Source organism: Entelurus aequoreus, linkage group LG05, assembly GCF_033978785.1.
Source record: "Entelurus aequoreus isolate RoL-2023_Sb linkage group LG05, RoL_Eaeq_v1.1, whole genome shotgun sequence".
Classification (NCBI taxonomy): Eukaryota; Metazoa; Chordata; class Actinopteri; order Syngnathiformes; family Syngnathidae; genus Entelurus; species Entelurus aequoreus.
The window spans coordinates 19,224,573-19,296,661 of NC_084735.1; the positions used below are offsets into that span (position 1 = coordinate 19,224,573).

Here is a 72,089-nt window from a genome sequence, read left to right on the forward strand (position 1 = left end):
TTTTGTCAGCTCTTTTTTGCTTTGTGGGGATGAGTGATAGTTGATACTTTGTTACCTGATTGGCTGTTAGCGTGTCACCCCCACTGATCAGTGATCACTTCCTGCATTGCTCGGTTACCAGAGAGCGAGTGCCTTTGTCCATGCAACCAACCTTGCTTCCATACCAACTCAGTGGCCTAGTGGTTAGAGTCTCCGCCCTGACATCGGTAGGTCGTGAGTTCAAACCCCGGGCGAGTCATACCAAAGACTATAAAAATGGGAGCCATTACCTCCCTGCTTGGCACTCAGCATCGAGGGTTGGAATTGGGGGTTAAATCACCAAAAATGATTCCCGGGCGCGGCCACCGCTGCTGCTCACTGATCCCCTCACCTCCCAGGGGGTGATCAAGGGTGATGGGAAAAAAATGATCAAACCCATTTTTTTTATTGATATCGATTACGTGTCTATCACAATATATATCGATATCATTTTATCGCTCAGCCCTATGATTACCTCCCTCTCCTACCTGAGAAATGACTCAAACCACGTCATAAAGGTCCACAGCTTGACCCTGGTACTGATTATTTCTCATTTAATTTCATTTATTGGATCATTATGCAGCGTCCTTAATAGAAACACACACACACACACACACCACTGAAAGGCCTCTCAGGCAAAATGTGAGTTAATGAAGAACATTTCCATTTAAAAGCTATCGGGGCGTCTCTGTTCTTCAAACGCTTTGTGTTGTGTTTCCAAAGCAGGAACAAACAGACCGGCGATGAAGATGCTTCCCAATTGTGTGGGCTGCCCGAGGGAGAGGTGCGTTTGATTCGTGCGCATGTGAAGAGCCATCGAGCTCGCAATCGGCGAGGTGCGGGAGGGCATGATGGAGTGATGGCGCTCAAGAAGAAGAAGAGGATGAGTTGGGAGTTTACGCCCACCACCCAAAGAGATTAGACAATTGTGTGTGTGCGTGTGTGTGCGCACGCGCGTGTCGAGCACCCACCAAGAGACCACCGCTAGCCCACACAGCGTTCTCTCTTGGTCTTCCTGCACCCTCCCCCCTCGCGCATCCCCCCCAGTGGGCGGCCCGTCCGTCGGTCCGAGTCCCGTCCGCTTTGTGAGTCAGTCCTTATTGATCAAAAAATAAAAAACAGCCATGTCTTGCAAACTTCTATCCACCCACGCCCGGTCCTGCATTTGCGCTCGTTGAGTTTTGGAACAGCGAGCGCTGACGCACACCATCCACTAGTGAGGGTGCACTTTCCCAAAATGGAGTGTCGGGCCTTTTTGTGCTGGAAACCAAATAGACTTCATGTGGAATAACTATCCATCCATCCATTTTCTACCGCTTATTCCCTTCGGGGTTGCGGGGGGCGCTGGAGCCTATCTCAGCTACAATAACTAGTTAGTGCAAAACAGGATGAAGGTGCATCAATTACATTCTTTGAAGTAGACAAAGATCTTTTCTGGCTTGTAAGAGAACATTTTAAACTAGAAAATTCCCGCAGATATTTTGGTGCTGTGAACCTGTGGCCAGGGGTTGGAGGCCAAAGTTAAAGCATAAGCTAGTAGCCCTTCAGAAAAGACTTGGCGCTATAATAACCAACATTAAAATACAGTAGCTCAGTAGGCCCAAGTATTCATTAAAAAAACAAGGCAGAGGTTTTATTAGAATTTTAAATTAATTTTGAGCATGTATACTAGGCCTGGGCAATTATATTGACTCGGGGGGGGGGCAAATTTAGAGAAAAAAATGTGTCTGGTGGCCAGTATACCTTCTTTTAGGAACACTAATACAAAACCCCACCCTAATGTCTGATTCAATGCTAAAACGTTATGACAGACCGCCTGAAAAAACGGAATTTTTAACATTTTTTTTACTGATTGAGACACCCAGAATGTACATGAAAATATAGAATGTGAGATTTACAATATTAACTATGAACGATAAAACACTGAATATTGACAACAAATGAACATCACCCCTCCTCTCCATCGACATATTTTACAATCAAGCGAAACGCAACAAAAATGCAACAAACACAATGAAATATGAACGCGAAGGGTAAAAAAATAAACACCTACGATCTGATACATCTGATATATCACTAAGCTTTAGAACAGGGGTCGCAGATACGCGGCCCGCAAGACGTTATTTTGCGGCCCCCACCTTAACATGAAAGTTTAATGTTAGTGCGGCCCGCAAGTTTTAAATGAATGGCGCTTGACAGCGTTGTGTGCGGAGCTGAAGGAATCTACCAATCACGGCGTGGCATATGGCTCTCGACAATATTGAGGGCATGCCGTGATGGCACTGCCTTTAGTGTCCTCTAGAACCTGTCATCGCGCCGTCTTTTTCTCCATACATACAGCGTGCCGGCCCAGTCACATGTTGTATGCGGCTTCTGCAGGCACACACAAGTGACTGCAAGACATACTTGAGCAACAGCCATACAGGTCACACTGATAGTGGTCGTACAAACAACTTTAACGCTGTTACAAATATGCGCCACACTGTGAACCCACACCAAACAAGAAGGACAAACACATTTCGGGAGAACATCCGCACCGTCACACAACATAACAAATACCCAGAATCCTTTGCAGCCCTAACTCTTCCGGGCTACAAAAACAACCCCGCCTCCCCCCAACCCCGCCCACCTCAACCCTCCCCCATCTCCCGAATTCGGAGGTCTCAAGGTTGGCAAGTATGCATTGACGTCACTTGCGTGATGCAAGCAGAGAAACATTTTGCTGCTTTTCCATGACACCTGCACACGCTCTTCCTCCCTGCCTCCCTCCCTCGCTCGCCCGCCTGCTCGCTCCCGCAACCGGCGCCGCTGTAAACAGTCCGGGCGGGGAAGACGAGCGGTCCGGTAGTTCCAAAGCACTCCGCCGAAGGACCGAGCGACAATACAAAACTGTGGTGCACTGGACCCTAGCGCTGAGACTCCGACAGAGAGTCGCTGCGCGAATCGGACGTGTCACACGTTAGTCGTGATGTTAGCCTGTTCGGGGCTAATTGTGCTACCGTAACTGTAAACTCCACGGCGAGCCTCCCCCCCTCCCGTTGGCTCCAAACAGAGACGATTTTTGTTATTTGGGTCCAAAATACCCCTGCGTTAGTGGAAAAGCGGCAAATGAGTGAAAGCGGCAGAAACGTTGTCATGGAGACGAGGGTTTTCTTACGTGCCTGGCTGCAGTCACACCGCGACACCTGTCCGTCAGTAATAAAGTCCCCGATAACCTGGACCAATTCAAACCGTTATTTGTTTTTTTTATTGTTTAATTTGCATTGCCTCACACGATGAACACTGCATATATTTTTTATATGACGCCGGATAACACTCCGGCAGCCGTCACTTTTTTGCGCTCGCGATCCCGGTACTTTCTGCCGACCGCCGCGTTGCTGTAGGGAGGAAAAGCAGAACGACACACATTGCGGAAATAACATTATTGTCCGTGCGTCGGCTAAATACAAATATATTCCACAACCCCAAACATGTCTTTTTCAAAGCCTGCATTGAAGAGAAAAGTTAGTGATGAGCAAAGACAATTCCAGGAAAAGTGGGAGATGCAATATTTCTTTGTTGAGCACAGGGGCACCCCGACGTGTCTTATTTGCACAGACAAAAGTTGCGGTGCACAAGGAATACAATTTGAAACATCATTATACAACTAGACATGCTGAGGAGTATGCAAAATACCAGGAAGATGAGATAGTGATCCGGGTTGCAAATTTTAAAACCAGTCTACTGAGGCAACAAGATTTCTTCAAGAAAGCAACCGAAAAGAGCGATGCAGCAGTCAAAGCTAGCTATATGGTGAGTGAGATGGTTGCTAGGGCGGGAAAGCCATTCAAAGAAGGTGAATTCATTAAAAAGTGCATGTTAGATTTTTTTTAAGAAATCTTTTCTTGCGGCCCAGCCTCACCCAGTTTCTGGATCCAGTGGCCCCCAGGTAAATTGAGTTTGAGACCCCTGCTTTAGAACTTTGTTGTAAAAATCTCCTTCCGCATCTGTCCCTGACACCCGCATTTCAGGCTGGCCGCTCTGGAAACACTGCTTGGTGCTTCGTTTAAGCTGGTGTGAATAAGATGACCATAGTAACTAATTAGATTACCATAGTAACCAGCATATAATGCAAAAGTGCAGATTCCAACCATTGAAATACTTTGTATAGTTCAAGACTTACGGTCATTTGAAAACATCACTGCACATCATAATGGCAGCTACACTTTCCATCTTAAAGATCTAAAAAAATTATTTGGGAATGTCCGGCAGGCCAGATTGAAAAGCTTAACGGGCCTTCATTTGCCCAGGTCTGATGTATACAGTTTCAATATAATACATCACATATTTTCTTTTTTCTTTTTCTGCCGCATACGTAGATCTGGTTTGAAAAGGACAACAGAGATGGGACGTCCTGTGATCTAGAGGTACTTCTCAGGATGAAAGAAAAGGAGAGAGAGTACTTGTATAAGGAATAACAAGTATGTTTCATATTTTGGCTTCTGTAACAGTTTGACCAGTAGCACTTTGTTTCAGAAATTAAAACACTGTACATAAATAATGAATCAAATAACATGAATTGCACATAAAAGTTACGAACACTACTACAATAAATATTAAAACACAGTGTTTAAAGATTAAATGAAAATGTGCTTTCAAAGTTAAGTAAAAAAAATCAAAACACACTGCAAAAAGTGTTCAAAAACAAGAATAAAAAAATACAAAATGAGGGGTATTTTATTTGAACTAAGCAAAATTATGAACAAGAAAATTCGGCTTGTCAAGACTTTTCAAAACAGGTAAAATTAGCTAACCTCAATGAACCCAAAAATACCTTAAAATAAGTATATTCTCACTAATAACAAGTGCACTTTTTAAAAAAAAAAGAGACCTTTTTGCTCAATATGTTGACCCTGCCCCAAGTGGAGGAGTTCAAGTACCTCGGAGTCTTGTTCACGAGTGAGGGAAGAGTGGATCGTGAGATCGACAGGCGGATCGGTGCGGCGTCTTCAGTAATGCGGACGCTGTATCGAACCGTTGTGGTGAAGAAGGAGCTGAGCCGGAAGGCAAAGCTCTCAATTTACCGGTCGATCTACGTTCCCATCCTCACCTATGGTCATGAGCTTTGGGTTATGACCGAAAGGACAATATCACGGGTACAAGCGGCCGAAATGAGTTTCCTCCGCCGGGTGGCGGGGCTCTCCCTTAGAGATAGGGTGAGAAGCTCTGCCATCCGGGGGGAGCTCAAAGTAAAGCCGCTGCTCCTCCACATCGAGAGGAGCCAGATGAGGTGGTTCGGGCATCTGGTCAGGATGCCACCCGAACGCCTCCCTAGGGAGGTGTTTAGGGCACGTCCGACCGGTAGGAGGCCACGGGGAAGACCCAGGACACGTTGGGAAGACTATGTCTCCCAGCTGGCCTGGGAACGCCTCGGGATCCCCCGGGAAGAGCTGGACAAAGTGGCTGGGGAGAGGGAAGTCTGGGTTTCCCTGCTTAGGCTGCTGCCCCCGTGACCCGACCTCGGATAAGCGGAAGAAGATGGATGGATGTTGAAAAATATTCTTAAATTAAGTAAATGCTAGTGCCATTATCTTGACATAATGATATGCGCTCGGCATCATGATTTTTTTTTCTTTCCTTTTTTCAAGAAATTATTACTTATTAAATTATTAAAAGTATTTTTATACTTGTGAGTGTTGATGACACAGCTTTGCATCAGTTGATATTCTAGTTTCAAGCATGTTTTACTCAATATAGGTCATAAAATCTCAGCAACAAGCTGTAATATCTTATTGAGATCATTTAGGACCAAAACCCTTAAAACAAGTAAAACACTCTAACATAAAATCTGCTTAGTTAGAAGAATTATCTTATCAGACAGAAAATAAGCAAATATCACCCTTATTTGAGATATTTAATCTTACTTATGTTTCAGTTTTTTCTGTGCAGGCTATGTAGGGCGATGTGGCTTAAAACTGTATCACAATATAAGTGTTTTATGTCGGTCGATATCAGTAACAAATTATATATTTTTTTGACATATGGAAAATAAGGAGCAGGAGAAAAATATATTTTATTTGAGATGTAACGTTCCTCTGATTGTAACCCCTCAGCAATCAAGGCAGAAAGGAAATGTCAACACAAACGTGGAAAACAATGTAAACGAAATAGTAAAATCACATTGAACACTTAACAAGTTCTTAGAATGAAGGTGCAAAACTAAAGAATAAGTAAGAAATGCTTCAAAAGTGCTCCAAATAGTGTGAAAATGTAAACCGAGAGAAGAGTCAATGATCTGAGATGGAACATCATGTTTTATGTATTTATTCACAGTACATTTCCCATGAACAGTTTGTAGTGATTGTTTTGTCCGAGGCTCCGCCAATGTGTTTGTGTGCAACGCGGCGACCATATTTTATTGCGGCGAGCCATAGCTCACATGCAAACCCAATCATAGAAATGATGTCATGCTAATTAGAATGGATGTCGCTGTGTGGAGGAGGAGGAGGAGGTCTATTTGTCTGTTTCATGTCTGAGGCTGTCTGCCCGGCCGGCCACACGCTCCATCATACTTGAAATATTCATAGCAGCCCCTCTGAATATGCATGAGCCCACTGTTAATATGTATGAGCCTCACTTGTTGAGGTGTCATTCCGTCTCTTTGACGCACTGGGCGACGATTAGGTGCTGCTAGTTGTGTTCACGTGCTCGCGTCAATAAATACGCTGAACAAAAGCATTTGCTGCAAAATGTAACCAGTGTGCTTATGAAGAAGTTTGGTTATGTGCGGGAAAATTGCACTGTAATTATTTAGCACACCTAGCATTGTTTACAGTAGTACTTAAAGCTGAGGTATGTCACCACTTTGTTCAAGCAAAGATTATAGCGCCAAACATTAAATAAATCCATTTAATAAAGTGAAGTAGAAACTAGAATTTGCAATCCCGGGGTGAGTGGAGTGTGTGGATGTTGGAACGGTTCGAATCGGATGAGAAATGCGGGATATGGAGAGGTTAGTTTATTGCTCATTCATTTTGAATGGGGGAAAATTCCTGGTAATTCCGGGTAATCTGGGAATTGTCCAAACCGGGAAACATGCTGATTTGAATTTCCAGGGTGAGCGGAGTGTGTGGGTGTTGGCACGGTTCATATCGGAGGAGAAATGTAGGATGTGCAGTAGATTGTATAATGCCCATTCATTGTCGATGGGGAGAAAAGTACCGGAAAACCGATAATTTTGGGAAAGGGAAAACATGTTTTGCGATCGATATATTGGAAGAGTAGTGTGGGTGGATGGTTAAAAGGTTGGAATGGGGTACAAAAATGGCGCAACATTTTGAGAATTTAGGGCAGTGGTTCTTAACCTTGTTGGAGGTACAGAACCCCACCAGTTTCATATGCGCATTCACCGAACCCTTCTTTAGTGAAAAATAAAATGTTGTTTTTTTTCCAATTCAAGACAAAGTTATATTTTTTTTTACTGGTGCACAAAATGAACCGTGCATGAACATCACCTTGTTCAAAGAACAAAACCAACACAGTGCATAAACTCACAACAAATTACACACCTGCAAATCAGATGGAAAATTAGAGGGAACATTGTCCGGGGGTATCCGTGATACGCCGATAGGGAGAAGTTTTTATTTACACGATGAGTCAGGTTTGTCTTGACCTCCGCGGCAGATGCTCCGCCGAACCCCTGAGGCCGACTCACCGACCCCCTAGGGTTCCATCGAACCCAGGTTAAGAACCACTGATTTAGGGCATTGTAGAACTATAAAGTACCAATGATTGTCACACACACTAGGTGTGGTGAAAGTTGTCCTCTGCATTTGACCCATCCCCTTGTTCACCCCCTGGGAGGTGAGGGGAGCAGTGGGCAGCAGCAGTGCCGCGCCCGGGAATCATTTTGGTGATTTAACCCCCAATTCCAACCCTTGATGCTGAGTGCCAAGCAGGGAGGTAATGGGTCCCATTTTTTTATAGTCTTTGGTATGACTCGGCCGGGGTTTGAACTCACAACCTACCGATCTCAGGGCGGACACTCTAACCACTAGGCCACTGAGTAGGTATGAGTACGTCCATTCATTTGAATGGGAATGACTTGGGAATTTCGCAAAAACCGGGAATTTTTGAAAATATTGATACTAGCACAATTGCCCTGGATGATATGAATGGGATGGTGTTGGAATTTTTAGAATCGGTTGAAAAATAGTGACGTCGTAACAGTTTGAGTTGAAAATTGTTATTTCGGAATTCATGGAATTTCGGGAAAAATTTTAATTTGTATGAGAATAAAAAAATAGGCACATTTGTTGTCCCAACTGAGAGGAATGTTTTGAAGGTGGAATGGTCAAAAACGCTTGAAAAATGTGGACTGTGTAAAACTTTCCAGGAAGGCTTTGGAAACCCGGGATTTCTGGGAATTCCTGGATTTTTTTTTTACAGCATTAAAGGCCTACTGAAGTGACATTTTCTTATTTAAACGGGGATAGCAGATCCATTCTGTGTCATACTTGATCATTTTGCGATATTGCCATATTTTTGCTGAAAGGATTTAGTAGAGAACATCGACGATAAAGTTCGCAACTTTTCGTCGCTGATAAAAAAAGCCTTGCCTGTACCGGAAGTAGCGTCACGTCACAGGTTGAAGGGCTCCTCACATCTGCACATTGTTTTCACCAGCAGCGAGAGCGATTCGGACCGAGAAAGCGACGATTACCCCATTAATTTGAGCCAGGATGAAAGATTCGTGGATGAGGAAAGTGAGAGTGAAGGATTAGAGTGCAGTGCAGGACGTATCTTTTTTCGCTCTGACCGTAACTTAGGTACAAGGGATCATTGGATTCCACACTTTCTCCTTTTTCTATTGTGGATCACGGATTTGTATTTTAAACCACCTCGGATACTATATCCTTTTGAAAATGAGAGTCGAGAACGCGAAATGGACATTCACAGTGACTTTTATCTCCACGACAATACAGCCTGGCGAAGCCTAGCAATGCTGTTGCTAACGACGCCATTGAAGCTAACTTAGCTACGGGACCTCGACAGAGCTATGCTAAAAACATTAGCTCTTCACCTACGCCAGCCCTCATCTGCTCATCAACACCCGTGCTCACCTGCGTTCCAGCGATCGACGGCGCGACGAAGGACTTCACCACGATGATCGGTGCGGTCGGCGGCCCGGAGACGGAGGAAGTCAACCCAGACAGGTGAGGAAAGCGGCGCGGCGGCGGACGGTGTTGTAGCTTTCGACGACACCCCGGTCACCATCAGGGTCGGCGAGAAACATATATTTCCCCAAAGTTACGTACGTGACATGCATAAAGCGGCGCGCACGGACGGGCAAGCCATGAAATGTTTGGAAGCCAAAGCTGTACTCACGGTAGCGCGTCTGCTATCCAACTCAAAGTCCTCCTGGTTGTGTTGCTGCAGCCAGCCGCTAATACACCGATCTCACCTACAGCTTTCTTCTTTGCAGTCTCCATTGTTCATTAAACAAATTGCAAAAGATTCACCAACACAGATTTCCAGAATACTGTGGAATTAAGCGATGAAAACAGACTACTTAAGCTGGTGTTATTCCAAAATGTCTGCTTCAACCAGTGACGTCACGCGCAAACGTCATCATACCGAGACGTTTTCAGCAAATATTTCCCGGGAAATTTAAAATTGCACTTTATAAGTTAACCCGGCCGTATTGGCATGTGTTGCAATGTTAAGATTTCATCATTGATATATAAACTATCAGACTGCGTGGTCGGTAGTAGTGGCTTTCAGTAGGCCTTTAAAGGCCTACTGAAATGAATTTTTTTTATTTAAACGGGGATAGCAGATCTATTCTATGTGTCATACTTGATCATTTCGCGATATTGCCATATTTTTGCTGAAAGGATTTAGTATAGAACAACATCGATAAAGATTGCAACTTTTGGTATCTGATAAAAAAAAGGCTTGCCCCTACCGGAAGTAGCGTGACGTAGTCAGTTGAACATATACGCAAAGTTCCCTATTGTATACAATGATGGCCGCATGAAGTGAGAGAGATTCGGACCGAGAAAGTGACAATTTCCCCATTAATTTGAGCGAGGATGAAAGATTTGTGGATGAGTAAAGTGCAAGTGAAGGACTAGTGGGGAGTTGAAGCTATTCAGATAGGGAAGATGCTGTGAGAGCCGGGGGTGACCTGATATTCAGCTGGGAATGACTACAACAGTAAATAAACACAAGACATATATATACTCTATTAGCCACAACACAACCAGGCTTATATTTAATATGCCACAAATTAATCCTGCATAAAAACACCTGCGTGTTTGTTACGCTAGCTCCTAGCTCCTCTGCTAGCTCCTAGCTCCATAGAACACGCCAATACAATTCAAACACCTGATCAACACACACAATCACTCAGCCCAAAAGACCGTTCACCTAACCCAAGGTTCATAAAGCTTATATATTTAAAAAAAGTTACGTACATACGCAAAAAAAAGTTGCGCACATACGGTCAAGCGATCAAATGTTTAGAAGCCAAAGCTGTATACTCACAGTAGCACGTCTGCGTCTTTGTCATCCAAATCAAAGTAATCCTGATAAGAGTCTGTGTTGTCCCAGTTCTCTACAGGCGTCTGTGTATCGAAGTCAAAAGTCCTCCTGGTTAGAGTCTCTGTTATCCGAGTTCTTCCATCTTGACTGCATCTTTCGGGTATGTAAACAAAGAAGCGCCGGCTGTGTACTGTTGTTGCTGACTACGTTCGAAAAATACGTCCATTTCGCACCGACAACTTTCTTCTTTGCTTGCTCAGCTTCCTTCTCCATAATGCAATGAACATGATTGCAACAGATTCACGAACACAGATGTCCAGAATACTGTGGAATTATGAAATGAAAACAGAGCTTTTTCGTATTGGCTTCAATGTGGAAGGCATACCCGTGTTCGCCGGTCTACGTCACGCGCATACGTCATCCTCAGAGGCGTTTCGAACCGGAAGTTTAGCGGCAAATTTAAAATGTCACTTTATAAGTTAACCCGGCCGTATTGGCATGTGTTATAATGTGAAGATTTCATCATTGATATATAAACTATCAGACTGCGTGGTCGGTAGTAGTGGCTTTCAGTAGGCCTTTAATTGCAAATAGTGGTCAACTGTGTGTTTCAAAATGATCAATTAAACCGCAGTTCATGAATGGTACCCCACCCTCCACCGGTCCGCGGGACAAATTTTAAAGCGTTGACCAGTCCGCAGTTACAAAAAGGTTGGGGACCACTGGTCTACACAACATGTGATGGTGGTTTTTTGGTCAAAATGTTGCATAGATGATGTTTTACAGATCATCTTCAAGCCGCTTTCTGACAGTCGCTTCAGGATGCGCCGTTTTGTGGCCGGTCTTATTTACGTGGCTCACCTTCGGCAGCGTCTTCTCCCCGCCATCTTTGTTGTAGCGGTGTACCGTGCAAGGACGGGAGTGGAAGAAGTGTCAAAAGATGGAGCTAACTGTTTTAATGACATTCAGACTTTACTTCAATCAATAACGGAGCAGCATCTCCTCATCCGTGGCTCACTAGTGCAATAACATGTGTCCCGTGAAAAAACGTCTGACCGGAACTCTCAAATAACTAAAGTTCCTTGAGCGAATAATGTAAACTCACTACACCGGTATGTTTTAGCGCTTTCATGGCGAGTTTACTGACAGATATAAGTAAGAACTTTACACTACTTTGTTTTAGAAATGGCAACAGCGGAGGATGAATGTCACATAACAAGAAGATAGAGAAAAAGAAGAAGCTTATCGACCATGTTGGCCACAGACTACAAAGGCGGACGCACGCAAATTTTCACAACTTTTGCAGATCCCAAATACACATCAGCAGATACCAGAAGGTAAGAAATGCTTTTGCATAATATTGCGAAACAAAACTCCAGATAATGTCTGACCTTATACACACACCATAGTAATACTCCTATGTTGAAGCACAGTACAATCCATCAAGAGGTGTGGCTTCATAGCTTATAAAAAGTCGTACTAAAACATTTTGATAGATTTTTGAGCGTCGTGTGTAATGTTCTATATTTTCAATGGAACATTGAAAATGGATGATTGGATATTACAGTATACACGTATCTCTTATGCGTTAAGAGATACGTGTATACTGCAATATCCATCCATCCATTTGCTACCGCTTATATGACTCAAGTAAACAACACCAAAATGTTATATGTACCATTGAAAATATAGAACATTACACACGGCGCTCAAAAATCTATCAAAATGTTTTAGTACGACTTTGATAAGCTATGAAGCCGCACTGCTTGATGGATGGATGGATATTGCAGTATACACGTATCTCTTATGTGTGACTGCCATCTACTAGTCACACTTATCATTTCACCATGTACCAAATAAAATAGCATTGAGGTCGGTAAGCACAACCAGAATTATTCCGTTCGTTAGGCGCACCGGGTTATAAGGCGGACTGTCCATTTTTGAGAAAATGAAAAGGTTGTAAGTGCGCCTTATAGTCCGAAAAATACGGTAATAGGATTTTGAAATCTTTTTTTACCTTCTGAAGCTCCTCCTGACAATCGCTGCTCTTCCCTGACTTTATTAGTTATTCTCATGTTAAAATAACATTGGTTCAAAAGTAATAACAATATATATATATATGTGTGTGTGTGTGTGTATATATATATGTATATGTATACATATATGTATGTATATATGTGTATGTATATATATGTGTATATATATATATATATATATGTGTGTATATATATATGTGTATGTATGTATATATACAGGTATATATATATATTAGGGCTGCAACAACTAATCGATTATAAAAATAGTTGCCGATTAATTTAGTCATCGATTCGTTGGATCTATGCGCATGCGCAGAGGCTTTTTAATTTTTTTTATTTTATTTTATTTTTTTAAATAAACCTTTAATTATAAACTGCAACATGTACAAACAGCTGAGAAACAATAATCAAAATAAGTATGGTGCCAGTATGCTGTTTTTTTTCAATAAAATACTGGAAAGGATAGAAATGTAGTTTGTCTCTTTTATCCGATTATCAATCGATTAATCGAAGTAATAATCGACAGATTAATCGATGATCAAATTAATCGTTAGTTGCAGCCCTAATATATATATATACATATATATATATATTTCACTCATTCGTGACCTCAGCTGAGCTTCCTTTGTCCTTCCACCTTCATTCGTTCACCTGCCTCCCTACTCCATGTGTATCAATCTACTGTAAGACATAATTGCACATATCTAATTTAATGTTACACATGTTGATGAATGGTCGAGTATAATTAGGTGTGGTCTATGTGTTGCAGTGTGACCGGTACTCACACTGACATTACTCTTTTAGAAAAAATTGTAGTTGTGGCATTTCGCTGCCTGGAAGGGGATGACAGAACATTTTAGCTCTCGTTGATGTTACTTTGGAACACTGGCGATTAAAATATTGGACAAGTGATCATGCCAGATTTAAAATGACTTAACTCAGAAGACATGGTTTCTAAATGTGGCAGGAGCGGATGAATTCAATACTTCAATTTTGAACATTTAAATGCCCCTTGGGATTAAATGGCCTCCAGAACCAGTACACATTTTGTATTAAAGGGGAAAGCCGCTTTTTGGGGGGGAATTTTGCCTATTGTTCATAATCATTATGAAAGACATGACGACGGATGGATTTTTTTAATGCATTCTAACGCATAAATAAAAGTGTGAGGTCTTCTATTCTGCCCATACAACCCAATAAATAACCATTCAAAAAGCGCCTACAATACTCCATTTACATTTCTTCACTTGAATATTAGGGATATTATTATTATAAACACTAACGCAGACGAACTATTTATAGCTGCGCCGTGATCACAAGCTTGCGTGCCAATGTTTACACCACGAGTGGTAAGCTGCTTCCTTGTTTCCCTGCTTGTGGAAGTTAATTCTAGTTCATAAATCATGCCTCTCACCTGGTTAGTAGAAGGATGAGGACGTATTCCAACAAGTTGGTACACTTTGACAGCCAATTTAAAGTTAAAAAGTTAAAGTACCACTGATTGTCCCACACACACTAGGTGTGGCGAAATTATTCTCTGCATTTGACCCATCACCCTTGATCACCCCCTGGGAGGTGAGGGGAGCAGTGAGCAGCAGCGGTGGCCGTGCCCGGGAATCATTTTTGGTGATTTAACCCCCAATTCAAACCGTTGATGCTGAGTGCCAAGCAGGGAGGTAATGGCTCCCATTTTTTATAGTCTTTGGTATGATTCGGCCGGGGTTTGAACTCACAACCTACCGATCTCAGGGCGGACGCTCTAACCACTAGGCCACTGAGTAGGTAATGGAGAATCACACGAAAAGACGCTTGGTTCCAGTCCTCTATTTCCTATGAGTCATTCTTCATCTAAACGGGAATATATGAACATCCTAACAGTCGGCATCCTAATGACAGCAGACCTTGTACAGAAAGTGATGTTTTATTATGTTTGTTGGCTCTCATGAAGTCTGCAGTGAGTAAATAATCAGTGATGTTGGGGGGAAAAAAAGCAAACGTGATGCGTTTCGGAAAACAATGTGCCGCTTATGCTTAAAATGAGCAAAATACCTAAGTATTTAATGTTATTATAAATGTGCCTGTTACTACATTACATATATACTTACATCATGTATATAAAACCCTAATGAAGGTGTTTGGATGGTATTTTTTAAGTGCTTTATTGGCAGAATAGAGTGACTCCAATAGGTTGCATTGTTAGCAGGCTTTTGATTGCATTTATTTAATATTTAGAAAGACGTATGTGTTTTTGTCTTACAGAAGGATTGTGAATGATGGGCAAAATTCCCCCCCAAAAAAGTGCAGTTCTCCTTTAAAGGCCTACTGAAATTAATTTTTTTTTATTTAAACGGGGATAGCAGATCCAGTGTATGTGTCCTACTTGATCATTTCGCGATATTGCCATATTTTTGTTGAAAGGATTTAGTATAGAACATCGACGATAAAGGTCGCAACTTTTGGTCGCTGATAAAAAAAGCCTTGCCTGTACCAGAAGTAGCATGACGTCACAGGTTGAAAGGCTCCTCACATTTCCCCATTGTTTACACCAGCAGCGAGAGCGATTCGGACCGAGAAAGCGACAATTACTCCATTAATTTGAGCGAGGATGAAAGATTCGTGGATGAGGAACGTAAGAGTGAAGGACTAGAGTGCAGTGCAGGACGTATCTTTTTTCGCTCTGACCGTAACTTAGGTACAAAGGCTCATTGGATTCCACACTTTCTCCTTTTTCTATTGTGGATCACGAATTTGTATTTTAAACCACCTCGGATACTATATCCTCTTGAAAATGAGAGTCGAGAATGCGAAATGGACATTCACAGTGACTTTTATCTCCACGACAATACATCGGCAAAGCACTTTAGCTACGGAGCTAACGTGATAGCATCGGGCTTAACTGCAGATAGAAACAAAATAAATAAACCCCTGACTGGAAGGATAGACAGAAAATCAACAATACTATTAAACCATGGACATGTAACTACACGGTTAATGCTTTCCAGCCTGGCGAAGCTTAATAATGCTGTTGCTAACGACGCCATTGAAGCTAACTTAGCTACGGGACCTCACAGAGCTATGCTAAAAACATTAGCTATCCACCTACGCCAGCCAGCCCTCATCTGCTCATCAACACCCGTGCTCACCTGCGTTCCAGCGATCGACGGAGCGACGAAGGACTTCACCCGATCATCTATGCGGTCGGCAGTTAGCGTCGGATAGCGCGTCTGCTATCCAAGTCAAAGTCCTCCTGGTTGTGTTGCTGCAGCCAGTCGCTAATACACCGATCCCACCTACAACTTTCTTCTTTGCAGTCTCCATTGTTCATTAAACAAATTGCAGAAGATTCACCAACACAGATGTCCAGAATACTGTGGAATTTTGCGATGAAAACAGAGCTTTTTGTATTGGATACAATGTGTCCGAATACTTCCGTTTCAACGATTGACGTCACGCGCATACGTCATCATACATAGACGTTTTCAACCGGAAGTTTCGTGGGAAATTTAAAATTGCACTTTATAAGTTAACCCGGCCGTATTGGCATGTGTTGCAATGTTAAGATTTCATCATTGATATATAAACTATCAGACTGCGTGGTCGGTAGTAGTGGCTTTCAGTAGGCCTTTAAGGCCGCATCAGGTTAAAGACACCAAACGAGACAGTAAGCTGAATACAAAAAAGCACACCTTATTTATATCATTACAGTTTTAAAATTGTGACATGATGACAGAAATCATAATCACACAAATGAAAAAATGCAAAGTAAATAACTTCAAAATAACACAAAATCAGATCAAGCAGCAAACAAAATACCTAATGCAAAACAACACACCGAACTAAAGGTTACACTGCACTAAAAGAGACTTACAGGCATGTGAAATTTCTGCGAAAACACGGAAATCTGCATTTTTTAACATTAATTTTCGCGTCAAAATATCACTTTCACGTTTTTAAAATGAAATATAAGTAAAAAATAGGATCCAAACAAAATCTCTTGAACCCTCTCCTCAGTCACAGCTGCTCGCTGTCTTCCCTAAACACGGCGCTGAGTTGCAGGGCAAGTTGCAGGGCAAGCTCATATGACTAGCAGCAAAGTGGACAGCCGGCAACGTTGTGGCTCGGATAGCAAATGGAGGCGACGACATGTAAGCTCCATGGTCAGCTAACTTGCTAGCTTGTTTTGCTGCTCCAACATAAATAGAAGGGAAAAAAGTTAAGAGATTGTTTGAGAGCATCGAAGCAACGTCTTTCTTGTTTAAAAGCACATACAATATTAACTGTTCTTTGTTTATGCACATCATTAATAATAATAACATGTTTGGATGCGTTTGTTAAATCAATGTATTCTTGGCTGCCAAAAAGTGATTCAAAGTAATATTTTGATATTGACACGTCTCATCTGTGCATAAATTACTCGACTAACCTTAGGAGGTGCAAAGATGAGACGTGTCAATATCAAAATATTACTTTGACTCACTTTTTGGCAACTATTAAGTTGTCGTTTGGGGTAAATTTCAGCTTTTTAAAGGATACTTCAACACGTAAACAGTACAGTATGTACTTTATTATCATATATGTAACTATCTTAGGGTAATCTAATAATTTATGCACGGGTGAAATGTGTCAATATCAAAATGTTGCTTGGAATCACTTTTTGGCAACCACCAAGTTGTCGTTTGGGGTAGATTTCAGTATTTTAAAGGGTACTTCAACATGTAAACAGTATATTATGTACTTTATTATCATATTAGTAACTCTCTTATAAGTAATCTAAATGTACGTAAAGATGAGATGTATCAATATCAAAATATTACTTTGAATCCCTTTATAGCAAACCACTAAAATGTCATTTGCGTAGATTTCAGCTTTTGAAATGGTACTTCAACATGTAAACCATACAGTATGTACTTTATTTGTGGGATCTTAGCCAAGGATGTCGTTGTGGCTTCTGCAGCCCTTTGAGACACTTGTGATTAAGGACTATATAAGTCAACTTTGATTGATTGATTGATTGATATATGTAACTCTCTTATGGGTAATCTAAAAATGTACGCACAGATGAGATGTGTCAATATCAAAATATTACTTTGAATCACTTTTTGGCAACCACTAAAATGTCGTTTGGGTAGATTTGAGCTTTTTAAAGGGTACTTTAACACATAAACAGAATATTATGTACTTTATAATCATATATGTAATTATTTTAAGAATAATCTAGTAATTTATGCACAGATGAGATGTCTTCTAATCAAAATATTACTTTCAATCACTTTTTTGGCAACCACTAAGATGTCGTTTGGGTAGATTTGAGCTTTTTAAAGGGTACTTTAACACATAAACAGTATATTATGTACTTTATAATCATATATGTAATTATTTTAAGAATAATCTAGTAATTTATGCACAGATGAGATGTCTTCTAATCAAAATATTACTTTCAATCACTTTTTTGGCAACCACTAAGTTGTCGTTCGGGGTAAATATCAGCTTTTTAAAAAGGTGCTTCAACACGTGAACAGTACGTTATTACAATATATGTAACTCTCTTGTAGTAATCTCATAATTAATGCACAGATGAGATGCGTCAATATTAAAATATTACTTTGAATCACTTTTTGGCAACCCCTAAGATGTTGTTTGGGTAGATATCAGCGTTTTAAAGGGTAATTCAACATGTAAACAGTACAATTTGTACTTTATTTTCATATATGTAACTCTCTTTTGGTTAATCTAATAATGTACGCACAGATGAGATGTGTCTATCAAAATATTACTTTTAATCACTTTTTGGCAACCACTAAGTGGTCGTTTGGGGTCAATTTCAGCTTTTTAAAGGGTACTTCAACACATGAACAGGACAGTATCTACTTCATTATCATATCGTCAACTATTATAAGGTAATATAATAATTTATGCATGGATGTGTCAATATCCAAAATATTACTTTGAATTACTTTTTGGCAACCACTAAGTTGTCGTTCAGGGTGAATTTCAGCTTTTTAAAGGGTACTTCAACACGTAAACTGTATAGTACGTACTTATCATATATGTAACTCTCTTGGGGTGATCTAATAATTTATGTACAGATTAAATGTGTCAATATCAAAATATTACTTTGAATCACTTTTTGGCAACCACTAAGATGTCATTTGGGTAGACATCAGCTTTTTAAAGGGTACTTCAACATTTAAACAGTAAAGTATGTACTTTATTTCAATATATGTAACTCTCTTATGGGTAATCTAATAATTTGCACGCAGAGGAGATGTTTATATCAAAATATTACTCGAATCACTTTTTGGCAACCACTAAATTGTCGTTTAGGGTACATTTTAGCTTTTTGAAGGGTACTTCTACATCTAAACAGTATAGTATGTACTTTATTTTGATGTATATAATTCTCTTAAGGGTAATCTAATGCATGCACAGATGATGTGTCATAATCAAAACATTACAGTAAATCACTTTTTGGCAACCAATATTACTTCATAACTAACCGCCACCTCTCTTTCCTTGTACGGCGTTAAAGAGCTGTGATTGGATACATTCCCAACTTGTCCCACCCATCAATAAGACAAAATTAAATATGATTGGATTTCATTTCTGTCAATATTTTTGTCTCGTTTTTATACGTTAACATGTCAGTTAATTGTGTTATCGTCCGAGTCAACGTGTCTTTGTTTTGATTAAATATTGTCTTATTTTTACCTGCTCCCATGTAAAAAAATAAAATAAAATAACTTCCAGCCCAGGACGGACACGGATGAGTCTGTGGGCGGGTACGGCCTGCCCAGACCCGCCCATGACCCCGGGAATGTGAGTGTATTAATCATAACAGAACATTAGGAAGGTGCAAAAAAATATTTATTTTTATTTTTATTGATGCTCACAATTCCTAGGGTTTTGGGAATGCAACATCGCTCGTCGTAATTGTCATTGGTGCCAAATGAAGCACTGTGTTGTTGTTGTTGTTGTTGTTGTGCTTACTGGCTAGCTTGGCGCTGCTGGCCTGTTAATGTCAGCAATAACGTTTAAAAATAGTGTAACACTCTTATGTGCTTCTGTCACTACTATTACAGTACTTCTATTACTTGTACAATATTATTACCGCTATAGTACTTCTATTACTTGTACAATATAACTACTACTACATTACTTACAATGTATTACTTGTACAATATTATTACTGCTATAGTACTTCTATTACTTGTACAATATTATTACCGCTATAGTACTTCTATTACTTGTACAATATAACTACTACTACATTACTTACAATGTATTACTTGTACAATATTATTACCGCTATAGTACTTCTATTACTTGTACAATATTATTACTGCTATAGTACTTCTATTACTTGTACAATATCACTACTACTACATTACTTACAATGTATTACTTGTACAATATAACTACTACTACATTACTTACAATGTATTACTTGTACAATATAACTACTACTACATTACTTACAATGTATTACTTGTACAATATAACTACTACTACATTATTTAGAATGTATTACTTTTGCAATTAAACTACTACTACATTATTTCCAATGTATTACCTGTACAATATAACTACTACTACATTACTTACAATGTATTACTTGTACAATATAACTACTACTACATTATTTACAATGTATTACTTGTACAATATAACTACTACTACATTATTTACAATGTATTACTTGTACAATATAACTACTACTACATTATTTACAATGTATTACTTGTACAATATAACTACTACTACATTATTTACAATGTATTACTTGTACAATATAACTACTACTACATTATTTACAATGTATTACTTGTACAATATAACTACTACTACATTATTTACAATGTATTACTTGTACAATATAACTACTACTACATTATTTACAATGTATTACTTGTACAATATAACTATTACTACATTATTTACAATGTATTACTTGTACAATATAACTACTACTACATTTTTTACAATGTATTACTTGTACAATATAACTACTACTACATTACTTACAATGTATTACTTGTACAATATAACTACTACTACATTACTTACAATGTATTACTTGTACAATATAACTACTACTACATTACTTACAATGTATTACTTGTAAAATATAACTACTACTACATTACTTACAATGTATTACTTGTACAATATAACTACTACTACATTATTTACTATGTATTATTTGTAGAATATAACTACTACTACATTATTTACAATGTATTACTTGTAGAATATAACTACTACTACATTACTTACAATATATTACTCGTACAATATCACTACTACTACATTATTTACAATGTATTACTTGTACAATATCACTACTACTGCATTACTTACAATGTATTACTTGTACAATATAACTACTACTACATTACTTACAATGTATTACTTGTACAATATCACTACTACTACATTACTTACAATATATTACTTGTACAATAACTACATTACTTACAATGTATTACTTGTACAATATAACTAGTACTGCTTTACTTACAATGTATTACTTGTACAATATAACTAGTACTGCTTTACTTACAATGTATTACTTGTACAATATAACTAGTACTGCTTTACTTACAATGTATTACTTGTACAATATAACTAGTACTGCTTTACTTACAATATATTACTTGTACAATACAACTACAAGTCGGTATCTCTGTTATGGTTGTATTAATTTGGAACATGCACGCAGACACAAAATGCTACATTGCATATCTCATATTTCTCATGACATCATGTCTAAAAGCGAGTGTCAAAGCACAAAATGACGAAGCATTGGACGTCTAACACACTTTTAATGAAGCCGTCGTGTCATTAATGAAGGTTCCTTCGGGTTGATTTCGACAGTGACGGGCGTGGACGTTGCCCGGAATTGGCCATGCTTCCTGACCCCACGAGCCCTGCCGCCCTTGATGGCGGTGCCAGTAAGCGGTCAACCCTGCACTTGGACGAGCGCTGTAAGTGACGTAAGAAGTGTGACACACAGGCGCTGAAATACACTGTCAGCTGTGCTCCCTCGTAATGAAGTGTGTTTATGTAACTCACCACAGGCCCATGCAGGAAGTGGAGCGCCGGTCTTTGCGTCTCTTCTGTGCACGCATGCCTGCCATACTGACCACAACAGGTGTGTGTCTGTGTCTTTTTTACGTCACATACAATACTTCTTCCCCACCAAACTCACCCCTGTAGTAGTATACACAACAATATAGTAGAAAAGTGTACTACAAATACATGTTTACTATTTTAGAGCAGGGGTGCCCAAACTTTTTCCACTGAGGTCCGCAGACTGGCAAAACAAAGGACGCGGCGGCCATTCTGCTAGTTGTCACCTTCAAAACCAGTACAATATGTAGATTTGTTTTCAAACAACTTGAAAATCAGAATAGTTTTTATTGCCATTGTTTGAGAACGGGTTCACAAACTAGGATTTTTTTTCTCGGTGCAATCGTGCAAATGCAATTGAGGTAGACATTTTGTGTGGATGCTGAAGAGCCAAAGCCAATCTGAAACGCTAACAGTTAGCATGCTGGCTAGAGAGCCCCAGGTAACAAAACATACGAGCAAAATGAGCTGAAAAATTAACAGTGCTATCCTAACATGCAAACAGTTGGCACTCGTGAAATACCAAAATATATGACCCTGAAGTGTACACCTGCAAAGCAGCTATTATGCTAATTTTAGCATGCTAAAATGCTACATGTGTCAAGTACCAAATTGTATTACTCTGAGTTGTGTTCCTGAAAAATAATTAAAAATAATAGCATGTTAACATTAAAGGCCTACTGAAATTATTTTTATTTATTTAAACGGGAATAGCAGATCCATTCTATGTGTCATACTTGATCATTTCGCGGTATTGCCATATTTTTGCTGAAAGGATGTAGTATAGAACGACGATAAAGTTCGCAACTTTTGGTCTCTGATAAAAAAAAAGCCTTGCCTGTACCGGAAGTAGCGTGACGTAGTCAGTTGTTCACCTCCTCATATTTTCCTATTGTTTTCAACGCAGCTAGAGCGATTCGGACAGAGAAAGCGACGATTACCCCATTAATTTGAGCGAGGATGAAAGATTCGTGGATGAGGAACTTTAGAGTGACGGACTAGAATGCAGTGAAAGACATATCTTTTTTCGCTCTGACCGTAACTTAGGTACAAGCTGGCTCATTGGATTCCACACTCTCTCCTTTTTCTATTGTGGATCACGGATTTGTATTTCAAACCACCTCGGATACTATATCCTCTTGAAAATGAGAGTCGAGAACGCGAAATGGACATTCACAGTGACTTTTATCTCCACGACAATACATCGGTGAAGCTCTTTAGCTACTGAGCTAACGTGATAGCATCTGGCTCAAATGCAGATAGAAACTAAATAAATAAATCCCTGACTGGAAGGATAGACAGAAGATCAACAATACTATTAAACCATGGACATGTAACTACACGGTTAATAATTCTCAGCCTGGCAATGCTTAACAATGCTGTTGCTAACGACCCTGAAGCTAACTTAGCAACTTAGCAACCGGACCTCACAGAGCTATGCTAAAAACATTAGCGCTCCACCTACGCCAGCCAGCCCTCATCTGCTCATCAACACCCGTGCTCACCTGCGTTCCAGCGATCGACGGCGCGACGAAGGACTTCACCCGATCACAGATGCGATTGGCAACTAGCATCGGTTGGTGGCTAGCATTGGCTAGCGCGTCTGCTATCCAAGTAAGTCCTCTTGTTGTGTTGCTACAGCCAGCCGCTAATACACCGATCGATACCACCTACAACTTTCTTCTTTGCAATCTCCATTGTTCATTAAACAAATTGCAAAAGATTCACCAACACAGATGTCCAGAATACTGTGGAATTATGAAATAAAAACAGAGCTTTTTGTATTGGCCTCAATGGGGGACGAATACCTCTGTTCTACTGGCTACATCACGCGCATAGGTTATATCCAAAGGAGTTTTTCAATCGGAAGTTTAGCGGGAAATTTAAAATTGCACTTTATAAGTTAACCCGGCCGTATTGGCAAGTGTTGCAATGTTAAGATTTCATCATTGATATATAAACTATCAGACTGCGTGGTCGGTAGTAGTGGCTTTCAGTAGGCCTTTAACATGCATCACGTTCCAAAATATCACTGAGGCGTGTACCTGCTAAGTTAGCTTTAAAAAAGTTAGCATGTTAAAGTGCAACAAATTAGAATGCTGACTGTTAAAAAATGAGCGACGGGCCACAAATGGCCCCTGGGCTGCACTTGGGTCACCCCTGTTTAGAGCATAAATACTATAGTATTGTTTATATTTTGGTAGTATTAATTTTTTTTTTTTTATCAGATTGTAGTTAGATCTTAGGGTTACTGTAGATACATTTTGATTGATGAATACACATTTTTAATCAATATTAATAATGTTTAATTTGCATGTGCAAAGAGATTTAAGAAAGAAGGGACTATTTACTTAACATGTTTATTAAAACACACATCAAGTTGACGTTAACAAAAACATGTCTGTTTTTATAAACAGACATTTAGCCACATTAATGTGGACTGTTATTTATTTATTTATTTATTTATTAATGTGCTATTTTAATGTTGAAGTGTTTCGGTGGATAAAAAAACTCCTTTTATGCAAAGTGTACGTAATATTTTGTCGGTCCACTTTTGTACTCGTGCTGTTTGGCGTCTGCAGCGTGTAATAATTACAGCGTCATCAGATTACTCACGATGATGGAGGAATCACAGTTTTCGCATTACCGCGGTGTGTATATATTATATACGTTTGTATATATTAGGGGTGTGGGAAAAAATCGATTCAAATTCAAATCGCGACTCTCATAATGTACGATTCAGTATCGATTCTCATTTTTCAAAAATCGATTTTTATTTGTATTTTTTCTTTTTTTATTATTTTTTTATTTTATTTTATTTTATTTTTATTAATCAATCCAACAAAATAATACAATGCAATACCATAACAATGCAATCCAATTCCAAAACCAAACCCGACCCGGCAACACTCAGAAGTGCAATAAACAGAGCAATTGAGAGGAGACACAAACACGACACAGAACAAACCAAAAGTAGTGAAACAAAAATGAATATTATCAACAACAGTATCAATATTAGTAACAATTTCAACATAGCAGTGATTAGAAATCCCTCATTGACATTATCATTAGACATTTATAAAAAAAGAACAATAGTGTCACAGTGGCTTACACTCGCATCGCATCTCATAAGCTTGACAACACACTGTGTCCAATATTTTCACAAAGATAAAATAAGTCATATTTTTGGTTCATTTAATAGTTAAAACAAATTTACATTATTGCAATCAGTTGATAAAACATTGTCCTTTACAATTATAAAAGCTTTTTACAAAAATCTACTACTCTGCTTGCATGTCAGCAGACTGGGGTAGATCCTGCTGAAATCTATGTATTCAATGAATAGAGAATTGCATTGAATCGGAAAAATATCGTTTTTGAATCGAGAATCGCGTTGAATCGAAAAAAATCGATGTATAATCGAATCGTGACCCCAAGAATCGACATTGAATCGAATTGTGGGACACCCAAAGATTCGCAGCCCTACTATATATGTATCTATGCATATATGTGTGTTTATACAATACCGTTCAAAAGTTTGGGGTCACCCAAACAATTTTGTGGAATAGCCTTCATTTCTAAGAACAAGAATAGACTGTCGAGTTTCAGATGAAAGTTCTCTTTTTCTGGCCATTTTGAGCGTTTAATTGACCCCACAAATGTGATGCTCCAGAAACTCAATCTGCTCAAAGGAAGGTCAGTTTTGTAGCTTCTGAAACGAGCTAAACTGTTTTCAGATGTGTGAGCATGATTGCACAAGGGTTTTCTAATCATCAATTAGCCTTCTGAGCCAATGAGCAAACACATTGTACCATTAGAACACTGGAGTGATAGTTGCTGGAAATGGGCCTCTATACACCTATGTAGATATTGCACCAAAAACCAGACATTTGCAGCTAGAATAGTCATTTACCACATTAGCAATGTATAGAGTGTATTTCTTTAAAGTTAAGACTAGTTTAAAGTTATCTTCATTGAAAAGTACAGTGCTTTTCCTTCAAAAATAAGGACATTTCAATGTGACCCCAAACTTTTGAACGGTAGTGTATATATGTACGTATATACAGTATTTATACGTATGATGGTTTATGGTTAGTTTATTTCGAACATGCACACAATTCTAACATGATACATCACAATTTCCAGTTTCTCCTTTCAACATGTTCGAAAAGGAGTAGGAAGAAACAGATCCTTTTTAATCTACCCCTTTTCCATTACATAGCAATTGCTTACACTTTTGTTCACTTCCTGTTCTCAATTTGTTCACAATATACTCCATAAATAATAGAATTCAAAAATGAATAATTGGTGAAGTAAGTAATTGGTGTACTAACCCTAACCATGGAAGCAGTGTCAACTGTAATATTTGTCCAGGTCCTCGATGTCTTTGACAACAAGTACTCTCACTTCTGGACCGCCATTCAGCTTGATGTAGATTTGACAGTTGGCGCTCCCAAGTTCCCTCGATTGCTCCTTGCGTTCTCAAGTCGCATGCTTTCTTGGCGATTTCAGAAGTGAGTTTTGTGTGGTGCTCATTCATGTACACGTGTGTACCCTTCAGCTTCTCTCCCTGTTTCAGCAGTGCCATTTTAGATTTTCTGTTAACAAGTTTCACGTGGATGGCCGGAGTGGTGGTGGTGGTGTTTCTTCCATTCAGTGGGATGCATGCTTCCATGGTGTCAACGTCCACTTCAATTTCCTTTGATTGCAGAAAGTTGACCACTTGCTGTTCTGTTGAGGCAACATCCATTACATCTGGTTCTGCTTCATTATTCACAGCTCTGGTGGAGGATCTTGGCTTAATTCGGTGCCCTGTCATTCATTTGTTCATCCTGATGCATTTCATCTATGGCATTCCTCAGCATGTTGTTGTCTCATTTCACTGCAATAACTTCTTTTTGGAGAATCGTCACCTCATGGTGCATTTCCTGAAAATCCTTTCTTGTTTTATTATTCTGACTTTGCAGACTTTCTATATTTTCCTGCAGACTTCTCAGACCTTTGTATTCTGATGTTGTTTTTCTCAGATCTTCTTTTTAGTTCTCCTGTTAGTCTTTCCAGTGTCATGACAGTTTGGACTTTATTTTCTTTACTGTTTCCTTTCCAGTTCTCTTATTTATTTTCAGTGGTACTTCCTGTTTGCCTCATTACTGTGGCCCCATCTCTGCATCTTGGGGTTCAACACCAACAGAACATAACAATCAGGTCCGCTTTGTGATTTAATCTTGCATTTTCTATGTCGTCTATGTTTTTTGTAGCATCAAGTCTTGCTTCCCCTCGTGCCCTTTATCCAGAGACTCAGTTGTTACAGATCACACCGAAGGTTTCAGGGTTTGAGTTTTTCTTTTCGATTTTGACATCGCAGCTGCTCGCTGACGTCAGTGCCTCTTTGGCGGCTCGTATCAGCTCGCTAACGACGGTTGCTTCTTTGACTTTTAACTTGTTTACTTCCAACAATTTCCTACCTTAAGCCTGTCAACTTATGTCGTTTTGTGTCGTCGGAAAAAAAACGCTTCAAACACTCGCCGTAGCTTCTGGTTGCTCGGCAACCGCTTTGACTTGCGGTGGGGGCCGTCGGCTTGAGGCTAACGGCTCCTCCAACTCGCCCTATTTCAGCAATTCTATGCCTCTCACCGGACCAAAAGCGGTCTGAAGATGCCAGGTCATTCTCCTGTGGCAGTGATCACAAATCAGTGGTCAAAAATCGTCAAATTTATCAAAAACCCCGCTAGCAAAAGGCAGAGCCTTTTTCTGTGCATATTCTCCTAATGACAGGAAGAGTATGTATGTATGTATGTATTGTGTATATATTTATATATGTATGTATATGTATATATTTATACAACCCCGAGAGGGACAAACGGTAGAAAATGTATCTATGTATGTATAATATGTGTGTATAAATGTATTTGTGTGTATGTACATATGTATCTGTATTTATATATGTAGGTATATGTATATATTTATGCATCCCCAAGAGGGACAAACGGTAGAAAATGTGTGTGTGTGTGTGTGTATGTATTTGTATTTATATATGTATGTATATGTATATATTTATACATCCCCGAGAAGGACAAACAGTAAAAAATGTATGTATGTGTGTGCATAAATGTATATGTGTGTATGTATATATATATCTGTATTTATATATGTACAGTATGTATGTGTATATATTTATACATCCCTTAGAGGGAAAAACGGTAGAAAATGTATGTACTGTATGTATGTGTGTGCATAAATGTATTTATATGTATGTGTATTTATATATGTATGTATTTATACATCCCCGAGAGGGACAAGCAGTAGAACATGTATGTATGCGTGTCTACATATGTATGTGTGTATAAATGTATACAGTATGTGTGTATGTATATATGTATCTGTATTTATATATGTATGTATGTGTATATATTTATACATCCCCGAGAAGGACAAACAGTAAAAAATGTATGTATGTATGTATGTGTGTGCATAAATGTATATGTGTGTATGTATATATGTATCTGTATTTATATATGTACAGTATGTATGTGTATATATTTATACATCCCAGAGAGGACAAAAACGGTAGAAAATGTATGTACTGTATGTGTGTGTGTGCATAAATGTATTTATATGTATGTGTATTTATATATGTATGTATTTATACATCCCCGAGAGGGACAAACAGTAGAAAATGTATATATGCGTGTCTACATATGTATGTGTATGTATATATGTATCTGTATTTATATATGTATGTATGTGTATATATTTATACATCCCCGAGAGGAACAAACGGTATAAAATGTATTCATATGTATATATGTATCTGTATTTATATATGTATATATTTATACATCCCCAAGAGGGACAAACGGTAGAAAATGTATGTATGTGTGTATAAATGTATTTATGTGTGTATGTATATATGTATCTGTATTTATATATGTATATATTTATACATCCCTCAGAGGGACAAACGGTAGAAAATGTATGTGTGTATGTATTTATGTATATATGTATCTGTATTTATATATTTATGTATGTGTATATATTTATACATCCCCGAGAGGAACAAACGGTAGAAAACGTAGGTATGTGTGTGCATAAATGTATTTATATGTATCTGTATTTATATATGTATGTATTTATACATCCCAGAGAGGGACAAAAGGTAGAATATGTATGTATGTATGTGTGTATACATGTATTTATGTGTGTATGTATATATGTATCTGTATTTATATATGTATGTATGTGTATATTTTTATACATCCCCGAGAGGAACAAACGGTAGAAAATGTATGTGTGTGCATAAATGTATGTATGTATCTGTATTTATATATGTATGTATTTATACATCCCCGAGAGGGACAAACGGTAGAATTTTTATGTATGTGTGTGCATAAATGTATTTATATGTATCTGTATTTATATATGTTTGTATGTGTATACATTTATACATCCCCGAGAGGAACAAACGGTAGAAAATGTATGTATGTATGTGTGTGCATAAATATATATATTTCTGTATTTATATATGTATATATTTATACATCCCCGAGAGGGACAAACGGTAGAAAATGTATGTATGTGTGTATAAATGTATTTATGTGTGTATGTATATATGTATCTGTATTTATATATGTATGTATGTGTATATATTTATACATAAGAAAATGTATGCATGTGTGTATAACTGTGTTTATGTGTGTATGTATATATGTATCTGTATGTACTATGTATATAGTACATTAAATGTAATACGCTGTTCATATGAAATTACCGTATATGCACAATAAATATATTTATTTATATATATATATATATATATATATATATATATATATCCTCATGAAATAAACCACAAGGTTTTCCAAGTACTGTAGTTGGACAAATATGACAGTTTAACATGAATCATTGTGATCTTCTGGTGCAAACTCCTAGTAAATTGCCACACTCTTTTAAGAGACTTGTAACAATGAAATATTAATATTGTAGCATTTACGATTGTCTCGGACAGAATTGTGCTCCCGTAGTACTCTACAAGATGAAGTATTATTTAGGAGACAATGAAACAAAGAGGACAATCTTCACTGGAGTTTTGTCACAAAAAGCCACGAGTCATTTTCTTACTTGAGACAAAAAGTTTTTCCCTCTCCTTGGGGCTCCATTTATCACTTATTGGATGGCTGGCAGGTCACATGACGTCTAATTGCCTCTTTGAATAATGGACAGCCTGAATGAATGAATGAATGAATGTGCACTTGAACGAGGCTACAATTAATAAGAACTGAGCCGATTCATTTGCATAAAGTTCTAGGAAGTGCTTATGTGGATAAATACCGGGTGAAGTGGAGCTTCTTGCTATGTGCTAATTAGCGACACTGCTAATAATACCAACAATGTGTCGCTGATGGATGCTGAGAAACAATTAACAAGTCAAAAAAATCGGCTTTACACCTCGAGAACTGTTACCATGGAGGAAAGGAGCACACTGGAGATCAATCAGATTTTATTATTGCTCACCTGATTTAAACATGGCTGACTTCCTGCTTGCTTCAACTTTGCCTTGGCATAAAATACAAAAATCAAATGAGCTACATTAGCTAAACGAAATACCATGCTAAAATACTACATGCATCAAGTCCCAAAATATATTACTTTAAGGTGTGTACCTGACCAAATGTGTTAAAAATTCTAGCATTCTAACATAAGCATGTACATTTATCAATGTTTCTAAAAAAAAAGTAAAAAAAAAAAAAAAGAATGTTTTCACGTAGTCATTGTGTGTAGAATTTTGAGTCCAAAATGAATGAATATGAAGCGCTGTAAATACTTACCCAATGCACTGCATACCACATCATAATTGCTCACCTGCTGTACAGATGGCTGACTTCCTGCTTGCTTCAACTTTGCCTTGGCATAAAACATAAAAATTAAATGAGCTACATTAGCTAAAAAATTTTTTTTTAAAAAGCTAGCATGCTAAAATGCTACATGCGTCAAGTACCAACATCTATTACAAAATGTGTTACACATAGCACATTAAGATTATTGAAAAACATGGCCGACATCAAACCAAACTACTTACTTACACTTATGACTATAAAACTTTTGATAATATTGTATTACATGTATGCTAGCATGTCTTATATATGTATTACTTGTATGTTAACATGTCTTATATATGTATTACTTGTATGTTAACATGTCTTATATATGTATTACTTGTATGCTAACATGTCTTATATACGTATTATATGTATGCTCACATGTCTTATATACGTATTATATATATGTTAACATGTCTTATATACTAGCTGGTCTTATACATGTATTATATGTGTGCTAACATGTCTTATATATGTATTACATGCATGCTAGCATGTCTTATATATGTATTACATGCATGCTAGCATGTCTTATATATGTATTACATGTATGCTAACATGTCTTATATACTAGCAAGTCTTATACATGTATTATATGTGTGCTAACATGTCTTATATATGTATTACATGTATTCTAACATGTCTTATATATGTATTACATGTATACTAACATGTCTTATATATGTATTATATGTATGTTAACATGTCTTATATACTAGCAGGTCTTATACATGTATGATATGTGTGCTAACATACGACAAAGGGCAACTAAACCCTTCCAGGCTGACAAGTTGCCCCCAACCTCTTTTCATCATGAAAAGAAAAAGAGGTTTGTAAAAGTACATCATGTCTGCATAGTGTGTACGTCCAGCTGACATGTACTGCATGGTTCCCGTCATGAGTGTGCACATTTCTGGCGTGTTGTTGTTGTTGTTGTTGTGTTACAGGAAGTGGGCGTGGCCAGGTGAGCGCGCTCCTCGTGCCGGGGGGTGGACCCCGCCCCCTTTCCCCCCGCCCCTCCCCTCCTGGAGCAAAAGGCGGAGGAGGAGCAGCGACCGCCTCACAATCATCCCGCAGCGCGCATCTTCACGTCGGCAGCAGACCTCCAGCACCTGCCGGTAAGACACACACACACACACTCCAGCAAGCATCTCTCCCAACACCGCCTCTTGGGACGAACTCACGGTTGTTGTTGTTGTTGTTGTTTTTTAACAGAGAATCGTTTATTTTCTTCCAACGAAGCTCGCAGTTGTTAGCTAACTTAGCACCGGAAGTCCGGAGAGCAAACGCGTATTAACGCCATTATTTCACCCCCTTTTTTTCCTATTTATTGTCATCCGTTTATTGTACCGTTCGGTCGGCGTGTGTTTAACAACCGGACCGTGCGTTGACAGCCGGTTGAAGCCCCGCAGCAGCAGGTCCCCCCCCCCCTCCTCCTCCTCCTACGCGCCCCGCCGCCTCCGTGTAAAAATAGCCGGCGTTGTCAAGCCGGGCCCGGGTCAACAGTAACGCGACACACCGGTCGTCCGGTCCAGGGAAAAGTGGAGCGTCTGGGTGGTTTAATTCATGCGCGTTGAGCGTGACACCTGCTTTTTGTAACTTTGCGCCCGACGTGAGACCACCACAGATGTGTCACGACCACGACCGGACGGAGCAAGGTGGCTTTTTTTTTTTTTTTTTTAAAAACCACCAGGCTGCAGAAGGATGCAATGCGGGCAGGTTCCCCCCCCCCCTGACGCAGCTGTCACTCGCCACAAGCTGCACAGGTGCGCTCACAACTATTTCCACTTTCTCTTTGCTCAAGTTCAAGTGCGAGATGTTGCACCCGACATGGAGATTCCATCACGGGCTGACCAGAACACACAAACCACCTCCACTGATGTCTTTGTTGCGCTGAAGGTGCGCAGGTTCTGGACTGGGGAGGAGGAGGGTGAGGGGGGAGGCGCCTGTGTCCGTGTTGCTGGCGGCGCAAGAAAGGCGTCCTGGTGAGGAAGCGGCTCCAAGGCGGCAGATGGATGATGATGATGATGATGATGATGATGATGATGCCGCCGAAGCTGGCGCTCCTCGCCTGCCGCCGCCATCCGTCACGCGCTAATGATGGTGTCACACCTCCTCCCCGGGCGACTTATGCAGCTCCAAGATGGGGCCGGAGTCGAACCCCCCACCACTACTTCCGCCCTGTCGCCTTCTTGCTTCACCACTATAACCCTGAAGAGCCTCATCCTCTGCGTGCATCTCACCTTCCTTTACATACCATGTGCAACATGGTAGTACTTAATACTGCATACGTCCTCATACTACTTTACATACCATGTGCAATGTTGTAGTACTTAATACTGCATCCATCCTCATACTACTTGACATACCATGTGCAATGTTGTAGTACTTAATACTGCATACGTCCTCATACTACTTTACATACCATGTGCAATGTTGTAGTACTTAATACTGCATCCATCCTCATACTACTTGACATACCATGTGCAACATTGTAGTACTTAATACTGCATCCATCCTCATACTACTTTACATACCATGTGCAATGTTGTAGTACTTAATACTGCATCCATCCTCACTACTTTACATACCATGTGCAATTGTGTATGTAGTACTTAATACTGCACCCATCTTTGTACTACTTAACATACCATGTGCAACATTGTAGTAGTTAATACTGCATCCATCTTCATACTACTTAACATACTATGTGCAACATTGTAGTAGTTAATACTGCATCCAGCCTCATACTACTTGACATACCATGTGCAACATTGTAGTACTTAATACTGCATCCAGCCTCATACTACTTTACATACCATGTGCAATATTGTAGTACTTAATACTGCATCCACCCTCATACTACTTTACTTACCATGTGCAACATTGTAGTACTTAATACTGCAGCCATACTCATACTAATTTGCATACAATGTACAATGTTGTAGTACCTTCATCATCCTCATACTACTTTACATACCATGCAGCACGATGTAATACTTAATACTGCATCCATCCTCATACTACTTTACATACCATGTGCAACATTGTATGTAGTACTTAATACTGCATTCATCTTCATACTACTTAACATACCATGTGCAACATTGTAGTACTTAATACTGCGGCCATCCTCATACTAATTTACATACAATGTGCAATGTTGTAGTACTTGATACTGCACCATACTCATACTACTTTACATACCATGCAGTATGTTGTAATGCTTAATACTGCATCCATCTTCATACTACTTAACATACCATGTGCAACATTGTAGTAGTTAATACTGCATCCATCCTCATACTACTTGACATACCATGTGCAACATTGTAGTACTTAATACTGCCTCCACCCTCATACTACTTGACATACCATGTGCAACATTGTAGTACTTAATACTGCATGCATCCTCATACTACTTTACTTACCATGTGCAACATTGTAGTACTTAATTCTGCGGACATCCTTATTCTAATTTACATACAATGTGCAATGTTGTAGTACCTGCATCATCCTCATACTACTTTACATACCATGCAGCACGATGTAATACGTAATACTGCATCCATCCTCATACTACTTTACATACCATGTGCAACATTGTAGTAATTAATACTGCATCCATCCTCATAGTACTTAACATACCATGTGCAACATTGTAGTACTTAATACTGCATCTATCCTCATATTACTTTACTTACCATGTGCAACACTAGTACTTAATACTGCGGCCATCCTCATACTACTTGACATACCATGTGCAACATTGTAGTACTTAATACTGCATCCATCATCATACTACTTTACATACCATGTGCAATGTTGTAGTACTTAATACTGCGGCCATCCTCATACTACTTGACATACCATGTGCAACATTGTAGTACTTAATACTGCATCCATCATCATACTACTTTACATACCATGTGCAATGTTGTAGTACTTAATGCTGCATCCATCCTCATACTACTTTACTTACCATGTGCAACATTGTAGTACTTAATACTGCGGCCATACTCATACTAATTTACACACAATGTGCAATGTTGTAGTACCTGCATCATCCTCATACTACTTTACATACCATGCAGCACGATGTAATACTTAATACTGCATCCATCCTCATACTACTTTACATACCATGTGCAACATTGTAGTACTTAATACTGCATCATCCTCATACTACTTTACATACCATGCGCCATGTTGTAATACTTAATACTGCATCCATCCTCATACTACTTTACATACCATGTGCAACATTGTATGTAGTACTTAATACTGCATCCATCTTCATACTACTTTACATACCATGTGCAATGTTGTAGTACTTAATACTGCATCCATCCTCATACTACTTTACAGACCATGTGCAACGTTGTGTGTAGTGCTTAATACTGCATCCATCTTCATACTCCTTAACATACCAGGTGCAATGTTGTAGTACTTAATACTGCATCCATCCTCATACGACTTTACATACTTTTTTCAGTGTTGTAGTACTTAATACTGCATCCAGCCCTCCTCATACTACTTAACATACCATGTGCAACATTCTAGTACTGCATTCATCCCTCCTCATACTACTTAACATACCATGTGCAACATTCTAGTACTGCATCCATCCTCATACTACTTAACATACCATGTGCAACATTCTAGTACTACATCCATCCATCCTCATACTACTTAACATACCATGTACAACATTCTAGTACTATATCCATTCCTCCTCATACTACTTAACATACTAAGTGCAGCATTCTAGTACTGCATCCATCCATTCTCATACTACTTTGCATAAAATGTGCAATTTTCTAGGACTGCAAGAACGACCGCAGCGTTGTTGTACTTTGGATTCTAATCAGAACACTCACTATTTCTCTGCTGTGTCAATTCTTCTTCTTCTGTAGAAAAGCGACAGCTAACGCCGTCTTAAATGAGCACACGCGCACACACACACACACACACACACACACACACACACACACACACACACACACACCCACCGGGTGTTGAACCAGAACGTTTGGGGACTCTGCATCCTCGCAGCTCATTATCGCGTTTCAGGTGCGGCGGGACTAAACGTCCCCCGGAGCTACGTCTTTTAACGGAATGCGGCGGCGGCCCTTTTGCATCTCCCCCTTGCACGGGTGCATGTGTGCGTCTTCAGCCTCGCCAACCGCTGGGATCAGAGAGCGGTCTCGGTATTCCGGGAATATTTTACACTGGCGTATCGGATGATGCTCGGCACAGCTGCTGCTTCTAAGAAAAGCTCCCGGACACGTTCAAACACAGACACACACACACATATATATACATATATATATATATGTATATGTATTATATATTAAGGCTGTGAATCTTTTGGGAACCACACAATTCAATGCGATTCTTGAGGATAACGATAACAAAACAATTCTTGATTCAAAATAAATACTTTTTTAATAACATTGATTGCCAGTTCTATGATTGATTACATTCCTCCACAAAATAGATAAACGGCTCTGATAAATGTTTATATTACTTAAAAGAAAACTGGTTTTGTTTAACAAAATGCGACCCCAAAATGTAATAAAGTCAAACAGAAATAAGGCAATCCAACACTTTTTTTTTCTTTTTTTTTTTTTTTTGTCCTGTCCAGCTTCTCAGGCAAATCATATAGTACAGGGGTGTCCAAACTTTTTCCACTGAGGGCCGTACACGGAAAAATTTAAGCATGCGGGGGCCATTTTGATATTTTTCATTTTCAAACCTTAACAAAATATATGATTTTTTTTTTTTAAACCTTTAGGGCTCCCGGGGACCATAAGGGGTCTCAGTCATTAAAATGAAAAAAATAAGTCAAATTATTATTGTTTTTTATTTAACGCTTACAGTAAATCTCTATATCAACTTCAGGTTGATATAAAGTAAAAAAAAAAAAAGGTTTTATGCCTTTTCTGTCAAAGACAACTTTGTTTTTTATAGTAAAACTGAAATATGCAGTATTTAGTAATTAGAGCCTTAAAAGATCAATAATGCAGGACACCATTGATTTTAATTATTTAATATTTTTGAGTAATCACAGTGAAATGTTAAATAAAATCCTACTAAATGTATTTGGGATCCAAAAGGTCCCCCACTCATAAAGTGATACATTTTTATTAGTTTTTTTTTTACTTTTAACACTTAAATTACGAGATCAACTTCAGATATATCTGTCGATTTTACGTTTGAACTATTATTTTGTTTGTATTATGCTCTTTTGTCAAATAAAACTTTGTTTTTTATGGCAACCACAAAATATATGCAATATTTTTATTATTCCACATAAAACATTTTAAAGTGATATTTTTTAAGTAATAATTCATTATAACATAGATTTTTAGTCTTTTTTTTTTTTTTAGCAATGGCAAAAAAAAAGAAAAATAAACAAAGACAAAAGAAAAAAAACAGCCTGCATGGCAGCTTTGTGTCAACGTTGCAACTTTTTCTTGTTAGATTTCATCTCATTCTACTTTTTTTAAATGTTTTTTTTTTAATTTTTGCAATATTATCAATTTTGCAATTTTTGCAGAATGTGTGGCGGGCCGGTAAACAATTAGCTGCGGGCCGCAAATGGCCCCCAGGCCGCACTTTGGACTCCCCTGATATAGTAGATGTAGATGCCCATATCGGCTGTTCAGATTTACTTTACAAAAGTGCCTTATTTGTATTTGACTTTATTAAATGTATTTATATTATCATTTGGTGCAGCCGGGCCGGAGCAGGAGGGGATAGAAAGAGGAAAAAAGGAAGACAGAGGGGAAAATTGTGGGGACAAGAGGGGGATTAGACAGAGAGACAAAAACAACTACAGCAAACACAACAATAGAGCAACATCAGCAAATACGATATGTACAAATATGATTTTTTTTCTAAAGTAAATCTGTACAGCAGATATGATCATCCACATCAACAATATCATTTGACTGAGTGGCTGGACAGGACAGATTGAAAAAAAAAAAAAAAAAAATCTAAGATTTTTTTTAGTTGATTAAGAATCGTTACTAACAAAAATCACGATTCAATTCAAAATAGATATATTTTTTACACCCTTAATATATTTACATACACTACCGTTCAAAAGTTTGGGGTCACATTGAAATGTCCTTATTTTTGAAGGAAAAGCACTGTACTTTTCAATGAAGATAACTTTAAACTAGTCTTAAATTTAAAGAAATACACTCTATACATTGCTAATGTGGTAAATGACTATTCTAGCTGCAAATGTCTGGTTTTTGGTGCAATATCTACATAGGTGTATAGAGGCCCATTTCCAGCAACTATCACTCCAGTGTTCTAATGGTACAATGTGTTTGCTCATTGGCTCAGAAGGCTAATTGATGATTAGAAAACCCTTGTGCAATCATGTTCACACATCTGAAAACAGTTTAGCTCGTTACAGAAGCTACAAAACTGACCTTCCTTTGAGCAGATTGAGTTTCTGGAGCATCACATTTGTGGTGTCAATTAAACACTCAAAATGGCCAGAAAAAGAGAACTTTCATCTGAAACTCGACAGTCTATTCTTGTTCTTAGAAATGAAGGCTATTCCACAAAATTGTTTGGGTGACCCCAAACTTTTGAACGGTAGTGTATATGTGTGTGTGTGTGTATGTGTGTACAGTGTATATATATATATATATATATATATATATATATATATATATATATATATATATATTAGGGCTGCAACAACTAATCAATTAAATTGATTATAAAAATAGTTGGCGATTAATTTAGTCATCGATTTGTTGGATCTATGCTATGCACATGCGCAGAGGCATTTTTAAAAAAATTTTTTATAAACCTTTATTTATAAACTGCAACATGTACAAACAGCTGAGAAACAATAATCAAAATAAGTATGGTGCCAGTATGCTGTTTTTTTCCCAATAAAATACTGGAAAGGATATAAATGTAGTTTGTCTCTTTTATCCGATTATTAATCGATCAATCGAAGTAATAATCGACAGATTATTCGATTATCAAATGAACCGTTAGTTGCAGCCCTAGAATATATATATATATACAAATATACATATCTATGTATGTAAATACACAAGCCGCACATGCTGATAGGTCTACGGAGACACACACACACTAACTGTAACAGGCTTTAAGTAGCAATTAGCTGTCAGGCCAGGAGGGCGTTTGGAAAGCTTGTACGGAGGACACACACACACACACACACACACACACACACACTTAAGCTTTGCGACTCCATGTCATCCCCAGCAGCTATGCCTTTGTGCTGCAGCAGCTGTTGTGTAGGAGTGTGTGTGTGTCTGTGTGTTTGATGTAAAATAACAAACCAATAACAATTTTTTTTTCTCTTCAGGCATTTTTTTCCCCACCCAGAGAGCGCCAAAGCAACGTGAGGACGAGTAGCGAGGCGAAAGAGGATAATTGCGTTTCTGGCTGCCCCGTGGGAACATGGGATATATGACCTCATCATCCACCTGCGAGGCTCTCCACTGAACAACTCCACATAGGTATGTGCACACACACACACACGCGCACACACAAGTGCAACAATAAAAAAGCCAAACTGAGGCTCCGCGTGCGGCGCAGACGTACGATGGACGCAGCGGTCGAGGTCGACGACGCCCGCCACGTGCCGTCGTGTGATGTCATCAGCCGCTCCACACCTCCTCCTTTTGTGCGCCCCCTCTGCAGCACTCCCAAACAAGACGATGGCAGCAATCCGGAGCTGCAGGTACGCCCCGTGTAGCGCATGAATAATGTACCACACATGAATATCATATTCATATATTGTCGCTCGCAGACACTTTGCAACCCGCCAAAGAAAAAAGCCAAGGTAAGCGCCAACAATCCCGCTTCACGTGACTCGGCAGCCGGATAAAAACGTTTTTGTTCGCTGTTGTCCAGGCCAGGGGCAAGCTCGTGCGCAGTATGGCCGTGTGCGAGGAGTCGAAGGAAGAGCAGCAGGTAACGCCTCCGCATTTCTTCCTCCTCGCCACGCCGCTCATCACTTCCTCCTTCCCCTCGCAGACCACTCGCATCACCTCGCCCACCTGCAACCAGGACCACTCCGCTCCCTCCAAGGAAGAGGAGCAGCAGGAAAAACTCTCCAAAGGTGCGTCTCACAGAGGAGTAGAAATGGCCAACGAGTCGGGTCTTTTGAACAGATCTTTCGCGAGAACCGATTCGCAGTTGCCAGCCATTTCGTTTGAGAGACATTTTTTATGAACATACAGATACACCCGACTGGCAACTGGTAATTGATACTGTTACATTTTTTTATTCACATTTCTATTATGTCCTCGTTTTTTATTTAACAGAACATAAATAAAAATGATAGCCAATATTTCAGAATAATTCCCACAAATTAAGTAATATTTGTGTAAATTGTAATCATTCTGTTCCACATCTTCTAAGCTTCCCAGCAGGCACAAGACATTGATTATACTAACATGTCCTTTAAAATGGACTTTTATTCATTTTCATTTATTTCAGGCAATGACATAAAAAAGTACAAAGTTGACAACACATAATAATATAAATTAATATAGTGCAAAAGGTAATGTATAGTATGTAATTCATGATTGTCCAGTTTTTGCCTGAAAGGGAGTGGGAAGAAGATCATTTATTTAATCCCACCCCCAGTTCTCCATTCAGTGACTATTCACATGAGTTTCACTCTTACTTTGTTCAAGGATTATAATACAGATGGTGTATCATAGTGGCATTACCACAGGTAACAATAATTTTTACACTGTAATAATAATTTGTATCAACAATGTAGGAATAATGAATATACCAACAATGGTAATAGACAACATAGCAATAATGGCAAGGAAACATTGAGCACATGTATAATGCATATAATGCATATGTTCCTTGACTGCACTTAAATGTAGAGTATATGTAGAATATATTTATATTATATACACTACCGTTCAAAAGTTTGGGGTCACATTGAAATGTCCTTATTTTTGAAGGAAAAGCACTGTACTTTTCAATGAAGATAACTTTAAACTAGTCTTAACTTTAAAGAAATACACTCTATACATTGCTAATGTGGTAAATGACTATTCTAGCTGCTAATGTCTGGTTTTTGGTGCAATATCTACATAGGTGTATAGAGGCCCATTTCCAGAAACTATCACTCCAGTGTTCTAATGGTTCAATGTGTTTGCTCATTGGCTCAGAAGACTAATTGATGATTAGAAAACCCTTGTGCAATCATGTTCACACATCTGAAAACAGTTTAGCTTGTTACAGAAGCGACAAAACTGACCTTCCTTTGAGCAGATTGAGTTTCTGGAGCATCACATTTGTGGGGTCAATTAAACGCTCAAAATGGCCAGAAAAAGAGAACTTTCATCTGAAACTCGACAGTCTATTCTTGTTCTTAGAAATGAAGGCTATTCCACAAAATTGTTTGGGTGACCCCAAACTTTTGAACGGTAGTGTATATAATATATTATATATATTATTTATTATTATTACTGTCTATTGTGAGCGAACTGTGGTGCTGAATTTCCCCCAGGGACTAATAAAGTACTTTCTATTCTATCTATTCTATTCTATGTTAACACTTTGAGACAGAGTATAGCAGCAGGTCAATTTAAAGACCCTCATCTCTATATTTGAACCAGACCCCATGTTTGTATAATAGTTTAAATCGATTAAACAAGGTTGCAAAATAGTTGTATTTATAATTTGAGACAACGTTGGTGTTTAACATTAGAACGTTGTCGGTTGGCAAATGACCAAATTTCAAAGGTCAAATCAACGTCACAACCTGACATTGAATAAACGTTGTCAAAAAGCATGTTGTTTCAACGTTGTGTTTGTGTTGTAGAATAGTGGTTGGGAAATGACCAAAATTCAATGGTCAGAACCCAACGTTGATTAAACGTCGTCAAAAAGGCATCTTGTTTCAACGTTTGAGTTGCTCAACGTCAGGACCTCATTGTTTCAATGTCTTGTGCCTGCTGGGTTATAACTGTTTTCAGTAATTGTTTACGTGGAAAAATAATCATTTAAACAAAAAAAATATAAGTCATGTTTTTTGAACGGCTCTTTGAAGTGAACCACGACAACCGACTCACAGTTGCGAGCCATTCGTTTGAGAGTCGTTTTTTTATACACGGGCATCACCCGACTAGTCAAAGAAAACATAGCAGCATTTGGAGTCCCTTTTTTATTATTTTTACTAGTATTTATATATTTTTTTAAATTAAATTGTAGCCACGTTTCTGGTTCATTGTTCTGATAGTAAAGTAGTTAAAGTAGGGTAATACCATACAGTTTTTTTCCTCATATTTTCACACTTTTATTTAGAGTTTTTAAAAACATTTTATTCTTACTTATTATTTGTGTATGTTTTCCTGTAATGCTAAAATGCTCTCGTGCTACTTTTAAAAAATCAGAATAATGTCCCAGTCAAAGCATGTGGATGTGGCACCACCTTAAGGAATGAAAACCAAAGTAAAAAAATATAGCCAATATTTCAAAACAATTCCCACCAATAAAGTAATATTTGTATACATTAACTGATTCTGTTGCACATCTTCTAATCTTATAACTGAAAAAAAACAGCCAAACAAAAAAAAAATACAATAACGAGACAAGGTTTTTGAACGGCTCTTTCAAGTGAACGATGAGAACCGACTCACAGTTTCAAGCCATTCGTTTGAGAGGAGTTTTTTATGCACATTCAGATGCAGCGTCACCCGACTCGTCAAGGAAAACATGGCAGCATTTGGATTCCCTTTTTAAAATTATTTTTACTTGTAATTATTTGTATTTATTTATTTTTATCCCATTTTCTGTATTGATACTTGTTACATACATTTTACTCTTACTTATTATTTGAGCATTTTTTCCTGTATTGTTATAATGCTCTTGTGCTACGTAGTTTTTAATGTAAGGGAAAATTAACAGTCAAAGCATGTGGAATGTGGATGTGGCACCACCTCAAGGAATGGAAACAAAACAATAATAACAATTATAGCCAATATTTTGGAATAATTCACACCAAAAGTAATATTTGTGTAAATGTAAAAGATAATGTTACACATCTTCTAATCTTATAAGGATTAGATTAAGGAGTTAAACAAACAAAAAACTATTACTACGAGACGGGTCTTTTGAATGGCTTTTTCGATGAGGAACTGATTCGCAGTTGCCAGCCTTTTTTATGCACACGCATTGTTTGTTAATTTATTGATTTGTATACTTTTTTCTGTTTTTATGTTCTGATATGTAAAGTAGTTCAAGCGTACACACACTGGGTAGGCTAATACGGTCCATTTTTTTTATTCACATGTTTATTATGTCTTCCTTTTATTTATACTTTCTGTATCTATCGATACATTTCATTCTTACTTAATATTTGTATATTTATTTTTTTGTATTGTTAGAATGCTACACATTTTTGTAGGTGAGGAATGCTCTAAATAATGATGTCGCATCCAACGGATGTGGATGTGACACCACTTTAAGGAATGAAAACAAAACCAAAACACAATTATAGCCAATATTTAAAAATAATTGCAATTCCAATAAAGTTATATTTTTGTAAATTTTAATTCTCCAGTATCACATCTTCCTGTATCATAACAGCTACTGATTGTTTCCGTGATTGAAAAAAACAGTTAAACAAAAAAAAAGGGACTATAATAACGAGTCGAGTCTTTTGAACGGCTCTGTGAAAGTTACGGCTCCTCCTGATCCGGCTCCCTTCTAAGAGCCAGCTAGGATGTAATGAATGTCATCAATTGTCACTTCCATCTCCCGAGGCCTTGGCTTATTGCGCTCTTATATTTTTCAAACGCTCTGTCGCTCGTAGACTGCAGCGTGGAGTACACCGACTCGACGGGCATCGACCTGCAGCTGTTCATCAGGGACACGCTGAACCGGAACCCCAGGGACCGCATGATGCTGCTCAAGCTGGAGCAGGACATGATCGACTTCATCACCGGCGAGAGGTGTGTGTGGGTGTGTGTGTGTGTGTGTGTGTGTGTGTGTGTGTTCGTGTTCCAAGAACTCTACCTGCTAAATCCTATCAAAGATGAAATAGGCTCACTTGTGTTTTCCATGAAGAATGTGAGGATGACTTGATTGACACTTCCACTTCCTCCCTGCAGCCCCTTTAAGAAGTTCCCTCACATGTCGTCCTACCACCGCATGCTGGTCCACAGGGTGGCGGCCTACTTTGGCATGGAGCACAACGTGGACCAGACGGGCAAGTCTGTCATCATCAACCGCACCAGCAGCACTCGCATGTAAGAAGCGCACACCACGCAAAAATGGCATTTTTTCCACGCCGTGAAAACACTTTTTCTTTTTCAGACCCGAGCAGCGTTTCCTGGACCAGGTGCACGAGGACAAGGCCTCGGAGATCCAGCACTGGAAAAGCATTTTAAAGCGGGACAACAGCTCAGACGAACAGGTTTGTGCTTTTAACGTATTTTCCGGACTACAGAGCGCACCGGGAGATAAGCCGCACCTACTAAATTTGAAAAAAAAAAATTTTTCCCCATATATTAGCCCAGGGGTGTCCGAACTTTTTGACTTGGCTTAAAAAATGTGGCCTGGGGCAGAAAGCCGACTATATGCAAAGTAACTACAGTTTATGCATATATTGTATATACTGTGTATATATATATATATATATATATATATATATATATATATATATATATATATAGAATAGAATAGAGAGAATAGAGTTTTTATTTGTCATTATTACAGTGAACAGGGTCAAAGAACAACGAAATTGGAGCATATCCCATAAGGTACATACACAATAATTTAGTAATATAAATAGTAAAAAAAAAAGGATTAAAAAAAGAAGATATGTATCTATATATATGTATATATCCACACACATGCATATATCCATACATATGCATATATATACATACATATAAATACTGTATATGTACCTATATATATGTATATATCCACACACATGCATATATCCATACAAATACATATATATACATATATATGATTACATATTATTGTAATAGTATAATTTATATATAATTCTAATTATTATAAATTGGGTATTCCCAGCAAGCACAAGACATTGAAACAACGTTGAGAACTTGTTGAATTAGGTCCTGACGTTGAGCAACTCAAACCTAACGTTGGAACAACATGCTTTTTGACGACGTGTAATCAATGTTGGGCTCTGACGTTGATTTGACCATTGAATTTTGGTCATTTCCCGACATATATTCTACAACACAAATACAACGTTGAAACAACATGCTTTTTTGACAACGTTTATTCAATGTCAGGTTGTGACGTTGATTTGACCTTTGAATTTTGGTCATTTCCCACCCAACAACGTGGATCCACCGTTGTCTCAATTTACAAAAACAACAGTTTTTTCAGTTTAAAAAAAAGCATATACCGTAATTTCCGGACTATAAGCCGCTACTTTTTCCCCTCGTTCTGGTCCCTGCGGCTTATACAAGGGTGCGGCTTATTTACGGCCTGTTCTTCTCGGACACCGACGAAGAGGATTTCGGTGGTTTTAGTACACAGGAGGAAGACGATGACACAATGATTAAAGACTGACTTTTCATATACCGGTAGGCTGGTTATTTCGATAACGTACAGGTGAGCACTTTGTATTACTTTGCACCGTTGTATTATTTGTACTCTGCACGAATGCTGTTCGCCATGTCAAAGATGTGAAAGTTTGATTGAATGATTGAAAGATTTATAGTTAATAAATGGGACGCTTTGCGTTCCCAAACAGTCATCTCTGTCCCGACAATCCCCTCCGTGGTAGCAAGAACTCCTATATACTATGGTAATTACACATCAAAACCCTGCGGCTTATAGTCGGGTGCGGCTTATATATGGAGCAATCTGTATTTTTCCCTAAATTTAGCTGGTGCGGCTTATAGTCAGGTGCGGCTTATAGTCCGGAAATTACGGTATGTATAATCAACGTTGTATCAATGTCTTGTGCCTGCTTGGTTAAGAGTGTTAAAATTCAACCCCTACCTTTTTTACTTCTGTGACTACTTTTGCAATCAGTCAGAAATATCAAGCAGCTAAAATACGCCAAACATGGATAAGTGTGGAGAGAGTGTTTTGCATTTTTCCTATCATCCCATGTAATGGATTTAAATAGGTGTAGTTTTGAGTTTTTATGCTGGTTGGACGTTTTTTAGAACATACACAAAGTTCAATGAGCAGTTTGTGTTATGTGTGACCATGTGTGCTAAATTTTTGTGCTGGTTGAATTTTTTTTTCTGCACCATGACTAGGGAAGGTTGATTGGATTAGGTCATAGAGGTAAAGGCTGATGTGCAATTGCCACTGACTTGAGTCACTTTTGTTGGCCACCACATGGTGACAAAATGGTATTTATCAGACCGCTGACTATTTGTATATTATATGAAAGCGCCCAAATTGCTTATTGGACTTGTGCCGTCTCGCGGGCCAAATTGAAGACGCCGGTGGGCCACATTTGGATGTAGTTTGGACACCACCGGTATTAGCCACACTTCACTATAAGCCGCAGATATATACGTTGTGAAAGTAGTTATTTACACAGAAATATTTTGTAAATGTTGTTTTGTATACCTTAATTTGTTTCCAAACTGTGTCTGTAACACGGCAGTAAAACGGCTTACCAAACAAAACAGAAGTCATCGTCATGGACCCACTATCTGCGGAAGCTAGCTCTCCAATCAGCTAAACAGACTCAATAACTCCACGGTGACATTTTGCTGAATTTAGGAAAGTAAAACAATAAAAAAAATAATGCCATCGTAAGTTAAAAATACCAACGCAGACACTATTAAACGTGTTGGCATATTAGCTAATGCTAACGACACTAGCTTCATTATATTACGATAGCATGTACAAATATAATTGAGCTGGCGACTTGTCCAGGGTGTACCCCGCCTTTCGCCCGAATGCAGCTGAGATAGGCTCCAGCACCCTCCGCGACCCCAAAAGGGACAAGCGGTAGAAAATGGATGGATGTACAAATGCATAAAAAACTCCTACAGACATCACACATGGGAGGGTTTAGCAAGTATGAGTTGTTTTAGTTATATTGTAAAACTTACAAACGTTGCTTGGAGTGATGAATGAAGAATCCATACGAGTAGAACCGCTATGGATGGCTAGAAACACTTGTACTTCCGGTTGAAAGCACTAAATGGAAGGACACTGCAGCACCTGCAATGAGCGCCAAGGCACAAACAATAAAACACCTTGTTTTTTGTTTAAAAAAAATTTGTATTATGGCCGTCAGCGGAGAAAAATCTGTAAATTAGCCGCACCTTTTAGTAAACCACAGGATTCAAAGCGTAGGAAAAAAAGTAGCGGCTTACAGTCCGGAATTTACAGTATTTTGTAAAGCCGAGCTGCACAGCTGTATGGAACGCTGAGCGACGGGTTTTGTTGCTCCTCAGCAGACGCGGCGCTACGCCTCACGCGAGAAGCACAGCAAGTCTGTGGAAGAGAGGGAGGAGGAGTACCAAAGAGCGCGGGACCGAATCTTCAGCCAAGAGGTGACGCACCACCACATCCTTTCAGGTGACTCCATCATTTCTTCACAGCTCTCATGTTTCTTTCTTTTTTCGTTTCTCCTTAAATGCAGCCGCCTTGCACGCAAGAGGGCGGCCATGCGGAAAACAGGTAATCTCACCCGCTGTGTCTCCATGTCCTTTCCCTCGCGAGAAGAAGACCTTCATAAACGTGTGTGTGTGTGTGTGTGTGTGTGTGTGTGTGTGTGTGTGTGTGTGTGTGTGTGTGTGTGTGTGTGTGTGTGTGTGTGTGTAGGACTGCGGAGGAGTGCAACCCCTACGCTGAGACCCAGAGGAAAAGGCAGCTCTTCAGGTGCAACATTTATCATTTTCATTTGCATGCGACACTTTACAGTAGACAAGGACAAACAGTCGCTGTGCACACTAATGATGCAACATTTTTACTCCAATTTTTAGTGATGTCCGATATTATCGGCCGATCAATGCTTTAAAACAGTGGTGTCAAACGTATGGCCCGAGGGCCGGATCAGGCCCGCGAACAGGTTTTATCCGGCCCGCGGGATGAGTTTGCCAAGTATAAAAATGTACCTGAAATTTTTGAATGAAAGAAACAGCTGTTCTAAATGTGTCCACTGGATGTCGCAATAGCAATTCTTTGTATCTTTCTAGATGATGCTACATATGTACAAAATAAACCACATGATGTCAGTACATCAGTCGAGAAAAATGAGCAAACTACATAAATAACATCCTGTAATTTGATTTTGATATACATTTTTTATCTTGATAAATTGAAAATTAACACCAATTAGTTGACTGATGAACATTATCACATCATTTATTCAGAAATTATAAATAACGACAAATAAGGATAGAATACTATTAACCACAATATGTAAGTATAAAAAAAACAACAACAACATTATGATTTGTACATTTTCAGAAAGTGCTTGTTCTATTTTTAAACTAAGAAAACAATCTGAAGTTGTCTTTATTTTTAAGTTATCGTGCCGTGATTTTACCAGTCCGGCCCACTTGGGAGTAGATTTTCTCAAAGTGGCCCCCCATCTAAAATGAGTTTGACACCCCTGCTTTAAAATGTAATATCGGAAATTATCGGTATCGGTTTCAAAATTATCGATATCGGTTTCAAAAAGTAAAATGTATGACTTTTTAAAACGCCGCTGTGTACACGGACGTAGGGAGAAGTACAGAGCGCCAATAAACCTTAAAGGCACTGCCTTTGCGTGCAGGCCCAGTAACATAATATCTACGGCTTTTCACACACACACACACACAAGTGAATGCAAGGCATATTTGGTCAACAGCCATACAGGTCACACTGACGGTAGCCGTATAAACAACTTTAACACTGTTACAAATATGCACCACACTGTGAACCCACACCAAACAAGAATGACAAACACATTTCGGGAGAACATCCGCACCGTAACACAACATAAACACAACAGAACAAATACCCAGAACCCCTTGCAGCACTAACTCTTCCGGGACGCTACAATATACACTTCCCCCACACACACACCCACCTCAACCACCTCATGCTCTCTCAAGGAGAGCATGTCCCAAATTCCAAGCTGCTGTTTTGAGGCATGTTAAAAAAAAATACTGCACTTTGTGACTTCAATAATAAATATGGCAGTGCCATGTTGGCATTTTTTTTCCATAACTTGAGTTGATTTATTTTGGAAAACCTCACAACAAAATGAGGCATAATAATGTGTTAATTCCACGACTGTATATATCGGTATCGGTTGATATCGGAATCGGTAATTAAGAGTTGGACAATATCAGAATATCGGATATCGGCAAAAAAGCCATTACCGGACATCTCTACCAACTTTTATTGGAATACTAATTATTATCCGTGCACACTTTCCTATATTCACTCTTGTTACTATTGGGATTTTTTAGAAAATCTATTTCTTCTGATTGGCGAAAACAAATACAGTCATCCGTTGCAGATAATTCTATAATATTTTTTATATATTCTTCAAGTATATTCTCCAATTTTTTGCCTTAAATTAAGCATTTTATGCAAAAAAATGGCCAAATGAAGTAAAACAATCAATACTACAGTAGTATTGTTCAATAGAGGAGACCAAACCAATTAGAGCTCGCTGGTCAATATCGCGGCCACTGATTGGCTCAGCCAGCGTTACCGTATTGGAGTACATGAGTGTTAAGGTGATTAAAGGTAGGGCTGGGCAATACAAAAATATGAATATATATTGCGATAGACATGTAATCGATATCAATAAAAAAAATGCGTTCGATAAAACGTTTTTTTTTCTTCTTCGTGGGAAGCAAGGTTGGTTGCATGAACCAAGACACTCGCTCTCTGGTAACCGAGCAACGCAGGAAGTGATCACTGATCAGTGGGAGTGACAAACTAACAGCCAAACAGGTGACAGTATCAACTATCAAGTTTGGCTGTTGATTCTCTGCATGGAGTGAAAAGAGAAAGTCAAAATGAAGAAATTGTGGATAAAAGAGGAAAAGTCACCTAGACAGTATGGCACTTTTTGGGATTTTTTTCGAAGGGACCGTAGTCATACAAATGTGGTCTGTAAATGATGGAAGGCGCTTGTCACCCACCACCTTAGCTGCGCTCACCCTTTAGAGCACGGCTGTAACTTCTTGGCACTAAACTTGCAAAAAATAGTTCTTCTCAGGTTTCTCTATGTTTACATTTTCACACTATTTTCTTACACTTTATTAAACATTTCTTACATATTCACCTTCAGTTTAAGAGCTTATTAAGTGGTCAATGTGATCTTACTATTTTGTTTACATTGAGTGTTTTCCATGCTTGTGTTGACATTTCCTTTCTGCCTTGATAACTGAGGGGATTATAATCACAGGAAGGTTACATTTCAAATAAAATACATTTTTATCATCCTCCTTATTTTCCACAGGTCATATAAATATCGATAGCAACCGATCTAAAACACTTAAATCATGATACAGTTTTTTTAAGAGTGTTATTTCATGTCTAAAATGCTCTCAAATTGTTGAAAAATTTTATTTTAAAGTTTGTTCAAAGTTTTTTATGGTCCATCTATGAAAGTATTTCATTTATCACTAATGAGTTCTACTTCAAGGTAATGTCCGGAACCAATTAACAGCAAAAAACGAGGCACACAAAGCACAAAGCATAAACAGTTGGGGTGCACTAAAAAAGAAAAGGATCCATCTGAATGCCGATTCTTATTCATCCTGATTTTAAATCGATTTATAATTTTTTTAAAAATCGATAAAAAAATAACAACTGATTTATTTTTTTTTATAAGAATCAAATTTTTTTTAAAAAGACATTTTTTAACCCAACCGGAAGGAACTTTTTTTTAATCATGAAACCTGTTTAATTATAATTACTAGACCAAATAATACATTGGGAGAATCGGTTTGAATTGAGAATCGGTTTAAATAGAGAATTGTGATAAAGCGAGAATCGGTTTGAATCGAGAATCAATTTAGATCGAGAATTGTGATACATCCAGAATCGGTTTGAATCGAGAATCTTTTTGAATCTAGAATCGATTTAATTTGAGAATTGTGATGAATCGAGAATCGTGTTGAATTGAGAATATGCTTGACTGGAGAACTAATTTGAATCAAGAATCGGTTTCAACTGAGAATTGGTTTGAATTAAAAATTGTGATGATTCGAGAACCGGTCTCAATCAAGAACCGGTTCCATTTGAGAATCTGTTTGAATCAAGAATAGTTTTGAATCGAGAATTGGGATGAATCGAGAATGGGTTTGAATCGAGAACTGTTTTAAATCGAGAACTGGTTTGAATCAAGAATCGGTTTAAATCGAGAATTGTGATTAATCTAGAATCTGTTTGAATTGAGAATTGTGATGAATCGAGAATCGTGTTGAATTCAGAATATGTTTGACTCGAGAACTAATTTTAATCAAGAATCGGTTTCAACCGAGAATCTGTTTGAATTGAGAATTGTGATGAATCGAGAACCGGTCTCAATCAAGAACCGGTTTCAATTGAGAATCGGTTTGAATCAAGAATAGTTTTGAATCGAGAATTGGGATGAATCGAGAATGGGTTTCAATCGAGAACTGGTTTGAATCAAGAATCGGTTTAAATCGAGAATTGTGATTCATCTAGAATCGGTTTGAATTGAGAATTGTGATGAATCAAGAATTGGTTTCTATCGAGAGCCGGTTTCAATCGAGAATCGTGTTGAATCGAGAATATGTTTGAATCGAGAACTTGTTTGAATCAAGAATCGGTTTCAATGTACAACCTGTTTCAACCGAGAATCGGTGTGAATTGAGAATTGTGATGAATCGAGAACTGCTCTCAACCAAGAACCGGTTTCAATTGAGAATCGGTTTGAATCAAGAATCATTTTGAATCGAGAATTGGGATGAATCAAGAATGGGTTTAAATCGAGAACGGGTTTCAATCGAGAACTGGTTTGAATCAAGAATCGGTTTAAATCGAGAATTGTGATGAATCGAGAATCGGTTTGAATTGAGAATTGTGATGAATCAAGAATTGGTTTGAATCGAGAACCGGTTTCAATCGAGAATTGTGTTGAATTGAGAATTGGTTTGAATCAAGAATCGGTTTGGAGAACCGGTTTCAACCGAGAATCGGTTTGAATTGAGAATTGTGATGAATCGAGAACCGCTGTCAACCAAGAACCGGTTTCAATTGAGAATCGGCTTGAATCAAGAATTGTTTTGAATCGAGAATTGGGATGAATAGAGAACTGCTCTCAACCAAGAACCGGTTTCAATTGAGAATCGGTTTGAATCAAGAATCATTTTGAATCGAGAATTGGGATGAATCAAGAATGGGTTTAAATCGAGAACGGGTTTCAATCGAGAACTGGTTTGAATCAAGAATCGGTTTGAATCGAGAATTGTGATGAATCAAGAATCGGTTTGAATTGAGAATTGTGATGAATCAAGAATTGGTTTGAATCGAGAACCGGTTTCAATCGAGAATTGTGTTGAATTGAGAATTGGTTTGAATCAAGAATCGGTTTGGAGAACCGGTCTCAACCGAGAATCGGTTTGAATTGAGAATTGTGATGAATCGAGAACCGCTGTCAACCAAGAACCGGTTTCAATTGAGAATCGGCTTGAATCAAGAATTGTTTTGAATCGAGAATTGGGATGAATCGAGAACTGGTTTCAATCAAGAATCTGTTTGAATCAAGAAAAATTGTGATGAATCGAGAATCGGTTTGAATTGAGAATTGTGATGAATCAAGAATCGGTTTCAACCAAGAATCGGTTTGAATTGAGAATTGTGATGTTTCGAGAACCGGTCATTTTTAATCAATAATCTGTTTGAGTCGAGAATTAGGATGAATCGAGAACTGGTTTGAATCGAGAATTGTGATGAATCGAGAATTGGTTTAAAATCAAGAACTGGTTTGAATCAAGAATTGGTTTCAATCGAGAATCATGTTGAATTGAGAATTGTGATGAATCGACAACTGTATTGAATCGAGAATCGGTTTCAATCAAGAACCGGTTTCAATCGAGAATCGTGTTGAATCGAGAATCGGTTTGAATTGAGAATAAGTTTGAATTGAGAATTGTGTTGAATAGAGAATTTGTTGAATGGAGAGAGGGTTCCGAATGGAATGGTGACCCCAGGAATGGTAATGGGATGGAATGGTGAGGTGCCCATAGATTCACACGCCTACTGAACATGTTCTGTATGTGCGGCTCGCCAACATGGCCGCCTCTCCTGAGGCTAATTGTATCCTGTGCCTCTCAGGGGGAGTCGTGACAGCTCGGGCTCCAGCTGGACGGGCAGCAGCAGGCAGAGCAGCACGGAGGCGGACTGTCGCTGTAGCAACGAGCCCCGACCGTGGAGCAGCACCGACTCGGATTCGTCATACCAGTGGACAAACCCCGCCCCCAAACCCCGCCAGGCCACCAATCCCGGCTGGGACGCGCGAGGTGCGGTCACGTGTGGTCCAGGTGTCAGCATGATATGATATGTGGTGATCTTCTCTCCAGCAGGCTCCGTCTCTCTCTTCAGACTGCCCCCCACCTCCACTCCCCCCAACATGGCCGAGCCCGCCCCTAACCCCGCCTACATCCAGGAGAACGGCATCCCACCCGGGAGCATCCTCGTCAACCCTCACACTGGTACGCACGCGCACGCACCTGCGGCCGCCAGCGTCTTATCCAATGACCTTTGACCTCTCAGGCCAGCCCTTCCTCAATCCCGACGGCAGCCCCGTGGTGTACAACCCGCCCGCCGCTCCGCAGCCAATCGCGAGCCAGGCGTCGCAGCAGGTAACGCGCACGTTTAGTGTGAGACGTCGGACCCACCTCACCTCCACGTGTCCCCTCAGGTGTACTCGTCCGTCTCCTACCCCGCGCCGCAGACCTTCCCCACCGTGCGTATAGCCACTTCCTGTGTGTGTGCGTGCGCGCTCACTTCCTGCCGGCACGCTCACATCGCACGTCTCGTTGCCGCACAGCAGGTGGAGGAGCTCTCCTCGCAGTTTTCGCACGTGACCGTCGGGGAGGCCCCGCCCCTTTACCCGCCCGGACAGAGCTTCATCTGTGCAGCGCCGCCCCCTCCCCCCGCCAACCTCCACAGCTACTGCCAGCCCTCGCCGCAGGTACCTCGCCTCACCTTTTGGAAGTGGAAGTCACGCTGAGTTGTTTGTCCTACTGATGGAAATAGCGTCTGAAATTGACATCCCTCCATAGCCTTTTTTTCAGGGCCGATACGGATACCTATTATTAGTAGTCAAAGAGGCCGATAACTGATATTTGAAGTTGATATTAATTTGCAGTAAAAGCATTTATTTATACTTTTGTCAGGTATCGTCCTCCATTGTATAGAGTGGGGTGTCACTGGACAAAACCATACAATCATTCTCTTTATAGAACACAATTAAGTCAATTGTGCAAAATAACAACAGCAACAAATATGAATAAATAAATGTGGAACTAAAAAAAATGTAGAAATACAATTAATTTTTATGTCCCATTTATTTACTATTTTTTATTGATCTATTCAGGCATTTAATTATTGATTTATTGACATATTTGTCAAATATCGTCCTCCATTGTATAGAGTGGGGTGTCACTGGACAAAACCATACAATCATTCTCTTTATACAACACAATTAAGTCAATTGTGCAAAATAACAACAGCAACAAATATAAATAAATAAATGTGGAACTAAAAAAAATGTAGAAATACAATACATTTTTATGTCCCATTTATTTACTATTTTTTTATTAATCTATTCAGGCATTTAATTTTGATTTATTGACGTATTTGTCAGGTATCGTCCTCCATAGTAAAGGGAGGGGTGTCATTGGACAAAACCATACAATCATTCTCTTTAGAGAACACAATTAAATCAATTGTGCAAAATAACAACAGCAACAAGTATAAATAAATGTGGAACTAAAACATTTTTGAAATACAATACATTTTTATGTCCCATTTATTTACTATTTTTTTATTGATCTATTTAGGCATTTAATTATTGACGTATTTGTCAGGTTTCGCCCTCCATAGTAAAGGGAGGGGTGTCATTGGACAAAACAATATAATAATTCTCTTTATGGACCTAAATTAAGTCAATTGTGCAAAATAACAGCTAATAGTAGAAATAAATAAATGTGGAATTAAAAAATTTAGAAATACAATTAATTTTTATGTCCCACTTATTTACTATTTTTTATTGATCTATTCAGGCATTTAATTATTGATTTATTGACGTATTTGTCAGGTTTCGTCCTCCATAGTAAAGGGAGGGGTGTCATTGGACATAACAATATAATAATTGTCTTTATAGAACACAATTAAGTCAATTGTGCAAAATAACAACAGCAACAAATGTAAATAAATAAATGTGGAACTAAAAAAATGTAGAAATACAATAAATTTTTTGGCCCATTTATTTACTATTTTTTATTGATCTATACAGGCATTTGATTATTGATTTATTGATGTATTTGTTAGGTTTCGCCCTCCATAGTAAAGGGAGGGGTGTCATTGGACAAAACAATATAATAATTCTCTTTATGGACCTAAATTAAGTCAATTGTGCGTTATAACAGCAAAAAGTATAAATAAATAAAGGTGGAATTAAAAAATGTAGAAATACAATACATTTTTATGTCCCATTTATTTACTATTTTTTTATTGATCTATTTAGGCATTTAATTATTGATTTATTGACGTATTTGTCAGGTTTCGCCCTCCATAGTAAAGGGAGGGGTGTCACTGGACAAAACAATATAATAATTCTCTTTATGGAACTAAATTAAGTCAATTGTGCAAAATAACAGCTAAAAGTAGAAATAAATAAATGTGGAATTAAAAAATTTAGAAATACAATACATTTTTATGTCCCACTTATTTACTATTTTTTTATTGATCTATTCAGGCATTTAATTATTGATTTATTGAAGTATTTGTCAGGTATCGTCCTCCATAGTAAAGGGAGGGGTGTCATTGGACATAACAATATAATAATTGTCTTTATAGAACACAATTAAGTCAATTGTGCAAAATAATAACAGCAACAAATGTAAATAAATAAATGTGGAACTAAAAAAATTTAGAAATACAATTAATTTTTATGTCCCATTTATTTACTATTTTTTATTGATCTATTCAGGCATTTAATTATTGATTTATTGACGTATTTGTCAGGTATCGTCCTCCATTGTATAGAGCGGGGTGTCACTGGACAAAACCATACAATCATTCTCTTTATAGAACACAATTAAGTCAATTGTGCAAAATAACAACAGCAACAAATATAAATAAATAAATGTGGAACTGAAAAAATTAGAAATACAATTGATTGTTGTGTCCCATTTACCGTATTTTTCGGTAAATGGGCCTGCACAGATAGCAGGCCCATCGACATTTCTGCGGGAATTTTCTAGTTACAATCTACTTGACTAAATACTACGTGCGTGTATATGTGGTATCTGCTCATGCACTTTTGTGATAGTTGTAAATAAAAAAGGCCAAATGTGGGCGCATATAATCGCTGGCTCTAAAATGCGTCGAAAAAGAGGGGAGGCCAAGTACTCTCTGCAGTTGACAGACGTGGGTTGTCTTGTAGGTGCCTACCTTCTACTACAGCCAGTATCCTACCTCAGTGCAACATCCTGTCAAGGCCGGCTCCCCCAGCTGCAGCCAGGCGGCAGGTAACCACACACACACACACACACACACACACACACACACACACACACACACACACACGGCAGTCGAGGAGGGGGCCGTTACACTGTCAGAGATGAAGTCTAAAGGGTCTCACAGTGAACCGGTCTCTTTCCCTGCTGCTTCTTCTCGCCAGCCACCAGAAGTTTCCTTCTGGACAAAATAAATACAAATAAAAAAGTTGTGGTGGTCACGGTGTCTTGTGTGCGGCAGGTTACGCCCCCGTGGTGGGGGTGCAGCAGCCCTTGCATCCTGTGCTGGGGGGCTACACGCCGCTGGCCCCCCACCACTGTAGCATTGTCCAGGTAACCAAGAGCACGGGCACAAAAAAGCAGCCGGTGAGAATTGAGTGCTTCCTCTCCTGTCCACAGGGGGGCGTGTCCGTGTCCTTTCCACAAAGCAAGCTGGGGGAGACGGCCTACTGCTGCGTGGTGCCCCCCCACTGTGCCCACCCTGCCGGCGGACTCAGCGGCCCCGCCTGGACCGCATAGAACTGATGTGGATGAAGTGATCTCACACACACACACACACACACACACCTTTTCACGTGTCTTCCCCTCCCCCCCCACTGTGCCCACATGTTTGCACAAGCCACGCCCACATTAGCGCACTGTACCAAAGCTTCATAGCACATGAATTCATATATTTGTCAAAGCTGCTGTATTGAATGCATTATTTATACACACAAATGGAGTTTTATATTGATATTCAACCATATATATATATATATCTATATATATACATACATACACATATATATACATGTGTGTGTATATATATATATGAATAGTGATTGAACGCAAATGCACTGTGTGAAAATACAATAAACAGTCGTGGCCGTCTTGACGTGCCCACGTTTACGTATCACGCCGTTTGACTCGTTTTCGTCTGTCGGGCGACACCACCGGAGCGTTCCTCTGATTTCATTGTGACTCGCCGGCGCCCCCTGCTGCCCACAGGCCGCATCTTCATCTGCCAATATCGTCACGGTGAAGTGTGAACTCCTCCCACAGCAGGATGTGAAGATCACTGTGCAAAGCGGGGGTGTATGCTGAAAAATGAAAAGCATGCGGTGGCCATTTGGAGATTTTTCATTTTCAGAACAGGTACAAAAGTGATTTTTACACTTGGGGCTCCCATCAGTTTTTGGTGAATGTTAATAGTCCAAGAAACCCAAAAGGGTCTCAGTCATTTAAGTGTTAAAGGCCTACTGAAATGAGATTTTCTTATTTAAACGGGGATAGCAGCTCCATTCTATGTGTCATACTTGATCATTTCGCAATATTGCCATATTTTTGCTGAAAGGATTTAGTAGAGAACATCGACGATAAAGTTCGCAACTTTTGGTCGCTGATAAAAAAGCCTTGCCTGTAGCGGAAGTAGCGTGACGTCACAGGTTGGGGAGCTCCTCACATCTGCACATTGTTTACAATCATGGCCAGCAGCAGCGAGAGCGATTCGGACCGAGAAAGCGACGATTTCCCCATTCATTTGAGCGAGGATGAAAGATTTGTGGATGAGGAAAGTGAGAGTGAAGGACTAGAGGGCAGTGGAAGCGATTCAGATAGGGAAGATGCTGTGAGAGGCGGGTGGGCTCTGATATTCAGCTGGGAACAGGCCTGGCCCTAACCAATCTGGCGCCCTAGGCAAGATTTTAGGTGACCTTTTTTTTTACTTAAAGAAAGCAAATTAACATATTATATGAGAATGTTATGTTATGATTATCTTTAACCGAATCACAGCAGTGCTCAAATTAAAAAACAGCATTCCCTCTCATGTGATGTTGCTTAATTAACATTAATGATGTGCACTTTAACAACTAGACTTACAACTATACCTAATATATAAAGGGGTGGAAAAGTGACTATTACCTGCAGGGCAAACATTAGCTAACCAGAAGGCAATAACAATGTAAACAAAAAACACCTGCTTAAAAGATCTAATACAAATGTCCCTGAGGAATGTAAGGTGGGAGTACTGTAATTACTAGGGATGTCCGATAATGGCTTTTTGCCGATATCCGATATTCCGATATTGTCCAACTCTTTAATTACCGATACGGATATCAACCGATATATGCAGTCGTGGAATTAACACATTATTATGCCTAATTTGGACAACCATGTATGGTGAAGATAAGGTACTTTTTAAAAATAATAATAAAATAAGATAACTAAATTAAAAACATTTTCTTGAATAAAAAAGAAAGTAAAACAATATAAAAACAGTTACATAGAAACTAGTAATTAATGAAAATGAGTAAAATTAACTGTTAAAGGTTAGTACTATTAGTGGACCAGCAGCACGCACAATCATGTGTGCTTACGGACTGTATCCCTTGCAGACTGTATTGATATATATTGATATATAATGTAGGAACCAGAATATTGATAACAGAAAGAAATGGGGGGAGGGAGGTTTTTTGGGTTGGTGCACTAATTGTAAGTGTATCTTGTGTTTTTTTATGTTGATTTAATAAAAAATTTTAAAAAACCGATACAGATAATAAAAAAAACGATACCGATAATTTCCGATATTACATTTTAACGCATTTATCGGCAGGCCGATATTATCGGACATCCCTAGTAATTACCTAACGTTACATTATTATTTTCCATAACAATTTAGCCCCCTCCACAATATTAACCCGACGTTAAAACAGAACTAGCTATTTATTGATTAGCAATTGCAGAATCATGTAACATTAGCTTAATGCTAAAAAGCCAGCTTACTATCACATTCTGTAACAGACAAATAATTTCATGTAGGCTAACGTTACCTACCTGCTACCTCTGTCTTTTTTTCGTTTCTCCTCCTCTTCTTTTCTCTTTTTTCTTCCCTGGGCACCTGGCGGTTTTGGCCGTTTTGACATCTTGTGTTGATTTTATGATGTGGTAAGAGTCATGATACGGGAAGGGAGGGGCGCACCATGGGGGGAGGGGGGGGGGGGGGGGGGGTGGCGTAATGTTGTAACAAATAATATTTCTATTAAATAGGCTTTACTTTGCATTTTAATTACCAACTTTTTTTTTTTTTTTTTTCTCCAACATTTGTGGCACTGGCGTGGCGCCCCCTGATGGACGGCGCCCTTAGCATTTGCCTATACGGCCTATGCCACGGGCCGGCCCTGGCTGGGAATGACTAAAACAGTAAATAAACACAAGACATATATATACTCTATTAGCCACAACACAACCAGGCTTATATGTAATATGCCACAAATTAATCCCGCATAACAAACACCTCCCCTCTCCCGTCCATATAACCCGCCAATACAAATCAAACACCCGCACAACACACTCAATCCCACAGCCCAAAGTACCGTTCACCTCCGCAAAGTTCATACAGCACATATATTTCCCCAAAGTTACGTACGTGACATGCACATAGCGGCACGCACGTACGGGCAAGCGATCAAATGTTTGGAAGCCGCAGCTCATGCGTACTCACGGTAACGCGTCTGCGTATCCAACTCAAAGTCCTCCTGGTAAGAGTCTCTGTTGTCCCAGTTCTCCACAGGCCAATGGTAAAGCTTGACTGTCATCCTTCGGGAATGTAAACAATGAAACACCGGCTACGTGTTTGTGTTGCTGCAGCCGGCCGCTAATACACCGCTTCCCACCTACAGCTTTCTTCTTTGCTGTCTCCATTGTTCATTAAACAAATTGCAAAAGATTCACCAACACAGACGTCCAGAATACTGTGGAATTTTGCGATGAAAACAGACGACTTAATAGCTGGCCACAATGCTGTCCCAAAATGTCCGCTACAATCCGTGACGTCACGCGCAGACGTCATCATACCGAGACGTTTTCAGCAGGATATTTCGCGGGAAATTTAAAATTGCACTTTATAAGTTAACCCGGCCGTATTGGCATGTGTTGCAATGTTAAGATTTCATCATTGATATATAAACTATCAGACTGCGTGGTCGGTAGTAGTGGCTTTCAGTAGGCCTTTAAAAACAAGTCATATATTATTATTTTTTTAAACTCTCAACACTAATTACATCAACTTCAGATCCATCCATTGCCATAAAGTTTTTTTAAAACAATTAGGGCTTCCCTCAATTTCAACATTAAAGGTCCCAAGGACCCAAACGGATCTCAGTCATTAGTGTGACCCCCTAGAGCGGTCCTCTCCAAGGTTTCTCATAGTCATTCACATCGACGTCCCATTGGGGTTGTGAGTTTTTCCTTGCCCTTATGTGGGCTCTGTACCGAGGATGTCGTTGTGGCTTGTGCAGCCCTTTGAGACACTTGTGATTTAGGGCTATATAAATAAACTGATTGATTGATGTTAAAAAATAAGTGATATATAATTATTATTTTTTTTACTTTCAACGCAAAAATATCTCTAAATCAACTTCAGATCCATCCATTGCCATAAAGTTTACTTTTTTTTAAAAATGTTTTACGCATTTTGTAAAAATAAAACCCTGTTTTTTTTAGATCGATATTTTATTGATCCACGGCAAAAACACAAAATATGCAATATTTTCCTCCAAAAATATGTAAATACAATATTTGATGCAAAGTAATTTGAGCTTTAAATAGGTCAATAATTCGTAACAACTTTGATTTTGATTCATTATTATTTTCTGAGCAATGACAATTGAGCCTGAATAAGACGTGGGGGAAAAGTCACAAAATCCAGAATCTCAGAAAAGTGTCAAAAACTACGCCGTATATAAACATATATTCTTTTTTTACTTTCGACACTTAAATCTTTCCATCAACTTCAGATCTATCCATTGACATAAAGTTACATTTGGTTTTGTTTTACACATTTTTTAAAAATGTTTTACACACTTTGTCAAAGAAAACCCTGTTTTTTATGGCAAAAAAAACACAAAATATGCAATATTTTCCTCCAAAAAAATGTAAATACAATATTTGATGTAAAGTAATTTGAGCTTTAAATAGGTCAATAATTCATAACAACTCTGATTTTGATTAATTATTATTTTCTGAGCAATGACAATTGAGCCTGAATAAGACGTGGGAAAAAAGTCACAAAATCCAAAAGTGTCAAAAAATACGCCATATATAAACAGATATTCTTTTTTACTTTCAACACTTAAATCTTTCCATCAACTTCAGATCTATCCATTGACATAAAGTTAAATTTGGTTTTGTTTTACACATTTTAAAAAATGTTTTACACACTTTGTCAAAGAAAAGCCTGTTTTTTATGGCAAAAAAACACAAAATATGCAATATTTTCCTCCAAAAAAATGTAAATACAATATTTGTTGTAAAGTAATTTGAGCTTTAAATACGTCAATAATTCGTAACAACTTTGATTTTGATTATTTTCTGAGCAATGACAATTGAGCCTGAATAAGACGTGGGAAAAAAGTCACAAAATACAAAAGTGTCAAAAAATACGCCATATATAAACATATATTCTTTTTTACTTTCAACACTTAATCTTTCCTACAACTTAAGATCTATCCATTGACATAAAGTTAAATTTGGTTTTGTTGTACAGATTTTTATAAATGTTTTACACACTTTGTCAAAGAAAACGCTGTTTTTTATTGCAAAAAAAACTGAATATGCAATATTTTCCTCCAAAAAAATGTAAATACAATATTTGATGTAAAGTAATTTGAGCTTTAAATAGGTCAATAATTCGTAACAACTTTGATTTTTATTATTTTCTGAGCAATGACAATTGAGCCCGAATAAGACGTGGGAAAAAAGTCACAAAATCCAAGAGCCCCACTCAGAAAAGTGTCAAAAAATACGCCGTATATAAACATATATTCTTTTTTACTTTCAACACTTAAATCTTTAAATCAACTTCAGATCTACCCATTGACATAAAGTTACATTTGGTTTTGTTTTACACATTTTTAAAAATGTTTTACACACTTTTCAAAGAAAACCCTGTTTTTTATGGCAAAAAACACTGAATATGCAATATTTCCCCCCAAAAATGCTTTTTAATATTTGATGTTAAGTAACTCGAGCTTTGAATAGGTAAAAAAATTCAATTTTTTTTAAATTTTGATTCATTGTTATCTTTTGAGCAATGACAATTTTTAAATCTGAATAAGACATGAGAAAAAAATCACGCTAAAAGACCCCCACTCATAAAATGTGTTAAAAAATAAGTCAAATATCAATATATACTATTTTTACTTTCAATGTCTCGATCAACTTCAGGTCTATCCGTCGATTGTACGTTTTTATTATCTGTTAAACAGTGACAGTTTTAAAATAAAAAACTGCTTGCTGGGTAACTTCTTCTTGTTACATTTCACTTTTTTTTGTAACAGTATTTGTAGAAATTTGCTGCGGGCCGCACTTTGGACACATCAAGTCAGCTATATATTACCATTAATATTAATATCGCACCTGTGCCGTTTAAAAGAAAACACATCAACATCCAAAGATGACTTCAGTGCCCCCCGTCTCAACCCAAGTAATAACCACGCCAAAGTGTGTGTGTGTGTGTGTGTGTGTGTGTGTGTGTGTGTGTGTGTGTGTGTGTGTGTGTGTGTGTGTGTGTGTGACCATTCATTTTGCAAGTGGGACTGATTCACATCTGGCAAAATGAAAGCCAATGAAAAGCATCCATCATCCTTTCCAGCTTCAAAATGAAATTTAAATTCCACAAATGTGCTGCCGGATGAATAATTGAAGCGTTGTCTTTCTGTCCTGTTTTGACTCACACACACACACACACACTCCATGGTTGATGATTTTTAATATTAATAGTAAAAGGCACATGTACAGCCATAGTGAGATGAGCGAGTCCACCGGCAGACGAAAGCTTTTTTTCTTCTTTTCTTCTTTTTTGAAAACAGCCAAAAAAATACAGCAGAGGTCAGGAGGAGAGACGTCGTCTTCGCGCTTTACAGTAGAATCTCTTCATGTAACTTCTTCCCCTTCAAGTAAGTCCAACATCGCTCAGGTATAGGCCACACCCACCCCACCTCTCACACACACACACACAAACTCTTACTCTAGTGCGCTTATTTTTTATATACATATACATATATATATATATAATTACGCTCCTGAGTTAATATTGAGAATACAATTCAATGTACTATTTATTGAATTTTATTTTTTAGTATCAAATGGTTCCGTCAAAAGATGTTTACAGATTAAATAGGTTGTTTTTTGTCAGGCAAGCTTTTCTGTTACGGACTAAAATATCGTGTAAATAAAGTTATTCTTTGTTGTAAATGGATCTATTTTTCTTTTAACGTAAATAAGGATACAATGTTATGCAGAGGTGTACTTTTAACAATCAAATCAAATAATCAAGAAGCTTTGATTGATTAAAAAAAAAAAACACTTTCGCCAGGGAAAAAAGGTCCAAAATGCACTAAATCATTTCTTAAAAAGATGGCGACACGCAACTGTTTGATCATTTTCAATGTAAAAGATGTATAATTGTGAAGTGAATTATATTTATATAGCGCTTTTCTTTAGTGACTCAAAGCGCTTTTACATAGTGTAACCCAATTATCTAAGTTACCGTATTTTTCGGACTATAAGTCGCAGTTTTTTTTCATAGTTTGGCCGACTTATACTCGGGAGCGACTTATGTGTGAAATTATGAACACATTACCGTAAAATATCAAATAATATTATTTAGCTCATTCACGTAAGAGACTCTGAGATTTCATGGGATTTAGCAATTAGGAGTGACAGATTGTTTGGTAAACGTATAGCATGTTCTATATGTTATAGTTATTTGAATGACTCTTACCATAATATGTTACGTTAACATACCAGGCACCTTCTCAGTTGGTTATTTATGCCTCATATAACGTACACTTATTCAGCCTGTTGTTCACTATTCTTTATTTATTTTAAATTGCCTTTCAAATGTCTATTCTTGGTGTTGGCTTTTATCAAATACATTTCCCCCAAAAATGCGACTTATACTCCAGTGCGACTTATATATGTTTTCTTCCTTCTTTATTATGCATTTTCGGCCGGAGCGACTTATACTCCGAAAAATACCTTACATTTAAACCAGTGTGGGTGGCACTGGGTGGGTAAAGTGTCTTGCCCAAGGACACAACGGCAGTGACTAGGATGGCGCAAGCGGGGATCGAACCTGGAACCCTCAAGTTGCTGGCACGGCCACTCTACCAACCGAGCTGTACCGCCCCTATAATTATTAATTATGTGCCTTTTGAAAGGGACACAGGGCCTCCTCAATGGTTAAAAATTTTTTTTTTTTCAAATTACGTTTGTTTGAAAATAAAACATCATGGTTAAATAAAATAAACAATATAACATCATGGTTAAATACAAGAAAACACAGTTAAATAAAAACAACATCAGGGTTAAATAAAAAAGAAAGTGGTTAAAATAAAGTGGGGGTATTGGGTGGGCGTGGCCAGACAAAAAGGGGCGGAGACTACACAACACATGCACACCATCCAATCAGTTGTCACAGCTGAGCACAATCAGACAGTTTCACATTTGGGCATCACTATGGTGTGTGTGTGTGTGTGTGTGTGCTACTTGTGGCTGTACAGTAGGTGTGTGTGTGTGTGTTTCAGGAAGGTGTCTGACATCATAATCATTAACCCCAAAATATGTCAACGCCCGCCTGCCCATCGCCATAGCAACTCACATTGTGGGGTGTCACTCTTGTAGGTGAGTGTGTGTGTGTGTGTTAAGAGGTATCAGTGGTTCTCTTTCATCTCCATCACACTTTTCCTTCCGATCCCTCCTCCTCGCCTTTGGGCTTTTACTCTGAAGGGTTTCCTTTTTTTTTTTTTTTTTACTTTTGGACTTGGAAGATGAAGAGGCGCAGGTTGATGTTTTTGGCGGCCAGCAGTTTGTTGCACTCCACAGAGTCGGTGATGGGCAGCAGCACGTACTCCGTCTCGTTGGCGTCGTTGGTGAACGCGTAGTGGTGGATGACGGGCTTGATGCGCACGTCGTCGTACGGCCCCTTCAGCAGCAGGAAGGAGCACTCCAGCGCAGAGTTCACCTGCACAGGTAAAAAAACAGTCACTTCATCACTTAATACCGTTAAAAAGTGGACAACAAAGGGAAAAAAACCAACTAAACTTGCCACCGGGTGAAACAAAACAGTTCCACTCCAGTCCAGCAGGGGGGCGGTAATGTGCATTTACTGCCATGCAAAGTCACCATAGCTCCAAGGAGTCAAACACCATCTCCTCAAGTCGCACATTTACCCAGATCTGCACCAACATTGACACCGAGGGCCATAAACGGACACATTTACTATGTTAGCTACTTCTATAATAATAAACATTTACTATGTTAGCTACTTCTATAATAATAAATGATAAATGGGTTATACTTGTATAGCGCTTTTCTACCTTCAAGGTACTCAAAGCGCTTTGACACTAGTTCCACATTTACCCATTCACACACACATTCACACACTGATGGCGGGAGCTGCCATGCAAGGCGCTAACCAGCAGCCATCAGAGGCAAAGGGTGAAGTGTCTTGCCCAAGGACACAACGGAAGTGACTAGGAAGGTAGAAGGTGGGAATTGAACCCCAGTAACCAGCACCACTACCAACTTCGCCACGCCGTCTCTTTGTTTATAATGTCTATTTTCTGCTGCTGCTCTCACATATACTTTAATATTGTACATGGTCATTGTTATATATTGTATATATGATATAAACACATAATATATCAGTATATATCCTATACCAGGGGTCGGCAACCCAAAATGTTGAAAGAGCCATATTGGACCACAAATATAAAAAAAGTAACAGTGTTTCCCACACATTCATTTATTTGTGGCGGCCCACCACGAAAGAATTACGTCCGCCACAAATATTTTTATTTATTTTTTATTTTTTTGTCCTGTCCAGCTTCTCAGGCAAATCATATAGTTGAGATTTACTTTACAAAAGAGAAGTGTAGGATACTTCTCTTGTTGCCTTATTTGTATTTGACCACTACTGTTTTCTGTTTATTTGTTACTGACTGTGGCAGGACACCTCTGCCTCTGTTTCACTTTATGTTGCTGGTAAATAATATGGTTGTAGTAGTAGGCTAAAGTTAAATTATTTAGTGTGCACTAATTAAAAGGCCAGAGCTTTAAGAAGACATTTTAGCTTTTATATTTTATAAGATGTATTTTTTGTAAGAACCACAATTAATAAATACATTTCAGTGAATAACTTATTGTTCAAATCTGTATATAAATATGTACATAAAGTGTTGTAATTATATTGTAAAATGGATGGATGGATGGACGTTTAAAACAAAACTGTTATTATTAATTAGTAAGTATACATTTTTTGAGCCTTTTTAGAGAAAATCATATCATTGCAGTAAATTATGCAAATTATTCGATGATGTCATGGTGACCACGCCCATAGCCACGCCCCCACCGCCACAGGTATCTTGGCAGTTTATGGGAAACACTGAGTAATCACCCTATATAAGTGTCTCTATTAGCTATATTAGCCTACTATCAAAATAACTATGTGTCGCAGGCTGACGCAAAACTTTGTTCACAGAAATGTTGAAATGTAATATTTATTCTAGACATTTTTACAACATTGGAAAACATTAGTAAAACTTCTTCGAGGGTGAGAGAACTCCTGGAAATGACTGTCTTAGAATGGCCAAAGGTATAGATGTGTGTGTCCAAGTTAAAGGAAACGACAGGCTGTCTTCATCTAATGGATTAATTACAGTCTGTGCAAGCTAAGTAATGTTTGCTGTGGTCTGGAACAACATGGCGCACAAACAACTATCAGAAATGCAGCCAATATTACATACAGATAATGTGTGATGACACATGGAAAAATAAACTAAATACACAGAAAGGAAATTAAATGAGCTGAAGTATACCTACAAATGAGGCATACTGATGCAATATGTAAACAGCATGTTAGCATCGATTAGCTTGCAGTCATGCAATAACACCAACAAAATTTACCTTTGTGCATTCATACACAGTGTAAAACGTTTGGTGGACAAAATGAGACAAAGGAGTGGCATAAAACACAGCGGCGGAGAAAGTTATAGATATAAACAAACTGTTGAGTCACAGTCCACGCAACGGTGAGTTCGAGGGCCGCTTGAATTAGGACAAAAACGCCGCTCGCCAAATACTACCATCAGTGAAGCATAAACCATACTTGCCAACCTTGAGATCTCCGATTCCGGGAGGTGGGGGGGTGGGGCGTGGTCGGGGTGTGGCGGGGCGGGGGTGTGGTTAAGAGGGGGAGTATATTTACAGCTAGAATTCTCCAACTCGCGTATTTCATATATATATATACATATATACGTATGAAATACTTGACTTTCAGTGAATTCTAGCTATATATATATATTTATTTTATTATACATATAAATAAAAGAAATACTTGAATTTCAGTGTTCCGGAGGCTATCCAGTAGATGGCAGTATTGTCCTATTTAAGAGTGTCACAGCATTGCTGTTTACGGCAGACAAACTGCTTTACGGTAGCGAAAACGTGCCTGCTGTTGTTGTGTGTTGTTACCGCGCTGGGAGGACGTTAATGAAACTGCCTAACAATAAACCCACATAACAAACCAAGAACTCGCCCTCGATCATTCTACAGTTATAACGTGATTGGGCAGGCACGCTGTTTATATCGTGGGAAAGCGGACGAGAAAACAGACTGTCGCCACTGTCTCCACTCAGGTCCGCATGGAGCTGGAGGGGGCGTGGCCTCCAGCTCCGGCTGAATTCCGGGAGAAAATTTCTTCCAGGAGGTTTTCGGGAGAGGCGCTGAATTCCGGGAGTCTCCCGGAAAATCCGGGAGGGTTGGCAAGTATGAGCATAAACACAAACTTACTAAACAGTGGGCTTTCTAACAATTAGGAAAGTTTGTGTCGTGTTTGTCCTCCTACAGAAACCACATTACAACAAAAAACATATTTTTTTCCCATTTCCATACATTTTTGAAAAATCTCCATGGAGCCACCAGGGCGCCGCTAAAGAGCCGCATGTGGCTCTAGAGCTGCGGGTTGCTGACCCCTGTCCTATATTGTACATATATTATGTAAATATTACGTATATGTTATATTTTATATTGCTTTCAGTCTATTTTATACCTGCATTGTCCTTTCCATCTTTTCCATCATTTGTAACTAAGCTACTGTGCGGAACAATTTCCCTTGTGGATCATTAAAGTTTGTCTAATTCTAAGTCTACATTAAAAGGAGGATGTGGCGGCCATTTTGGTAGGCGTCACCTTTTCAAAGCAATATAATACAAAACATAGATGGTGTTCAGAGAACTACAAAATGCAGTTTCATGTGAATGCTGAAGAGCCAAAGCCGAGCTGAAATGCTAACAGTGGTGGCCAGATAGCATCAGGTAGCAAAAATATCAGCAAAATGAGGTAAAAAAAAAAAAAAAAGCTAACAGTTAGCATTAGTAAAATACCGTAACAGATCACTCTGAGGTGTGTACCTGAAAAATGAGTTTAACATGTTGGCATGTTTACGTTATCAAGTGTCAAAATATGACTGAGGTGCATGCTTTTCATGTTAAAATGCTAACTGTAGCATGTGGCAATTACCAAAATATATTACTCTACGGTGTGCACCTGAAAGAAAATGTTTAAAAATTGAACATTAGCATGTATCAGCTACCAACATACGGCTGAGGTGTATCCGTACAGAATTAGCCAACAAACAAAAATAGCATGCTAAGAGGTATCATTTGTCAAGTAACAAAATATATTACGCTGAGGTGTATACCTGCTAAAAAAGCAAGCATGCAAATATCAGCATGCTAAAATGCTAACAATAAAATGTGTCAAGCTACCAAAATATATTACTATGAGTTGTGTTTTTAAAAAAGTTTAAAATGCTAGCATGCTTCAATTACCAAAATATATATTACTGTGTGTACCCGATTATTTTTTTATATATATATATATATATATATATATATATATATATATATATATATATATATATATATATACACAGTATATACTGTATATATATATATATATATTTTTTTTTTTTTTAATGGACGCATTCTAACATAAGCATGCATCAGGTACCAAAATACGACTGAAGCGTATACCTACAAAATTAGCTAAAATAAAGAAATAAGCTAGCATTCTAACAGGTATCATTTGTCAAATAACTAAATATTTGACACTGAGGTGTACACCTGCTAAATTAGCTAAAAAAGCTAGCATGCTAAAGTTAACATGTTTAAATGCTAACCGCAACATGCATCAAGTACTAAAATAGAGTTTAATGCTCTGAAGTGTGTACCTGAATTTTTTGTTTAAAGTGCTAGCATGCTAACATTAGCATTCATCAAGTACCAAAATATGACAATGGTGTATACCTACAAAAAAAAGCTAGCATGCTCTAATGCCAACTGTAGCATGCATCAAATATCAAAATATTTCACACTAAGGTGTGTAACTGAAAAATGTGTTTCAAATGCTAGCGTGCTAACATTAACATGCATCTAGTACCAAAATACAACTGAGGTGTATACCTAAACATTTTGCTAAAAAAAAGGAAGTTGACATGCTAACAGGTATCAAGTAACAAAATATTTGAAACTGAGGTGTACACCAGCTAAATTAGCTAAAAAAAACCTAGCATGCTAAGTTAACATGTTTAAATGCTAACCGCAACATGCATCAAGTACTAAAATACAGTTTAATACTCTGAAGTGTGTACCTGAATTTTTTGTTTAAAGAGCTAGCATGCTAACATAGCATACATCAAGTACCAACATATGACAATGGTGTATACCTACAAAAAAAAAAGCTAGCATGCTCTAATGCCAACTGTAGCATGCATCAAATATCCAAATATCTTACACCTAGGTGTGCAGTGTTGGGACTAATGCGTTACTTTGTAACGCGTTACTGTAACGCCGTTATTTTCGGCGTTAACTAGTAGTCTAACGCTTTATTCTTTATATTCAGTAACTCAGTTACCGTTACTACATGATGCGTCACTGCGTATTTTACGTTATTTTTTATGTAGTATCGGCTAGAAAGTGAGAAGATTTGAGTGTGTTTTATTGGAGCGCTGCAGTGTCTTCTAAATCTTCCTGTCTCACAAGCCGGAGAAGAGAGAGGCGCGCTGTGTGTGGGCAGGTGCGGGGGCGGGAGTGTGGCGTGTCTGTGTTTACTAACAAGACATCATGGCAGAGCAGAAGTCGAGATTCTTAACATGGAGATATTCTCACTACTTTTCTTTTGTCGCGCACAAAGAAAAGAACATTTTAGTTCAATGTAAGTTGTGTCTTGTTGTGTCAAAGATCCTATCTACTGCCCAAAACAGCAATTCAAATCTGCTGAAACAGCTACAAAAGCAACATGCTTCGACTAAGCTAGTAAAGAGAGAGACACTTCACCTCCACCTCCAACAGCGGCTGGATTTTAAATGTATAGATTATAAAGTTCACAAACATAAAGAGGGATCCTAGTGGGCCAGGCCAATCTTTCCTTATCTCTAAACTAAAACTGGGGAAATGCGTAGAGTGTTCTGGGCTTCAGTACAGTGTTGATCTCCTGAAGACATGATTTTATTTCACAATTCCTTGAGAGAAAAAAAGGCCTGGTTAGTCGTGTGTATAGCAGTATGTGTGCTGTATATAGTGACATGACATATAATCATGTCATGTGTGCCTTCCTTGGGTGAAGCCAGGTTTACAGCTATGTTGTTATTATGCGGTTTGTTACTTATGTATGTTATGTTGCAGCTATTTAAAATAGTTTTGTCAATTTGTTCTGGCCCGAAATAAATTGGCCCTTTGAAACATATCTTTCTTTCTTTCTTTCACATTGCTTGGCAGAGTTGAGTGATGCAAATGCATGTCAAGTTGATCAACAGATTGTATTATTCTCCACTGCAATAACAGTACTGAAATGAAGGCTAAAAGGGCATTAATGGGAGCATTAAAAATAAATAAATAAAATAAGTAACTAAATAGTTACTTTTCACAGTAACGCATTACTTTTTTGTGTAAGTAACTGAGTTACTTTTGAAATAAAGTACTAGTTACTGGTTTGCAGTAACTAACCCAACACTGAAGGTGTGTAGCTGAAAAATGTGTTTGAACTGCTAGCGTGCTAACATTAACATGCATCTAGTACCAAACCTGCTCAGTGGCCTAGTGGTTAGTGTCCGCCCTGAGATCAGTAGGTCGTGAGTTCAAACCCCTGCCGAGTCATAACAAAGACTATAAAAATGGGAGCCATTACCTCCCTGCTTGGCACTCAGCATCAAGGGTTGGAATTGGGGGTTAAATCACCAAAAATGATTCCCGGGCGTGGCCACCGCTGCTGCTCACTGCTCCCCTCACCTCCCAGGGGGTGGGTCAAATGCAGAGGACAAATTTCACCACACCTAGTGTGTGTGTGTGACAATCATTGGTACTTTAACTTTACTACAACTGAGGTGTATACCTAAACAATTAGCTAAAAAAAGGAAGTTGACATGCTAACAGGTATCAAGTAACAAAACATTTGATGCTAAATTAGCTAAAAAGATGGTAAAAAATGAGCTACCCCCCGCACTTTGGAGACCCCTGAACTAAACCCTTTAGTTTTAGGTTGACAACTTTTTGCATTTCTGTTGACAAAGTGGAGCAGGGCACCAAAAGGGGCGGAGCTAAACCCACTTGTAGAATGTCAAAAAGACACATTAAAAATAAAGATGTCTTCCATGGGACTGTTCTTTGGTGAGGTGACTTTTACGAAGCGCGACTAAACGGGCCTGAAATAGATTTAGGGTCGTCGGTGGTTAAGGGCCCCTGACGCGC

At 38.5% G+C, this 72,089-nt stretch overlaps 2 protein-coding genes across 6 annotated transcripts in view; one reads left to right on the forward strand and one right to left on the reverse strand.

Moving 5' to 3' along the window:
- The first annotated feature begins 31,537 nt into the window (after nt 1–31,537).
- Nucleotides 31,538–57,195, forward strand: arpp21 (cAMP-regulated phosphoprotein, 21). Of its 4 annotated transcripts, none has more exons than XM_062047298.1 (20): nt 31,538–31,701; nt 38,952–39,105; nt 39,185–39,329; nt 39,399–39,431; nt 39,503–39,562; nt 39,626–39,710; nt 43,434–43,572; nt 43,732–43,869; nt 43,937–44,036; nt 47,035–47,133; nt 47,223–47,260; nt 47,405–47,461; nt 52,895–53,079; nt 53,140–53,271; nt 53,333–53,421; nt 53,481–53,525; nt 53,610–53,753; nt 56,232–56,316; nt 56,546–56,637; nt 56,704–57,195. In XM_062047298.1, exons 3-20 carry the CDS (start codon nt 39,192–39,194, stop codon nt 56,821–56,823), a joined length of 1,779 nt encoding a protein of 592 aa, XP_061903282.1. In that variant the 5' UTR covers nt 31,538–31,701; nt 38,952–39,105; nt 39,185–39,191; the 3' UTR covers nt 56,824–57,195. The 4 variants fall into 4 exon arrangements, with proteins under 4 accessions (XP_061903282.1, XP_061903286.1, XP_061903285.1 ...); XM_062047302.1 differs by having other exon boundaries at nt 53,613–53,753; XM_062047301.1 differs by having other exon boundaries at nt 53,143–53,271.
- A 4,832-nt stretch (nt 57,196–62,027) lies between these two features.
- The window catches only part of zftraf1 (zinc finger TRAF-type containing 1), a 24,928-nt gene continuing 14,866 nt past the window's right edge, over nt 62,028–72,089 (reverse strand). The window contains exon 7 of one of the 2 annotated variants that reach the window (XM_062047304.1): nt 62,028–65,305. In XM_062047304.1, coding sequence (XP_061903288.1) covers nt 65,093–65,305 — 213 coding nt within the window. In that variant the 3' untranslated portion in view covers nt 62,028–65,092. The remainder of the gene's footprint in view (nt 65,306–72,089) is intronic. The other variant, XM_062047305.1, reaches the window with a different exon arrangement.

Excerpts from the sequence above, each read along its gene's own strand:
- arpp21 (XM_062047298.1), top strand. The coding sequence starts at position 39,192 with ATGGACGCAGCGGTCGAGGTCGACGACGCCCGCCACGTGCCGTCGTGT. Across the intron at positions 47,462-52,894 it reads AGGAAAAGGCAGCTCTTCAG|GGGGAGTCGTGACAGCTCGG; the intron begins GTGCAACATTTA and ends TGTGCCTCTCAG. Across the intron at positions 53,422-53,480 it reads CGAGCCAGGCGTCGCAGCAG|GTGTACTCGTCCGTCTCCTA; the intron begins GTAACGCGCACG and ends GTGTCCCCTCAG.